This window comes from Paramisgurnus dabryanus, chromosome 21, assembly GCF_030506205.2.
Source record: "Paramisgurnus dabryanus chromosome 21, PD_genome_1.1, whole genome shotgun sequence".
Taxonomy (NCBI): Eukaryota; Metazoa; Chordata; class Actinopteri; order Cypriniformes; family Cobitidae; genus Paramisgurnus; species Paramisgurnus dabryanus.
Window position 1 is genome coordinate 424978 of NC_133357.1, and position 67446 is coordinate 492423.

Consider the following 67446-nt stretch of genomic DNA (forward strand, 5'->3'; position numbering starts at 1 on the left):
GGATTATAAAAAAAAGAAAATTTTCATGAGTAATGCTACTTTTTTCAACAGACAATCGGATTATTAAAGTGGTTTCTGCCAATTATGGCCGAACAAACCGTGTAACCTGCTCTACTGGAAAACCAGCTGACCAGATCTCAAATGTTCAGTGCACTCAGAGTTCATCCCTAAGTGTGCTGGCCGCTCAGTAAGAACACTGTTAACATCATTATAAGGACATAAACATGTTTTTTTATTTATTTGATTTTATTCTCTTTATTTACAGATGTGATGGAAAACAGGCTTGTTCCGTTTCTACGAGTAACACAGTTTTTGGTGATCCCTGTGTAGGAACCTACAAATACTTGAATGCGTTCTACATTTGTCACCCAAGTTAGTTAAAATTTTTATCCTGTTATATACGTGTAAATTACAGATCCTTCATTCTAGACTGAACTAGTTTACATATACCGTCTCGGTTACGTATGTGACTGACGTATTGGAAACGCGCTTCACGGGACCAATCTGCTTCGAGAAACGTACAAAGGGCCAATGAACGTTGCCATGCAGTATTTGCATTCAGGGAATTAAATGATGGTTAAATGTTCAACATGTTTAGTCCTGTATGAGGCCATAAAATATTGGCAAATATAATTTGTTTCTCTGTCTTTTTGTTCACACACAAACACTTATGTATTATACATTTTATCAACAGATCACTTCATAAAAGTGTCTGCAGCCAATTATGGGCGAACAAACCGTGTAACCTGCTCTACTGGAAAACCAGCTGACCAGATCTCAAATGTTCAATGCTTTCAGAGTTCATCCCTAAGCGTGCTGGCCGCTCAGTAAGAACACTGTAAACATAACAAGTTACACGACATTATAATGACTGCCATTAGTCTTTTAAATACTGCTTTAATTCTGTGTTTTAACAGATGTGATGGAAAACAGGTTTGTTCCATCCCTGCAACCAACACAGTTTTCGGTGATCCCTGTGTAGGAACCTACAAATACCTGGATGTGTCCTACACCTGTGGCCCGAGTAAGTTAATACCTGTTACATAGTTGCGTTTTCATTACCTTTTACAACGCACAAACTGAAATTGTGAATTTAAAATATGCCCAATGAAAATTTTTTTTGCTAAAGCTGAAATAAAGCTGTTTTTAACATGTACACATCACCTGATGTGAATACAAGCCACATGAACATTCTTTGAAAACACCTAATATGTGAATGCTCTCAAGTATATGGGGGCTTTTCTTGCCATTAATGCTTGGTTAACACACCTGCTTCTCTTTTCAATAAAACTAATAGCTAGTGTGATGGCTGCAATATAACCTACCATCATACATCGCCTCGGTTTTTGGAATAAGTTATCGTAAGAGGAAACATTTAGTTTTTTGTTCCATAACATTGATTAAATGAAAATGCTGTTATTTCACAATGGTGTGTTATTGACATATCGCAAAATATTACCTCTGTAATGGAAACAAGGCTTACCACATACAAAAGTTTTTGTTAAAATGGTGATCTATATCTGACCATACTGGCTTGGACAACTATAAATGTAGGTGGACAGTTTGTACAGCACTGTGAAACTTATTTCATACATTATTGTGTGTGTGTGTGTGTGTGTGTGTGTGTGTGTGTGTGTGTGTGTGTGTGTGTGTGTGTGTGTGTGTGTGTGTGTGTGTGTGTGTGTGTGTGTGTTGGTCTTTGTGGTTTACGAGGACATTTCATATGAATACACGCCACACTATGAGGACATTTTGCATTATGAGGACAGGGTCGGTGTCCTCATAATTCGGGCAATGTAGAAGTGCTTCTAGGGGTAGGAGGAGCTTAAATTCTCATTTTCTCCTTAAGTCCCCATAGAGACAGAGCGCCGATATGCAAATTTGAAAACCACGCCCACCGGGGGGGAAAACAATCCAACCGTCTCCATTGACTTTGTATTGCGAGAGGCTGCCTCCTTGTCATTTCTGGCTTATAACAAAAAACTGAATAATGCCTAAAAGCTGCTGTGTGACAATATGTACAGCTAACAAGCCAAAGAACCCAGAAATAAGTTTTTATAAGCTGTCGAGCCGTAAAACCCAGCTTTTAAGGAGAATAAAGTGGATCGCCGACTACGTTTCCCCCTAGTGGACGCAGTTCTACTAATAGAAGTACAATGAAAAGTTGCCTGTTTCCACTTTTGTTTCTTTAAACGCTCGTTTTATGAGGTCGACAGCTTAAAAAAAACTTATTTCTGGGTTTTTTGGCTTTTTAGCTGTACACCTTGTCACACAGCAGCTTTTATGTATTATTCTGTTTTTAATTTTAATCTGTAAATATGTTTTTATAAGCTGTCGACCCCAAAAACGAGCGTTTAAAGACACAAAAATGGAAACAGGCAACTTTTCATAGTAATACTATTAGTAGAACTGCGTCCAATAGGGGGAAACGTAGTCAGCGATCCACTTTATTCTCCTTAAAGACAGGGTTTTACGGCTCGACAGCTTATAAAAACTTATTTCTGGGTTCTTTGGCTTGTTAGCTGTACATATTGTCACACAGCAGTTTTTAGGCATTATTCTGTTTTTTGTTATAAGCCAGAAATGACAAGGAGGCAGCCTCTCGCAATACAAAGTCAATGGAGACGGTTGGATTGTTTTCCCCCCCGGTGGGCGTGGTTTTCAGGTTATGACGCGCGGCGCTCTGTCTCTATAAGTCACAATGACCAGACTTTGTGTATGACGTGTGTATCGAGACTGCGCCCCTGTAGGCCGGTCTGGTGTACTGCACCTCCTAATTAATATTCACGTGTGTGTATGAATCGCCGCTTCCGATTGGCTGACGGCCAGATGTCCTCATAATTTCGGGATTTGTCAAAGGATTGTGTTAATATCCTTTTACATCAAGGACGAAAAGGATAAAAATATAGTTCTAAAATCGTTTTTAATATCAAATGATCGCAGTGTTCATACCACAACTATATCAATAACAGCACAGAGGAACAATATGGTTGGAAACATTTTCAGATCGATTTAACTGATGCATGGATGAGTAATATCTGCTGAGAAGACTACATGTGAGGATAAATCATCGATTAAATCATCAAATAAATCATCAAAGTTACAAGACTCCAGGTAAGATTTATACAATGTTAAGCAAACAGCTGCTATTAAAGTTTTAAAACTGTTTTTACCATGTTAGCATTAGCAACCTTATGATTACTGTTTTACTGTTTCATGTTAGCATTAGCAACCTTATGTTTACCTTGGTTTTACTATAGTAAAAGTGTAACTTAGTAACCATATCTTTTTTGGCATAATATCATTTGTGAAACCACAGTTTTACATAGCATGGTTAAATTATGGTTACTCTAGCAAAACCATGGTTAATTTGTGGTTACATGGTAAACTGTAGTAACTACTTTTTTGTAATGTATTATTTATTTGTCATTCCACTGAGGAAAATAAACCATGGTTTTATAGTAAAAGAAGACCATGATAAATCTGGGGTTTCTATAGTTTTACTTTTATTTAAAAAATATGGTAATAAGGTTTGATTTTCTCATCATATAGTTGTATTAAGGAATTAAACCTTATCCCTCTTATAAATGTATTGATTTTATTCCCAACAAGAGTTTTAGAATAGATGGATAGTGATAAAATGTTTTCTTTACATTTGCTCACATACAGTTGTGGTCATAAGTTTACAATACATCTATATTTGGTAATTGAATAAAAATAAGAGGAATAATGAAAATTGAAGTTTGTTTTTCATTTAATGCTAACTTGAACAAGTTATTTTAGATGACAGTGGTTTACATATAGTTCCCAACACAATAATAACTAAATTTACAAAAATAATCCAGATTAAATTTTTACATGAAGCTTCTTCTTAATACTGCTTGATGTTACCTGAATGATTAATGACCGTTTTAATGTTTTGTGATAGTTGTTCATAGTTGTCTCTTCCTTCAGGTCTTGCAAATTATTTTGTTCCTTTTCAAGAACGGTCTCTTGATATTGCGTCAGACGCTATGAGAGCTTCTTCCACTTTCCTTTTCTCTGAAGCTTTATTGAACAATGCCAGTATACTGACCAATGCCGACCATAACGCTGTGTAGAAGTGGCTTCCACTACTATATGGCCTTTCTACGTGGTGAATTCATAGATTATTTATCTCCACATCGTAATGCTGAATCATCATCAGAGAGAATCGCACGCATTATGGACAGAAAGCCTGTGACCCTTACACGCATGCCGGTAAACATTTACATGGATATAGCTCCTCGCTTCATTCCTTGCCCCCCGTGCAGCGATCCGTCTTAAAACAGCGCACAGCTCTCAGCCCTGCTCATGATTGTGACCACAACACGCTGCAGAGAGAGCCACGTGTATAAGCCTCAATTTCCCACCAACTCAGTGCGAAATACGCCACAGTGTGCACAATACATAGACAGATCTACACAATGAACTAATGCCTCCATAGGTTTCGGTTTTGTAAGATCCAGCTTGCTTCAGCCGCTCCCCATACATGAAAAGACCCCCATCCTGGCATCTGTCTTGTAACATTATGCACTTCGTTCTAGGCCTGGGGCGGTAACCGGATTACCGCCATACCGCGGTCATGTGACCCATGCCGCGGGTCTGAGCGCCTCACCGTCATAACCGCAAAAAAAACAAAACACTTGAAACATTGGTCTGCACTTGTGTGTATATGTGGGGATGTTATACACGCAGCTTGTTAACAACCGCAACTTATTAACTGAACATTAACTGATATGATTTAAATATTAAATTGTCATTGAGTAGAAATACAGACGTTGTCTGTCACTCGTTAAAAGTAATACAAACATTTGATCTAATTTGAACGTGCAAACAACCGCAACAGATCAACAACAGAATCAGGTTTCATACATTATCAAATTTTCACGCAACATAAAGAGCACGCGATCAGTCCGAGGATTAATATCCAAAGAGGTTAGATTGTCTCTTTTTTCATCTAGCCTACAACAGTGGCCATTTCTAAAGCAGGACACATTTCAAAAAGTTTTGCTTTTGCGTCTTCTTTCTCTGTTTGTGGAAAAAGACAGACAGAAGCGTTCTGTCCGAGCACGCGCAACAGAGGCGGACTGCCCAGGCGCGCACGAGACAGACGCGGACTGCCCGGGCGCGCGCGAGACAGACGGACCGCGTCATCTTGCGCACACATACCCGTCTCAGTGCAGCTTCCCAGCTATACTCAAGCACGGACACATATGCAGTACAAGTGATTTCTTATACAAATGGTTAACCATAAGGGCAGCAATAATTCACGTCATTTACAGGCTATTCACAAATTAAAGATAGAAAAGTGGCGAAATGTCTGTAGGACGTGTGGACACGCAGAAATTTTTAACTGATAATATTAAAGGTATAGCGGAAGATTTTCGTTTTCCGGGTGGATCACCACTGTTATTGGTCATCCCAGATGTCAATCATTCTGATTATATGTTGACGTATAACCGTCGCACGTGCTCGCCTCTACGTTCGCTTTCTGCACATGCGCACTTTCACGTGTACGTGTGTTGTGCTACGGTTTCAACCATTCATTGAAGGTCGCGTTCTCACTGTTTTTTTTTCAAAATGTCTGAGGGTCGCAAGAGAAAAAGTGTCTATGAATTGTATGACAAGAAAAGAAAGGACTATATATAAAGAAACAAGACCAGATGTTTATGTGAGACTATTTCACACGCTGGCGTGAGCTAAAAGGACAGGTTTGGCTTCCCACGCGAAGTTTCTACTGGAAAGGTACATTTTGTCATGCTATTTAGAGAAATGCATTTAAAATCACTGCTGGTAAAAGTTGATGTAAGCTATGATTTGCGATGCTAGCCCTGGCACACGTCACGAACCGCACAGACACGGTAAACATGCCGACAGAAACTTGTAAACAGAGCGAAGAGAAGAACTGAGCTCCTGCACGCTCTCTCTCTGTCTCGTGCAAGCGTTTAACAGGCGTTCCCTCTCGGGAGCATTTTTTAAAAAATATCGAGGGGCGGTTCTTTTAAATAATTAGGGAAAATCTTCCGCTATACCTTTAATTGTTCAAGTTGTTGAATGTTGAAATTGAAGAAATGTGGAAGGAAATAATATTCACTTTACATGTTCCTTAAGTAATTTGCACGTGTTTTGTATTGAAGATAAATAAATCATGCATGTTATTTAACTCGTTGTCTTGCCAATAAACCGCAAAACCGCGGGAATTTGTTGATTACCGACCGCGGTAAAAAAAAATACAAACCGGCCCACCCCTACTTCGTTCACTGCTCAGACATAAACAGCCCCAGTTTCTTTGGGGCCTGTCATGTTCAGCGCACGGCATCCTCTTTTACACAGCAAACCAACGACCCCACAAGTTCAGCCATGTTTAACCTCACAGGCCTGTAATAAACAGCAGATTCCTCGAAACAAACATATGTAACTGCCACCCTTTGTGCGCGTAGCGAGCTGTAACAAGTGTTTCAGTGTTAAAAGCAGGGTATCTGATTTGATCTAGAAAAATTTTTAGTCATGCTGGTTAAAAGTCTCCTCACATCCTGATAGCAATCACTATGTTAAAGTGATCGAATCTATTTTTATAAATATGTTATCTGTGAAAGGTGTAGGACCAAAACATGTTCAACAGATCATTGAACTCGGACCGAATGCAATAATTGGACGTATGCAATTTTTGCTCCTCTTCTGTGAACGTGTTTTGCATGCCACTGCGCACCCTGTTCACACAGACATCATACGTCATCAGCGCGTTCACGTCTCCTCTGTAAACAGAGTCAAACCATGACAAAAAATGTCTGGCTCAGCAAAGAGCAAAAACCCGAATTAACATTGGTTAACTTTACTGCTTTAACATGAGATAAAAACAGCGGCGGTAGGCAAAGGGGTCTGAATTTTTATGTTTCAAAATTACAAGCAAACTACTACATCTACAAAACCGAAAACGTGATGTATCTAATTTTGATTTAAAACAGTTGTTTATGTATATTTTGGTAATGTTTTTCACTACTGCAAAGTTTTTTCACTGGTGAATGAAACATGGATTTGGCATTGCTTAAGATGGCGATTTGAATGGAGGGTGGGATCGTGATTTCAGTGCAAGTAGGCTAAAGTTAGCATTTTTCATAATCAGACTCCCTGCCTTTAATGAGATGTCTCTTCTTTTTTGCCCGAGTGCTGCGTCTGGCCAGTCCAAGTGGCATGCGGCTGCAGACACAACCGCATTTTTCCAATGGCTCGTATGCACATAGCCTACAGCGGATCGCTCCACTTCATTGTTCATGCATATCCATGTTGCGCACTGTGCAGTACAGTTCAGGAATTCGCAGCGACCCTGCACACCAGTGTCGTTCTGCCCCACACTGTGTTGTACAGCAGCAAATTTTTTCAGCACACAGTATGTAACTGCGACCCGTGCGAGCCATTGCTAACATGTTCCTAAGTGCGTGGAATATTATCTTACCACGCTTGTATTCTGCATCCAACCGTCCGAAATGATGAGGTGTGGAAGGTTTCATTTGTAGTACCCAGCCTTTAAACCCCTGTTGCCCAGCTGCAGTCTCAGGCACATACATGTAGCACTCTGTGCAAATTACAGTAGTTATTACGGTGCCCACCCCACATGCCTTTCTTTAGCAGGGGGTTTATAGCATAATGGGCACCTGCATGCATGTTATAATGGGGCCGCAACGTCTAAAATCATTCAACAGTGTTTACCCCTTTATCTTACCCGGCAGTGTTTACCCCTTTAACTTATGCCGAGTTCAGACTGCACGAGTTTAGCCCTGATTTTGACCCGCCGACAGGTTTTGAGAAATCGCAGACAAATCCCTGAAATCACAGGCAAAAAATCATGCCGTGTGAAATGTGTTTTGACTGAAAATAACATTGCCAATGACCTACAGCCTATGAGAGAGCAACATACAGGACAGCTGGAAGTTCCCCAGATAGTCACGCTATCCCAGATAGTCACCCAGTGTGAAAACATCTGTGACCCGACTAGTTTGAAAATCATGCAGTTTGAACCCTGCATTACCCCTGCGGGTATTCTTATATCCTAGTACTCAGTGCGGCCTACCGCTTCTATTCGACGCAGACCACCCCATCTGCCACGGTCCTTTCACATTATCGTCGCAGTGCACGATACTGAGTCAAGACATTGTGACTGTGCAATGAACACATGCCTGATGAGAGAGCACTGTACAGCGCACTTATGCTGGTGCTTTATGCTGGGATCTGTTTAGCCCCGCACACGTTTACAGGTTGCAGCGCTATCCCATCTTAAGCCTGTGTGTGGACATAGAAGGACAGTCTGCACGCCAGCTTCAGAGAAAATGCAAGTGGGAGGAGCTCTCATAGCATCAGCGTCTGACACAATAGGGCTTTTCACACTGGAAAAAGTTAACCCCGGGTTATTCTATACCCTGTGTTAACAGAATCCTGGGTTATTTGTTTCACGTTTCACATTGTTCATACTTAAAGGGACACTTCACCCATTTGCATAAAGCTTTGTATAGTTAGAACCCCAGACATGTTTTTGAATGGTCATGCATCATTTCCTCAGTTGCCGCTGAGACAGGAGAAATACAGATTTCATGATTTTGCATCATTGAAAGAAGGAAGTCCAATATCTTTGTTGAGGGAGTGAGACTAAAAACACCCCTTTTTTCGGTCAAATAGGCACCAAATTCTAAATGTATGTTAAATTTCACCTACAAATATAACACACTTTCAATAAAGATAAATGTTTCTATGGGTGAAATTCTCCTTTAACTAGAGGTTAAGAGATAACCCTGGGTATTCATAAGCTGACGTTTCACACTGTGCATTCCTAAACCCTGCGTTTTCATTTGTGGTGTGAACCGTCATGACTGGATAAAAGCAATTTCAAACTTGACTGAATTAAAATAACCGCTTGTCTCGCACTTTCACATCAGTGATAGAACAGGTAGCAAAGTTAATTTCTCTTGGCTGTTTTAAGTGTCCTGGGATGTCATTTTTACTTCAATTTAAAGATCAAGAATGTAGCACCATACTTTAACAGTCAGGTGTATGTCAAATACTGGACAGGGTGAACAGTGTAAATAGTTATTTTAGTTTTTATTCACTTGGTTGTTTAGTTATAGCTTAGTTGTGGTCTTTAGAAACTACATGTTTTTCCAGACAACAAAAATAAAAAATTGACACCAATTATAATTATTATTTCAATCTTCACCTATGGTTTTGCCTTTTTGATCATCAGTGCATTTTTAAATCTTTTTTAATGTGTGTAAGGTGAGCCTCGGTTTTTAGTATGAAAGATGATTTTAAACATTTTACTGTCATTGTTGGCAAGAGGTCAAATATATAGAAGTTGCTGGAAAGGCAAATACACCATACATCAGTTTAAGAACCACTGATCTAGGTAACATCACACAGTACTAAGAATTAAGTGTATTTAAACTTTGGTCTTGGACTAAGCCTAAATGTAAACATCTGCTCTGTGAAATAACTTATTGCACAAGTACTATCAATTACACAAGAACAAAGAATACGTTGTTCATCATTAAAAGCTTGCTTCACTTTTCACAGGTAACTTCTAAGATGAAAAACAGACAGAAGGTTTGCTCAACTGTCCAGCAGATGATAGAACAAAGAAGGTATTTGCCAGTGAAGTATTTGTTTGTATCCTGGAAAGGTAATGACCAAGGTAAAGGGAACTCTGCTTTTGGGGAACCACTGTCCTGCAGAGTTTAGGTCCTACCCAGATAAACACTGCTGCTACAGTTCATTTTCAAGAGTTTGGCTATACAGTAGCAATACCACGTTAAACAAAATATCATAAACTGACTAAATTCACTGCACCGTGATTGCCGTTAAACTCTGTCACCATACTACGTCTGATAGTTAAACACTGTCACCGCACTGTGCTGCTAGGTAAACACTGTCCCACACAGTGACTACCAGGAAAACATTGTAACTAACTGTGACTACTAGTTAAACACTGTCACCATACTGTGTCTGCTAGTTAAACACTGTCACAGCACTGTGACTGCTAATAAAACACTGTCATTAATTATGACCTGTAGTTAAACACTGTCACTATACTGTGTCTGTTAGGTAAACACTGTCCCGCACGTGACTACTAGGAAAGCACTCTAACTAACTGAGACTACTAGTTAAACACTGTCACCATACTGTGTCTGCTAGTTAAACACTGTCACCACACTGTGACTGCTAATAAAACACTGTCACTAAATGTGACTTCTAATTAAACACTGTCACCACACTGTGACTGCTAATTAAACGCTTTCACCGCACTGTGACTGCTAGTAAAACACTGTCACTGACTCTGACTGCTAGTAAAACTCACTAACTGTGACTTCTAGTTAAACAGTCACAGCACTGTGCTGCTAATTAGGGGTGTGACGGTCATTACATAACCGTGAGACCGACGGTTATAGTTGAACACCGTCATTAGAACCCTATAACCGCCAAAACCGTGTTATTAAAATATTTTTTTAAACATTTTTTATCATAAAGACTTTTTAAATACTAATTAAAACCAACTGTTAACAGTCTGTGTTACACGCCCCCTCACGTTCTCACGCAGTGAAAAATACAGAGCAGAGCAGACACTGACAACGCGCTGACATACAGGACAGACCAGGTTACTTTTCGGTTACTTTTGAGATTTAACATATTAAACAAAGTCTCACCTTTCAAATCATCTCTTCCTTCTAGTTAATTTATAGCATCAAATAAACATGAATGACCATGAGAAGGAATGTTGTTTTAACCGCGGAAAGGCGTCAGTACACTCCGCTTTTCAAGTTCAAATCCTCCCATGCTAATCTACTAACTCTCTTGAACGCACATTCACTGCTAGTTGTCTTGCTGTTAGTTTTAAAGAAACGTAGAGCAAGTAGCTAATCAGTGTCTAGTTTATTCAAACGCCGGGTGAGCACTGTGCAGCGCGTCTGCGGAGAGCGTTTGCTGCGTGGCCATTGTGCTTTTACACCGTCTGCGTTTAATAACAATCTCAAGTTCACATTACTTTCTTTTACCTGCATTTATGAGAAAAACCTCTTCAATACGCTTTTAATCCACATTGTTTTCGTGCTGCTCTGGTCCGTGTAATGACAGATATAGACACAATTACAGACATAAAAAGCCCAATGCACAAATCTGTTTCTCTGAAGATTATTAAAATAGATGATAGATAGAGGATTAATTTATGCTGGGCAGAGAGTGACAGCGCAGTCTTCTGGCAACAGTGTGTGTTTTTAAATATTTAATTGTTTTCTGTTAAATTGTTCAAAGTTATTACTGTTTAAAACACACTTGGCATCACATTCATGATTTTATGGTAAAATGACACTTTCCCGTCAATCCACGAGCATTTAAACGAGCAAAACGCCCCCCGTCATCACCAATTCTGAAACCTGCACACCCCTACTGCTAATTAAACAATCTCACCGCACCTTGCTGCTAATTAAACAATCTCATTGCATTGTGACTGATAGTAAAACACTGTGACTAACTATGACTACTAGTTAAACACTGTCACCATACTGTGTCTGCTAGTTAAACACTGTCACCATACTGTGTCTGATAGTTAAACACTGTCACCACACTGTGACTGCTAATAAAACACTGTCACTAACTGTGACTTCTAAATAAACACTGTCACCATACTGTGTCTGCTTGTTAAACACTCTTATCGCACTGTGACTGCTAATTAAACTCTCTCACTGCACTGTGACTGCTAATTAAACGCTTTCACCGCACTGTGACTGCTAGTAAAACACTGTCACTGACTCTGACTGCTAGTAAAACTCACTAACTGTGACTTCTAGTTAAACACTGTCACAGCACTGTGCTGCTAATTAAACAATCTCACCGCACCGTGCTGCTAATTAAACCGCATTGTGACTGATAGTAAAACACTGTGACTAACTATGACTTCTAGTTAAACACTGTCACCTTACTGTGTCTGATAGTTGAACACCGCCACCACACTGTGTCTGCCAGTTGAGCACTGTCACCACACTGTGTCTGCCAGTTGAACACTGTCACCACACTGTGTCTGCCAGTTGAACACTGTCACCACACTGTGTCTGCCAGTTGAACACTGTCACCACACTGTGTCTGCCAGTTGAACACTGTCACCACACTGTGTCTGCCAGTTGAACACTGTCACCACACTGTGTCTGCCAGTTGAACACTGTCACCACACTGTGTCTGCCAGTTGAACACTGTCACCACACTGTGTCTGCCAGTTGAACACTGTCACCACACTGTGTCTGCCAGTTGAACACTGTCACCACACTGTGTCTGCCAGTTGAACACTGTCACCACACTGTGTCTGCCAGTTGAACACTGTCACCACACTGTGTCTGCCAGTTGAACACTGTCACCACACTGTGTCTGCCAGTTGAACACTGTCACCACACTGTGTCTGCCAGTTGAACACTGTCACCACACTGTGTCTGCCAGTTGAACACGGTCACCACACTGTGTCTGCTCATAATTACTGATGGTGTCTTACTGTACACCGTGGGGGTTGGTCCGCAGTTCATTGTTTCTTAAACTGCACCAGAATACACTATGGTTTTGTATTCGTACATCCTTGTAATTACTCATGGTGTCTTACTGCAGTGGTTCCCAACCTTTTAAGCCCCAAGTACCCCCACAGCCCTATCAGTAAGGCTCAAGTACCCCTTCATCGAAACTAAACCAAAGTTGTGTTTTAAAGACAAATAATTAGTAATATTAATTAATAATTAATATTAAACATTAAAGTAAAAAGCACTGACTGATGAAGCATGTTTTTTTTTCAACAAACCACTATTATTGTTTGCATTTTATCAGCTCATTTGCATTTTAAAAGACACACCCAAAAACCGCACATTTTGCTCAGGCCTACAAAATGGCAATTTTGACATGCTATAATTAATTATCTGTAGGGTGTTATTAAATAAAACTTCACACATGGACTCTGGATACGCCAAAGACTTATTTTACATATTAAAAAATGTCATCATATTACCCCTTTAAGGGCCAGATTTACTAACAGCTTGCGCATTATGTGCAAACCATCATTTTGGCGTTAAATAACGACTGAACTTACTTAAGACACGCAGTAGATATTTAGCTCTGAAAAGGTGTTATTTTTGCGGCCTTATTGCATATTCATTTGTGGAAGTTTTCCTTTTAGAAGCAACATTAATGCGATGAGAGTATTACATTTTGCCAGAGGAACATACTTTAAAAAAATATATATAGTTTGCCAAGCCATGCTATGTTTAATTTGCTGGAGAAAAGAGGAGGAGAAGTCAAATCAGGTATTTTAAAACTTCTTTGACCCTTCATCTTTCATCCTCCAGTTCTTAGTGTACTTTTACTTAGCAGGAATTTCACACTCCGCAGTCCGCAGTTTCATTGCGATGTCCTGCCGATGTCTCTTATTTGCGCCCTGTACTAATTTGCGCTGCTCTTAGTAGATTGCAATGGTCATTATAGAAATGTGCATATGTCATTATTGTGCCTGTGTATTTTATTTGCGCCTTTGTGGTAAATCACACGCAAATTTTCCACCCCGGCGCTTATTTGGAATTGAGCTCCCACGTCCTTTTTAGTAAATGCCCTAAATTTACTAAAATCTCATTTTAAGTTACTGATAATTGAAGTGTGCAAATAAGTTAAATTATTCTGTTCAAATATAAAGAGAAACAAAATGCGTTAAGACATTCTCTATAAATACAAAATACATTATACGGGACAAAATATGTTAGCCAAAAACAATGCAAAAGTTTTTTTAGCATGATTTGAAAATGCAATGGCAGCGGGAATGAATATTATAACATTATTTGAACATTATTTATAGTTGATAAACTTTGTGTCTTTAGAAACTATTCAGGTTCATTGAAAATAGTCAGATCGCTCAAGTTGGACATCGCTATTGCGTTTTGGATCATGCAGCGCATTACTCTTGACAGCTAATAATATTAATGATAAGATTAAAATTACAAAGTTGTCCTTTTTACAATGCTTTCCTCACAAAAATCAATCTTATGTAAATGACTGAACAAACGAAAGACATTTTTATTAAAAGTAAATGAGATCAAAGCAAAATGTAAATCTTTTCGCGTACCCCCTGGAAACTCTTCACGTACCCCCTGGGGTACGCGTACCCCCGGTTGGGAATCACTGTCTTACTGTACACTGTGGGGGATGGGTAGCAGTTCAGTGTTTCTCTAACTACACTCAGAATGGACTATGGTTTGTGTTTAAATGTCCTTGTAATTACTGATGGTATATTACTGTACACTCTGGGGGATGAGCAGCAGTTCAGTGTTTCTCTAACTACACTCAAAATAGACCATGGTTTTGTGTTTGTACGTCCTCGTAATTTTTGATGGTGTCTTACTGTACACTGTGGGCGATAGGCAGCAGTTCAGTGTTTCTCTAACTACACTCAAAATGGACTATGGTTTGTGTTTGTATGTCCTTGTAATTACTGATGGTGTCTTACTGTACACTGTGGGCAATGGGTAGCAGTACACTCAGAATAGACCATGGTTTTGTGTTTGTACGTCCTTGTAATTACTGATGGTGTCTTACTGTACACTGTGGTCGATGGGCAGCAGTTCAGTGTTTTTCTAACTACACTCAGAATGGACTATGGTTTGTGTTCGTATGTCCTTGTAATTACTGATGGTGTCTTACTGTACACTCTGGGAGATGGGCAGCAGTTCACTGTTTCTCTTAACTACACTCAAAATAGACCATGGTTTTGTGTTTGTACGTCCTCGTAATTACTGATGGTGTCTTACTGTACACTGTGGGCGATAGGCAGCAGTTCAGTGTTTCTCTAACTACACTCAAAATGGACTATGGTTTGTGTTTGTATGTCCTTGTAATTACTGATGGTGTCTTACTGTACACTGTGGGCAATGGGTAGCAGTACACTCAGAATAGACCATGGTTTTGTGTTTGTACGTCCTTGTAATTACTGATGGTGTCTTACTGTACACTGTGGTCGATGGGCAGCAGTTCAGTGTTTTTCTAACTACACTCAGAATGGACTATGGTTTGTGTTCGTATGTCCTTGTAATTACTGATGGTGTCTTACTGTACACTCTGGGAGATGGGCAGCAGTTCACTGTTTCTCTTAACTACACTCAAAATAGACCATGGTTTTGTGTTTGTACGTCCTCGTAATTACTGATGGTGTCTTACTGTACACTGTGGGCGATAGGCAGCAGTTCAGTGTTTCTCTAACTACACTCAAAATAGACCATGGTTTTGTGTTTGTACGTCCTTGTAATTACTGATGGTGTCTTACTGTACACTGTGGGCGATAGGCAGCAGTTCAGTGTTTCTCTAACTACACTCAAAATGGACTATGGTTTGTGTTTGTATGTCCTTGTAATTACTGATGGTGTCTTACTGTACACTGTGGGCAATGGGTAGCAGTACACTCAGAATAGACCATGGTTTTGTGTTTGTACGTCCTTGTAATTACTGATGGTGTCTTACTGTACACTGTGGTCGATGGGCAGCAGTTCAGTGTTTTTCTAACTACACTCAGAATGGACTATGGTTTGTGTTCGTATGTCCTTGTAATTACTGATGGTGTCTTACTGTACACTGTGGGCAATGGGTAGCAGTACACTCAGAATAGACCATGGTTTTGTGTTTGTACGTCCTTGTAATTACTGATGGTGTCTTACTGTACACTGTGGTCGATGGGCAGCAGTTCAGTGTTTTTCTAACTACACTCAGAATGGACTATGGTTTGTGTTCGTATGTCCTTGTAATTACTGATGGTGTCTTACTGTACACTCTGGGAGATGGGCAGCAGTTCACTGTTTCTCTTAACTACACTCAAAATAGACCATGGTTTTGTGTTTGTACGTCCTCGTAATTACTGATGGTGTCTTACTGTACACTGTGGGCGATAGGCAGCAGTTCAGTGTTTCTCTAACTACACTCAAAATGGACTATGGTTTGTGTTTGTATGTCCTTGTAATTACTGATGGTGTCTTACTGTACACTGTGGGCAATGGGTAGCAGTACACTCAGAATAGACCATGGTTTTGTGTTTGTACGTCCTTGTAATTACTGATGGTGTCTTACTGTACACTGTGGTCGATGGGCAGCAGTTCAGTGTTTTTCTAACTACACTCAGAATGGACTATGGTTTGTGTTCGTATGTCCTTGTAATTACTGATGGTGTCTTACTGTACACTCTGGGAGATGGGCAGGAGTTCACTGTTTCTCTTAACTACACTCAAAATAGACCATGGTTTTGTGTTTGTACGTCCTCGTAATTACTGATGGTGTCTTACTGTACACTGTGGGCGATAGGCAGCAGTTCAGTGTTTCTCTAACTACACTCAAAATGGACTATGGTTTGTGTTTGTATGTCCTTGTAATTACTGATGGTGTCTTACTGTACACTGTGGGCAATGGGTAGCAGTACACTCAGAATAGACCATGGTTTTGTGTTTGTACGTCCTTGTAATTACTGATGGTGTCTTACTGTACACTGTGGTCGATGGGCAGCAGTTCAGTGTTTTTCTAACTACACTCAGAATGGACTATGGTTTGTGTTCGTATGTCCTTGTAATTACTGATGGTGTCTTACTGTACACTCTGGGAGATGGGCAGCAGTTCACTGTTTCTCTTAACTACACTCAAAATAGACCATGGTTTTGTGTTTGTACGTCCTCGTAATTACTGATGGTGTCTTACTGTACACTGTGGGCGATAGGCAGCAGTTCAGTGTTTCTCTAACTACACTCAAAATGGACTATGGTTTGTGTTTGTATGTCCTTGTAATTACTGATGGTGTCTTACTGTACACTGTGGGCAATGGGTAGCAGTACACTCAGAATAGACCATGGTTTTGTGTTTGTACGTCCTTGTAATTACTGATGGTGTCTTACTGTACACTGTGGTCGATGGGCAGCAGTTCAGTGTTTTTCTAACTACACTCAGAATGGACTATGGTTTGTGTTCGTATGTCCTTGTAATTACTGATGGTGTCTTACTGTACACTCTGGGAGATGGGCAGCAGTTCACTGTTTCTCTTAACTACACTCAAAATAGACCATGGTTTTGTGTTTGTACGTCCTCGTAATTACTGATGGTGTCTTACTGTACACTGTGGGCGATAGGCAGCAGTTCAGTGTTTCTCTAACTACACTCAAAATGGACTATGGTTTGTGTTTGTATGTCCTTGTAATTACTGATGGTGTCTTACTGTACACTGTGGGCAATGGGTAGCAGTACACTCAGAATAGACCATGGTTTTGTGTTTGTACGTCCTTGTAATTACTGATGGTGTCTTACTGTACACTGTGGTCGATGGGCAGCAGTTCAGTGTTATTCTAACTACACTCAGAATGGACTATGGTTTGTGTTCGTATGTCCTTGTAATTACTGATGGTGTCTTACTGTACACTCTGGGAGATGGGCAGCAGTTCACTGTTTCTCTTAACTATACTCAGAATGGACCATGGTTTTGTGTTCGTATGTCCTTGTAATTACTGATGGTGTCTTACTGTACACTGTGGGGAATTGGTTGCAGTACACTCAGAATAGACCATGGTTTGTGTTTGTATGTCCTCGTAATTACTGATGGTGTTTTACTGTACACTCTGGGGGATGGGTAGCAGTACACTCAGAATAGACCATGGTTTTGTGTTTGTATGTCCTCGTAATTACTGATGGTGTTTTACTGTACACTCTGGGGGATGAGCAGCAGTTCAGTGTTTCTCTTACTACACTCAAAATAGACCATGGTTTGTGTTTGTATGTCCTTGTAATTACTGATGGTGTCTTACTGTACACTGTGGGCAATGGGTAGCAGTACACTCAGAATAGACCATGGTTTTGTGTTTGTATGTCCTCGTAATTACTGATGGTGTTTTACTGTACACTCTGGGGGATGAGCAGCAGTTCAGTGTTTCTCTAACTACACTCAAAATAGACCATGGTATTGTGTTTGTACATCCTCGTAATTACTGATAGTGTCTTACTGTACACTCTGGGGGTTTGGTAGCAGTACACTCAGAATAGACCATGGTTTTGTGTTTGTATGTTCTCGTAATTACTGATGGTGTCTTACTGTACACTGTGGGCGATGGGCAGCAGATCAGTGTTTCTCTAACTACATTCTGAATGGACCATGGTTTTGTGTTCGTACGTCCTCGTAATTTCTCATGGTGTCTTACTGTACACTTTGGGGGATGAGCAGCAGTTCAGTGTTTCTCTAACTACACTCAGAATGGACCATGGTATTGTGTTTATATGTCTTTGTAATTACTGATGGTGTCTTACTGTACACTCTGGGGGATGGGTAGCAGTACACTCAGAATAGACCATGGTTTTGTGTTTGTATGTCCTCATAATTACTGATGGTGTTTTACCCCGGATTTCCACCGACTGCGGAACGGCTGCGGATCCGTTGCGAGACGGCGGCGGAGTCAATCGGTTTCCATTCAAGTCAATGTGTGTATTTCCACTGACTGCGCTCCGAATCCGTCACAGCTCCGGCCATCCGCAGCCCTCCGGCACAAATACGCAGAGCTTCTATTGTTGACGGATGCCGGACAGCTCCGCAGGGCGGAGCCATGACTTTATCGCGTGATCATTCCTGAATTCACAAGAACTCGTGTTTTTTTTATTAAATCTTTGCAATACAAACATTACAATCAAACACACAAATAAAGTAATTAACACTGAAACAACAAATAATAGACAGGAACAGAGCCAGGGGGAGTTTCAAATAAATACATTAAAGATAGATCATATATAAATGTTTTAGCAGCCTTCTTATTTTTTGAATTTTGGATGGATTTGATGTACTGCTCTGTCTACGCGAGATCTCGTGTTGTGATACGGGCTGGTTTGTAAAAACGTCATAATTCAACGGCATAATGGGCAGAGACAGAACTAGGTATCGCGCGATCATCACGTGAATTTGCGAGACCTCATGAGTCCTCGTCACTTCAGCACGCAGCCGCTCTGCAACAAAAACGGAACTGGTGGGTATTGACGGATGGCAGAGTGCGGAGACGTAACGCAGCGGAGCTGATCTGCAGCCGCTCCGCAGTCGGTGGAAATCCTCCGTTACTGTACACTCTGGGGGATGGGCAGAAGTTCAGTGTTTCTCTAACTACACTCAGAATGGACCATGGTTTTGTGTTCGTATGTCCTTGTAATTACTGATGGTGTCTTACTGTACACTCTGGGGGTTTGGTAGCAGTACACTCAGAATAGACCATGGTTTTGTGTTTGTATGTTCTCGTAATTACTCATGGTGTCTTACTGTACACTGTGGGCGATGGGCAGCAGTTCAGTGTTTCTCTGGGAGTTATTGATGATGCACCCACAGAAAAGAATAGAAGAATAGTAACTGTTATATGATTATTAATGAAACAGCGAGCTAAAATAAAAAAATGGCTCAAAACACAACAACAATTATGATTATTAATTATAATTGTAGTTTACTGCTGTTGCTCTTAATGTAAATGTATGGTGATTTTGTCAGACGATGTTGCATATCTAAATCAGGATTTTAGCAGCAGTTAAAGGCAGTTAAAGGAACAGCTGGTTGGATTAAGTACGAGGTGTAATGGGTCGTGTTTAGTCACAATTTTATAGGCTACTCGTTTTATGTCTGACAACAGAACAGATAATATGTAAAATTTGCATTCAGTTGTGTTAAAATGCAATATAATGTGATAGATCAAAGAGTAGAAGTGAAACATTTCATTTTTCTGTTAAGCCACTACTTTGCACTGGATTTTTTATTATTATTTATATTGTTTACATTGTAATTTTTATTTGGGTTACATTTAAGTTATTTATATTGTTTATGACACCGGTGAGTTCAAAATAAAATGTACACAATGAAATAACAAACACTTGAGTTTTTTTTTTAATTAGTCGTTTGGAATAGTCGACTAATTGAAAAATTAGTCGAAAGATTAGTCGTTAGTGGCAGCACTAGTGAAGTCCATGCCTGACCCTTTAGCATTTGTAAGTGTATTGTATGTGTATAATTAAAGGATATTTCACCGAAAAATGAATATAAGCTGATTATTTCTTCACTCTTAGGCAGTGTTGGGCAAGTTACTGAAAATTAGTAATTAGTTACAGTTACTAGTTACTTCTTTTAAAAGTAACTGAATTACTCTACCAGTTACTGTATATCAAAAGTAATTAGTTACTAAGAAAAGTAACTTTTAAGTTACTTTTATGTCTGCTTTTTAATCATTTTTCTGATTTCATATTTATTTTAATAAGTAAGAAACGTCTCCGTTGTGTCCTGCTGACAGGCGCGGTGCGCGTGCAGCAGGTGACGCAAATTATGGGTCCTCCGAACGTTAGACCGTCTCATTTCAGTTCTCTTCGCAATCTTCTGAGCGCCTTGAAAGACCGAGTGCTCACCTTTTATCGCATGCTTAGTAGGGTGCAGCCCTTGAATTGGAACAAAGCTTGTGAAGCTCGCGGCAGGGACTGTGCTCTTTGGTCATATACTGTTTGTATATATTTTCTGTTGGATTTAAATGATACACAGGATTAAAGGAAGATATTTAATCAGAAAACGGAGTAGGCTACGTGGATTGTTTGTTTTGTCGAACGGACACAGAGCGAGTGGATTGTTTTTTCGGATATGGAGAGACTGAAACTAAAACTAAAAGCGACCTCACACATACTATGGAGTTTTAACACGGGCGTACAGCGCAGTGTGAATATTTTAGTGGAAACAACAATCGCGGATCATTGTTTTTTCGGATATGGAGAGACTGAAACTAAAACTAAAAGCGAGCTCACACATACTATGGAGTTTTAACGCGGGCGTACAGCGCAGTGTGAATATTTTAGTGGAAACAACAATCGCGGATCGTTCTCTTCCATGAAGGCAGATGTAAACATCTAAGAATATATGAACATTTCTCAGATTTATTACTTTTGTGGACTACAAATGCAAGTTAATGTCATGCCTGGATTGCTTGGCGAAGATAATTTACAAACATGAGTCCGAATGGATTATGACTTGCGCACAATTTTTAAACAAAGGTATGTTGTCCCGTTTAGATTTTTCATGTTCATTCTATATGCACTGTCAGCTATGATGAAGTTTAATGAATCATTGCGCCGCCAACTACGGTCCTGCGACGTCAGATATGTTGTCTATTTTTTACAATATAGAGTAACGCGAGTAACGAACTCATTTAAATTTCAGTAATTGTAATTTGTTACTTGATTTAAAAAAATACTTTGTTACATGCTCGTTACTGCTAAAAGTAGTGGAATTACAGTAACTCCCATCACTGCTCTTAGGTTGTCAAAGATGTATCTGGCATTCTTTTTCAACCTGAAGACAAATTAAGGTTTTAGAGGTAAACAGTCCAGGATTTTTCTCCATCTATTGCAAGTGAATTGGGCTAATTTTTTACCTTTTGTCACAGAGTTGAAAAATTGGGACAGGATTTGAAAAACTTTTAAAAAGGGGCTGTTATCTGGGGGTAAGATGGGAGGGTAGAGCGTGGAGAAAAGGTGGCAATTGCATCAAAGGGAGTTCCATTAGGGAAATAAGTACAACACACACACAAATTGGCAAGTTGGATAGTGATGCCAAGAGTAGCAGCTAAAGTGGTACTGAGAGATGTGATTTTTTTCCCCCACCAGAATCCCCTGAATCACAGTGTGATCAGATTGATGACAGTGCAGGTTAACTGCCTTATTAGTTTGAGCCGTTAGACCATCATGTGCATACAGGAGAACGTGAATACGAACCTGATAAAGCATATATAGAAGGAATAACTATAAAAAATAACTATTCAAAGTTTATCTTGCATATAAATGCTGACGAATTGTAAACACTTATAATACTAAACAGTGTATTAATACAAACTAACCTGTATGTGTCTTTAAATATGACGATATGTGGAACTGGATTGCACTCAATACTAAGTCACAAAACTGTCTGGTAAAGAAATGTTCCTTACAAGCATATTTTCTGTGTGTGTTTGTAGGCCACAACACAAACCAGCAACATGCACCCAAACTTCACGTTATGACATGGCTTTAACTTAAATTTTCAAACAGGAAAAACGAAATGGCCTCAATAAATGCAAAAATAACTAGTTTCCAATTTGTAATATAATTTGTGACAGCTATTATTATTTTAAGTGATTTGCAACACATATATAACTTTTAGCATCATAACATCATTAATGACCTTCATCACCCTTTAAGAAGTTTCTTGCATGTACAGTCCATTTCAAATCCCCCAAAGGACCTCAATAGGTTTTAGATCTGGGATTTTCCCTTGGCCAGTTTGCAGCCAGTCCTTGAAGGATTTGTTATTTTTTGGGTCAATGTCATGTTCCAAGGTCCAGTTCCACTTCAGGTTAAAAAAATTTGACAGGTGGTCTCACTTGTTCCTCAAGCAACTTCTGATAAAATGTAAAATTTACAGTGGATTCTATGATGGTGACCTGGTCAGGTCCTGCTGCAGCAAACCCTTCCCAAACCATAACACTTCCACCTTCATGTTTCACAGTTAAGGTAGGAGCACAAGGGATGCTTTATTTGTAGATTTTAACTGAAATAATCCCCACAGGAATTTTAGCATGAGTAAATCACAAAATCAGCAGAAAGATGCAAAGTTCATATAATATATACAAGACTCATTTAAAAATCAATGTTACACAGCCATCTGATGTTGTGGAATGTAAACGTTAAAACTATATACAAAACAAATTACATAAAAAATAGGCTACATTATATGATCTACAAGCAAGCATGTGAATTTGTCCTTATGGCAGTCAGCAACATCACAGTGTATTGTTTGTGTATTAACTCTACAAATGATTCAACATAGCTTTTTATCTTTAAAATTAAACACTGTCAAAGACATTCGCTGGTACTGATGTAAAATGGAGCTGTGAGGCTGTGGTATTTTAAAACATGATACAGAGTTTAACTTCTGAGTTATCACCTACTCTAAACCGAAGATGGAGATGTTGCGTGAATGTGGTTTGGACTCTGTGGATGAGGGTCATTAATGTGTCATAGACGCTGTTAAAGGACAGAGTTCCTGCACTGTGATCCACATACACTACTATTCTAGAAGATTTGAATAAGCGGAGCTCAGTGTATTTGTTATTATGTCCGAATGAGAACAAGTCTGAGGAGCAGTTCAAAGTCCATGACTGATTGTTACATCCAAACTTAGACCTGTTTGACCGTCTCTTACTCATGATGGTTTTATATGACACTGATATGCCTACTTCACTGCTCCACTCAACCTCCCAGTAAAAAGAGTTGATATTCTGGAAGAAATTGATGTGATGGTCTGTTTTTAAAAGCTGCTCCAGCTCAGCATCTCTCCCCGAACGAATAGCTCCAGATGCTTTATGAGTCCTTCAGCCGGACCCATTGCAGTCTTCTCATGATCTCTGATCAGCTGTGTCACTTCAGATCATCTTTTCTCAGTGGATTGGATCAGTTCAGTAAAGATCCTGTCAGTGTCTTCCACTGCTGTCTGTGCAGAGTGCTTATGAGTCTCCACAGCATCTCTCAGCTCTTGGTTCTGGATTTTCTGCTTGAGACATTTTTGGATCTCTTCAAAGTTGGTTGCATGCCCATCCACAACACACAGCTTGCAAATACAACTGGTCATGATGGCAGTATATCTCTATGGGTTTATCATGTTAAAGGGCAGCTCATCTAAGGACATTCAGTGTCATCGCTCATTTTGTGTCGCTTACTTGAGTGAAACTCAATGTGTTGTTCAAAATTTTTCTAACAGTATGATTCCAGACACACCAGACAGGATTAATTTTTTCCCAGTACAAATGTCACATGTTTCGGATCCAGCATATTCAGCTTGTGGTTTATCTCAGTTTCTCCACCACTTCACTCAGCACCGCGTTTTTACCTAAAACAGGTCTTGTGGTCAAGGTCTGTCTGCATTGAGGGAACCTGTAGACTTTGATGTCATCATCCTAATCCCAGCAGCCTGTAATACAGCTCGTACAATAAGTTCTTTATGAGCTTTGAACCTAATAGTTGTGTTACATATCTTTATTTTTGTTCTGAAGATGAATGAAGGTGTTATGGGTGTGGAACGATATGAGGGAGAGTAATTAATGACAACATTTACATTTTGGAGTGAACTAACTCTTTAAAAGATGTAGTCTGTCAAACAGACTTCTTCTTCTTATTATTATTATTCCTATTCCGCTTCACTCCGAGCGGAGCATAGGGCTTCTACGGTCTGCCTCCAGACAATGCGGTCTAGGCTCTTCCTCTTAGCTTCTTTCCAGGTGATGTTGATTTTCTAGAGTTCGTCTCTGGTGGGTAAAACAGACTGATCCTGTCAAACACCTGAGGTGGGTGGTTACACTTAAGTCTTAAGGTGAAAACAGAAATACCATTTCCAGTGGTGGCTTGTGACTTCTTTTCCATCATATATGTGGCTTGTCATGTCAAAATACATGTTCTGTGCCTCGCGTGAACCTATGTGCATCGCATCACATAAGGGTTTATGATAAAATAGACACTCGCGTTTGCTAAATACTCGCTTAATCTTATTTGTAATCAGAGTAAAGTGTGTTATAGTCCCGTTTTGTCAGCCTGCTGGTTCTCCTTTGTTTTCCCAGTTATCTCTCTAAGAACTCTAAGAATTTCCCATCATCCTCCACTCTCCCTCACCAGGTTTGCACACATTTCAGGAGGGATTTTGGCCCACTCCTCCACACAGATCTTCTCTTAATCAGTCAGGTTTCTGTCCTGTCGCTGAGAAACAAAGATTCTCTATTGGGTTTAGGTCTGGAGACTGGCTAGGCCATGCCAGAACCTTGATATTCTTCTTACAGAGCCATTCCTTGGTTATCCTGGCTGTGTGCTTTGGGTCATTGTTATGTTGGGAGACCCATCCTCGACCCATCGTCGATGCTCTAACTGAGCGAAGGAGGTTGTTCCCCAAAATCTCACAATACATGGCCCCGGTCATCTTCTCTTTAATACAGTGCAGTCGCCCTGTCCCATGTGCAGAAAAACACCCCTAAAGCATGATGATACCACCCCCATGCTTCACAGTAAGGATGTTGTGCTTGGGATGGTACTCATTCTTTTTCCTCCAAACATGTTTAGTGGAATTATGACCAAAAAGTTATATTTTGGTCTCATCTGACCACATGACTTTCTCCCATGACTCCTCCGGATCATCCAAATGGTCATTGGCAAACTTAAGATGGACCTCGACATGTTCTGGTTTAAGCAGGGGAACTCTCCGTGCCATGCATGATTTCAAACCATGACGTCTTAGTGTATTACTAACAGTAACCTTGGAAACGCTGGTCCCAGCTCCTCCCGTGTAGTTCTGGCCTGATTTCTCACCTTTCTTAGGATCATTGAGACCCCACGAGGTGAGATCTTGCATGGAGCCCCAGTCCGAGGGAGATTGACAGTCATGTTTAGCTTCTTCCATTTGTAACAGTGGTGGCCCGTACGGGGATCTTTTAAGATTGTAAACACTGTGTTGAGAATTGTTAAAAGATGATGAATAACTCTGTAAATGCTGCTTCTTTTAAAACATCTGCTGGTTTTAATGATGAACAGGTTTTACACAAATGTGAATTGTTGCGTGCTGAAGTTTAATATCTTAAAAGTATTGTTTTAAAACTGGAGAAGGATTTTAAAGACTCTGTTGAAAGTAATCTTAATCGTGAAGTGCAAAAATTGTAGTAACATAAAACTTGGTGAACATAAACATTTTTGGTTTCAACAGTGTTTACTGCTGTATGTTTATGAAAGGTTATAATGTAAATGTTACTGTGTGCTGAGTCTAATGTCCTTATAGATCAGTTGTGTCCCTTTAATACACACTGCCATCACTTTTGTGTTTGTGTTTAATCAATTGTCCTTATAGATCAGTTATGTCCCTTTAATACACATTGCCATCACTTTTGTGTTTGTGTTTAATCAATTGTCCTTATAGATCAGTTGTGTCCCTTTAATACACGCTGCCATCACTTTTTTGTTTGTGTTTAATCATTTGTCCTTGTAAATCAGTGGTGTCCCTTTAATACACATTGCCATCACTTTTGTGTTTGTGTTGAATCAATTGTCCTTATAGATCAGTTGTGTCCCTTTAATACACATTGCCATCACTTTTGTGTTTGTGTTTAATCATTTGTCCTTGTAAATCAGTGGTGTCCCTTTAATACACACTGCCATCACTTTTGTGTTTGTGTTTAATCATTTGTCCTTGTAAATCAGTGGTGTCCCTTTAATACACATTGCCATCACTTTTGTGTTTGTGTTGAATCAATTGTCCTTATAGATCAGTTGTGTCCCTTTAATACACACTGCCATCACTTTTGTGTTTGTGTTGAATCATTTGTCCTTGTAAATCAGTGGTGTCCCTTTAATACACATTGCCATCACTTTTGTGTTTGTGTTTAATCATTTGTCCTTGTAAATCAGTTGTGTCTCTTTAATACACACTGCCATCACTTTTGTGTTTGTGTTAAGCTATGTCCCATTAATTCACGTTGGACCCTGTAATACACTTTAAAATCATGTGTGTGTGTGTTCATAATCACTGTCCTCATAATAACGTTTGTCATGGGTGGGGCTTCCATCTAATTATCAAATGTCCTCATAAATGTGTATTTTGTCTGGTTGCTATATTATACATTGTGTTGTGTGTAAACAAACTTTGAAGTGAAATCTGTGTTGTATGGCTCAAAATAAAATTTTTGATATCCTCCACGTTACTGTAGAGCAAGTGGAAAGGGGTGTCCCCCTAATACACCAAAAAACTGGTTTGGGCTGAAGTGTCCTTGTAATACACATAAACCCGTATGTGTGTGTGTGTGTGTGTGTGTGTGTGTGTGTGTGTGTGTGTGTGTATTATTGCCTTTATAGTTGACTTCATAGCAAATATTGTTATAATTTTTATGATTTTTTACTATGTAGACCCAGTCTCTTTGGCCTGGAAGTGAAAACATGGACAACTCAGAAATCATCTCTATTTCTGTGACCTTCTGTAGAGTGAGGTGGAAATCTTCTGGTTCATTTATGCCTCGTTTTTCTTCATGAAATTTAATAATCAGATTTAATAAATGATAATTTGTATTAGAATAGAATGTTTCAAACATTGTGTAATATCTGAAATCAGTTTGTCATAATTGCCTTTAATCACAATTTTTTCTTATGATTTATAATGAATTTTGGTGTAAGGTTCATTCTGTCCTAATGTAACCAACTGTGTCTGTTCAATAAATTGCTTTCAAATGCAAGCTCTTCTCTGTGTTTCCAGAGGGTAAATAAGATTGACCTCATCAGTTTATCCATCCATCCATCCATTTAACCTCATACAACAAAACCTGACCTTTATTACTTGTATGATGCAAAATAGGTTCTTACCTAAAAAACCAGGGGCCTCATGATTAAAACTTTGCATAGATTTCATCTTTAAAGGGACATTCCACTTTCTTTGAAAATGTGCTCATTTTCCAGATCCCCTAGAGTTAAAGATTAAATTTTTAACGTTTTGAAATCCATTCAGCCGATCTCCGCGGGTCTGGCGCTAGCACTTCCATAGCTTAGCACAATCCATTGAATCGGATTAGACCATTAGCATTGTGCTAAGAAATTACCAAAGAGTTTTGATATTTTTTTCTATTAAAAACTCTTCTGTAGTTACATTGTGTAATAAGACCGACGGAAAATTAAACGTTGTGATTTTCTTGGCAGATATGGCTAGAAACTATACTCTCAAACTTGTGTAATAATCAAAGACTTTGCTGATGTAATATGGCTGCAGCAGGCGTAGTGATATTACGCAGTGGCCGAAAATAGTCCCCTTGGTTACTTTCAATAGCAGGGGACTATTTTCGGGCAGTGCGTAATATTACTACACCTGCTGCAGCCATATTATATCAGCAAAGTCACTGATTATTACACCAGTAATGTATATGCACAAAAGTTTTCAGATTTATAAAACTCCAGAAACTGTGCAAAATTCCATATATAAATCCCAGTCAGTGGAAGACTGGGAATACGTGCATCTCCGCCCCATCTCCTCTCTGAAACAACCATATATGGAGAGTACAACGCTTAGTTTAACTGGGCATAATGTTATCTTCATATCATTTTGATATGGAGTTTCCATCCATGTGAGGTACTTTTCACGAAATTATAAAAACACTGTTTTAAATACTGGGATTGTCAAACTTGATACTGGTTTCACATATGGTCCGACAGGTGTTTAAACATTTCTAATGAAAAACTCAAGATTAATGTTTTTGACCAGCAGATGGTGGAGATCGATTCGGGTCGTCTTTAGAATTGGCTGAGAATTATTATAGAATTATCTGAGGCGGCAAGTGCATCAAAACATTATGCCATTGAACTTGACTTAATGCAAGACTGCAATATTACAGATCTTATAGAGAATAGGCCACCATGTATAAGTAGACGACTCCAGTATATAAACGCAAGTTTTGTGTTAAGTGTTTTCTATAATGAAACATAAAGACAATGATGTATTACGCGGCGCAGCCATAAGGCATTAAGAAAGTAATATTAAAAACAAAATTCAATACAAACCTTTAAAAAAGCATATTTACAGGTAAGCAGATGAGACCAGAATATAAAAAGCAATGAGCTTTAAATTCTCTACATGTTTCCCTCATATACCCGAAGTGTAAGAACGTCTCTTTATATTAGGCTACATGTGCTTTTAAAAAGAAGACCATCTGCACAGTTATTTCATTTGAACATATGCCAACATGGTAAGTGATTTTATACTGCTGTCAAATGTACAATGTGTGTAAAATAAACAATACAATGGAATTTTAGTATGTGGCCACTTCCAACTCAACCTCCATTGTCTTTTTATTATATAATGCAAACACAGTAAGTGACTCTATTGACATGTGCTGAATAACAAAGGGAAAAACAAAACAAAACAGAAACAAATAAAACAAACAAACAAACATATTCACTGCCCATGCAAATTCAATCTGATAGCTTCTGTGTATTGTGAGTGTATGTTTGCATGAAGGGTTATTTAGAGTGATGCATACAGGTTTAGAAAAGGATAATTCAATCAATAGTGAGATTAAAGCAAATTCATAAGTAAAAGGGGGGGGGGGTGTTGAGAGAGATGACAGAGAGTTGTTGTATTGTATTGTGAGGATCGTTTTCTTTGCGATGGTTAGCGCCACCAAAGTAACTGACTATTTGCATTGTTAAAGGGAGGGTGCCATTGGGATGTTTTATGATTTAGTGACACTTTCCCAAAACGGTTTGGAGTGCAATACCAAAGTGCGTGAATATGTATTTGGGTTATTTTGTGTGCAATATGAGCAGATTTTTAGGTGAAACCCATTTTGAACAACTTCCATCCAGTTAGGTGATCTATGGAGTACTTGTATGAGTTGCAGGTTGGCATTTTTGGTCATCGAGTAAATATTTTTGCATATTTGAGTCCAAAAATCGGGACCAGGATTGATGGATTAATCTGATTCGCATCTAGTATTAGGTAAGCTTAATGTATTTTCTGATTTTAATTTTATTCTGTATTTTTTAGAGTCATTTTTTAGGGATGGATATATTAATTAATTCTGCAACTAATGGTGAGAGATCTGGAGTAATTTCCTGAATGTTCATTTTTGACTGGATGACTTAATATGCTAAAAACAATTACTCCTGATGCCGTATTTCTAGTAAGATATGCTGTAGTTGTGTGATGCCCTTTTCTGCCTTGTGGCTTTTTGTTAATTGTGAAATCTGGGTTATTCCAAATGGGGGTGTATTTAGATGCCGATTTTTTTCATTGTAGAGTTGTTGTGTTCACACACTGCCCACAAATTTATGTTCAAACGCCTTGTAAAAGTGGATTTTGCATAATATGTGACCTTAAAAGAATTTTTTTTCCAAGAAAAAAAGAGTTTTCCATTTGTAAATATGTAAATTGCGCTTTATGAAAAGTAGGTTTAGGGCAGGTTTGGTAACCAACTGACAGATGGTCTTTATCTAGTTTTGTCAGCTAATTTGTTTCATAACAAAACCTGGGTTAGTGAAGCTGAGCTATTTCATCTTGTTCAGCATCATTCCTCTGGAAAGTCAACATGCAACAAGAAAGGCTGAGCTTCATTTTCTGTAAGTATGTTAATATGTTTTTAAAGAAAAAAATACTTAGATATGAGCAGTAAAATTGATACTTTATAGTTTTACTCTATTAACTTGATTTTTCAGTGCTGGTAATACTTTGTCGGCATGGTAAGATCAAATTTTTATATTAAAGGAGATAAAATATTTTTTTTTATATTGGTGGTTGTAGTACATCTGGTGGTGGTTTGTTGTACTTTGTGGTGTCTCTTTAGGTGTCAAAGCAGTGGATCTCACCGCCTGTGAGGGAGAAACTGCTCAACTTACCTGTGGTGGTTAGTTCTCTGTCTTTTATTCAGTTTTTGCAATTTTATGTTTATTGTACTGTCAAGAATATTGATATATCGGTATATAATAATATTGTGTATACACGATATATATACCTGCCTACAAAAACAGCAGCTTTTGAGACGAGGCATTGATTTGACAAGGTCACAATAGGTTTCTTGTGAGGTTCATGCCAGGTGAATTGACATGAACCTCACAAGACCCATATATTGTAGTAGTTGGAGTCAGACAGGATATTTAAAATTATTTAAATATCATATGCGAATGCAAGCTTCTAGTCAAGTATTTTAAATGAAAACAAGTAGTAAATGTAACACTGTAGCATTACTACTCTTTAAATGCTGTTTGTCTTTCTCTTGAGATTTAACATCAGAGGTAATCGCTTGCGACTCAGACACTGCCAATCTCCATTGTGGTGAGTTGTCCGGATTTCATGATAAAACATAGAATTTTTAAAGTGAGAAAAACATGTGTATAACATTTATAACGTTATTTTTCCATCAACAGACCAAGGACACATTAAAGTGCTTTCAGCCAATTATGGACGTACAAACAGTGCAACCTGCTCCAGTGGAAAAAACGAGATCTCAAATATTCAGTGCACTCAGGATTCATCCCTAAGTGTGCTGGCCAGTCGGTAAGCAAGGCATAAACTTCATTACAGTTTAAAGGATGTTAATACATTTTCTTTTATGTTTTTTTTTTTTACATTTAACTTTGGGTGTGACAGATGTGATGGAAGAAAATATTGTTCCATTCCTGCGAGTAACACAGTTTTCGGTGATCCATGTGTAGGAACGTACAAATATCTGAATGTGTCCTACATCTGCATACCATCAAGTAAGTTCATATTAACACTTTCATTTAAATAAGTATTTAACTCCTTTTACATGAATAGTTAGTTGTTTGTCTCTACAGGTGCAATAATACAGAAACGGACTACTTGTGAGGGAGACACAATCAGTATCAACTGTAGTAAGTTCAAATTGATCTGTATGTGGATTGTTAAAAAACTAACAAAACAAATACATTTTCATACGAAAGGCTACTTTTTTCAACAGATAATCGGTTTATTAAAGTGCTTTCAGCTCATTTTGGGAGAACAAACAGTGCCACCTGCTCTACTGGAAGACCATCTAACGAGATTTCAAATGTTCAGTGCATTCAGAGTTCAACCCTAAGTGTGCTGGCAGATCAGTAAGAACATTGTAAACATTATTAGGAGATCAAATGGTTTTTTTATATATATAAATGGCTGTAATTCTCTTTATTTACAGATGTGATGGGACACACGCTTGTTTTGTTTATGCAAGTGCCACAGTTTTTGGTGATCCATGTCCTCTTATTTTCAAATACTTGAACGTGTCCTATATTTGTCACCCAAGTGAGTTATTTTGACGCTATATACAGTACAGATAGGCTACCTCATTCTAGACTTAACTAGTTCTCGTAACTACTTGATAGATATTTAAACATGTTTGTTAAACCAAATATATAAGTGGGCTATTGACACAAATGGGGATTTCTAAGTGAGCTATTGACACAAAATTTCCACCAGATCAAGCATCAAACATCGAATATTGAGTTCATACAAAGAAATCAAAACATTTAAGTATACAAGTTGAGTCATAATAAATAAAATGAAATGACACAGGGAATAAGTATCAAACACACTTTATTTAATACTTCTAGAAAAGCCTTAAGATTTCTTTAGTGTTGCCAACTATTATCCATTGAAAGTAAAGTCTGCTCCAAAAGACACTAAATGTCCCTGGATGATCTCATGTTTTCATTTGCATATTTACAGCATCATTGCATTGTATTTGCATTCAGAGCGCTTTAGATCAGAGTGCCCAAGTGTGCTTTGCAGGGCACAGGTTGCAGGTTTTGGTCTTAATTTAAAAAAATATAGTATGCTATGAATAATGCCAGGGACACACTGGGTAATTTTAAACCACTGGGCGACCACAGATGTAAGGACAGTTTGAAGTGATTTTTAACATCATAATATTTGGTACTGACAAATCTTTTGCCTTGTTTTGGACGCTTTTTTAGATTTAGATTTTTAAACGCAAAATTGCTTGCTGGGCAAACACTTGTGTTATACTATTTATCAACAGACAATCAGTTTATAAAAGTGTCTGCAGCCAATTATGGGCGTACAAACAGCACAGCCTGCTCTACTGGAAAACCAGCTGACCAGATCTCAAATGTTCAGTGCTCTCAGAGTTCATCTCTAAGTGTGCTGACCACTCAGTAAGAACACTGTAAACATAACAAGTTATGGGACATTCAAATTATTGCCTTTATTCTTTTAAAAAAGTGTTTATTCTGTTACACAGATGTGATGGACTAAAAGATTGTTATGTTCCTGCAAGTACCACAGTTTTTGGTGATCCTTGTTCAGGAACCTACAAATACCTGAATGTGTCCTACACCTGTGGCCCAGGTAAGTTAGAAACTGTTATATAGTTGTGTTTTCATTACCCTTTAAATTGCGCAAATTTAAATTGTGAATTCAAAATATGCCCGGTGAAAAAGATCATTTTTTTTAAACTGCAAAATCATGTACAGGTATAACCTCACAGAAACACTGTGGCCGCTCCAAAGTAAGGGGTTGCCATTAATGCTTGGATAAGATGCCTGTATGTTTACAAATACCAGCTAGTGGATCCTCTATCATACATGCGAAAGTTTGGGCACCCCTGGTTAAAATTTATGCTAATGTTAACCGTTAGGGGTCGTTCACATATCGCATCTTTTGCACGATCAAGTTTGTTATTTCAAATGTAGATGCACTCTCATAATGCACTCTCATAATGTAAGAGATGCGGAAGAGTGCACACGTTCGTTTTTTTCCAGGCGCGTCCTTGGAAGATGAAATGATCTCCAAAAGCGATACAGTTGTAGATGACACATTGGGCCCTATTTTACCAATCTAAGTGCATTATCTAAAGTGCACTGTCTAAACGGGCATGTTCGATTTCACTTTTGCTAATTTAACAACGGGGAAAAATGGTTTGTGCGCCAAGCGCACAGTCTAAAAGGTTGTTTCTATACTCGTATTGAGTAATGGGTGTACTACTGAATAAGTTTGACACGGGTGCCCAAAGTTTTGCATGCCACTATACAAACAAACCTATCAACACCGGTCGGCATGATTTTTGGGAGGACAAAATTATGTTTTTATTGCATAACAGTTAATGGAAACTGTGTTATTTTACAATGTTGTTTTACCTTAAAATCTGCAACCATTTAAGAACAAATGTTTTCCCCAGTCTCTCTATAATGCAGGCATACAGTGCTATGTTATTGCCTAAGATTTAACAGCAAATATTTGTATAAATGTTAAGATTTTTTTTTACAATGTAGACCCAGCCAATTTGACCTAGAAGAGAAAATATCAACACATCAGAAATCATCTCGTGACCAGAGTGAGGTGGAAATCGTTTTCTTCATGAGATTTAATAATTAGATTTAATAAATGTAATTTTGTATTAGAACGAACATGTTTATAACATTGTGTAATATCTTAAATCAGTGGAAGTTTGTCATAGTTGCCTTTAATCAAAAAAAATTTTTTCTTTTGATTTATCCTGAATTTTGGTGTAAGGTTCATTCTGTCCTTATAACCAACTATGTCTGTTCAATAAATTGCTTATAAATGCAAGCTCTTCTCTGTGTTTTCATTGAAATGTTACTATTGTTCAGATGTGTTTGATTGGGGTTGGAGGTAAACTTTGCAGGAAAGTAGATTTCCAGGAACACAGTGGGTGACCACTGCTGTAGAAAAATTTCTTTCTTTCTTTTTTTTAATAAATGTTACATTTTATGCTGAACTTGTCTTTTAGGTTTATGCGATTAAGTCCTAACTGTTTTAATCTATTTTTTAAATAAAGAAAATATTAATGTCTTACTTTAAATTAGACGAACCCCATCAGTTTATCCATCTATACATTCAATATGTTATAACAAAACCTGACCTTCATTACTTGTATATTGACGTGTTTAAATAAACCTAATTTCTTTCTTGTAGACAGTAAGATTGATGTTTATAGTCTTGTTAACCTTAACATGAGTAAGAATATGACATTTACACCTACTGTTTCAAACAAATTTTTGCACAAATATACACATGGGAATATACATGGTAAATATGTATCTTTATACAGTATACATTTTAAATTATCCCAATTTTTACAGTCTTCAAGTTAGTATCTAGTAGTTTCAAGTTGAAACTTTCAACTCAGGCTATAGTTTCTATAACTAACCACTATATTATTTGGAGTCATGTAGGCTACACATTATTTAAAAAAAAGACATGGGTGTCTATTTGAATGCCCACATAATTTTCTGCAGTATGTGATTAATATTGTTAACATTGTTTTTTTTATTTTTATTAATGAACAATTATTGTACATACATATGAACACAACATTAAATTTGTCACAATTTGTGTGAGCATACCAGTGAACACCCCTGACCACTCGGTGAGTTTCACGTCTTTGTAAACGAAAGTTTAATGCATTTTAGGAAGGATTGTTCCAGTGCACCATTAAACCCATTGTAGAGGTCTGAGCTGAAACACAAACACGCGAAAATTCTCAGGGCAGCCAGAAATGTCGAAATTTCAGTCAAAACCATTCTATTTCACCATAAACAATCTGAAAACAGGGCTTTAAGTCTAAAATACAAAACTTGTCCTTTAAAATATATTTTCGTTTTCACACATTAAGGTTACTAATGAAGAAAGAAAATAAATAAATGTTAGACTCTGAAGTAAATGTTAGACTCTGAAGTAAAAACTAAATTACAAATACATAAACATGTCATTCACTTTAGGTAAAAAGATCTTACCACAGTTAGGCGGCTATTCGTTTATTCGACAATAAAAAGTTTCTAACATCATATTCTCCTCATATTCTTCTCAAATCGATCGGAAATTACTCATATATACATTTTTCCTCACATATTTAAGTTACTTAATCAAGAAAGAGAAAAAAGAAACGCTAATATAATGTAGCCTATGTCTCTGAGGAAAGAAAACCGATAACGATCGTTATTTTTTAAATTAATCGAATTCGCGGTTTTTGCTGAGCATAATGGCGCTTTTCCATTGCATAGTACCCCACGGTTTAGTTTAGTTTGGGTCGGGTCAGCTCACCTCACTTTGGCGTGGTTAGCTTTTCCATCGAGTTTAGTATCACTTCGGAGTAGAGGTCTTCTCGGGTCCAAAGAAATGTACCCGACCCGAAATGACCCGAATCACTTCATACCCGAACCCGACGTGCATAAATAAAAAAATTTTAATGAAAGACCCGACCCGAGACAAACCCGAGAAAATTAGACCCGAGTCCGACCAGAACTAGTGAAATTTTTTTTTTAACCCGACTGGAACCGAATGTAAACGGCACGGACGTGTGTGCATTCTGCAGACCCACGCGCAGCACTCAGACAGAAAGAAACTCTGGTGGCCTTGCAACTAATTTGGCGAGCTGCTTCATTCGTTTTACTTTGTTATCTGATGACGACACCCACATAACCGCTAAAATGTACATTTATAATTGACTGACATGTTTGTCTCAACGAAAATGAACCTTCTGACAACCACACAATGTCGCAAGCGCTCTTGGCAAACAGATGAGAGGTTTGAAAAGGACATTGACGCACACAGGCGAGAGAGTTTGGGTCTTCTCGGGTCCGTTCAGAAAAAACACATTCATTTTTAAATTACCCGAGACCCGATACCGCTATTATTGTACCCGACCCGTGTCCGAGGCACATGTGAAACTTTTAGACCCGAACCCGATCGGGTCTCGGGTCGGACCTCGGGTTTTCGGATCTAAGTGGACCCGTGAAGACCTCTACTTCGGAGTGGGAGGGATTATAGGCGTGTCGTTATATTTGCGCTGCCTGCTGTGACATCATACACGTGAGAGCGTTGTTGTACATTCCCATACATTCATTTATTTCTCAGTCAGCCACAAAATTAAAATTGGCCACCACAAATAGATGTTTGCACATCGCGTTTATAACTACCTCTGTCTCACATGACAGTTTCTGTTCAAACACCCGACCCGTCGCTACAGTCGATGGCGCTCCGCTGAGCCTCATTCAAGTTGCATTTAAGCATATATATAATGCGGACGTGCACGTCGCGAATGTGCCGCCACAAACTGCAAGTCTGGAAAAAACTGTTATGGTGTCCCGGATTCTCAACTTGCGGATGTTTTTCATCGCTAAAAGGGTGTTTGGAAACTTATAGCAGAACACAGATAACAACATGTTTGCTTGAGACAGCGCAAGCTAGCAGTAAGCTAAAGCTAATATTTACATTATAGCGATGACGTGACGATTCTCTCAGACCAATCAGTGATCTACAGTGTTTTCGCGTCACGTTTGGTATCAGCTCGGGTCGCTTGGAACCCCAACCGAGGTTGTACGAAAAAAAGTATCGGGTACTACGTACTGCACCCAATGGAAAAGCTCCCAAAAGTAAGCTGACCCGACCCAAACTAAACTAAACCGTGGGGTACTATGCAATGGAAAAGCAGAGGAGCACGCGCATAACATATGTGCACACTTAAGGAATAATGGGTTTAATTATGCTTTCACTTAATTTCCTAAAAAAAAACATAACCAAAAAATAACCATTAGAGAACGTTAGGTATAAGTTATTTTTAGGTTATTTTAAAAATAACCACCCTGCAACGTTATGGGAACGTTAATTACCGAGGTCCAGGGTGGGGTGTTAAGAGTTAACAAATGCTATCCCAGGTGAATAAAGTGCACATAAATAAAATACACTTTTAAAGTACAATTAGTAAATGTACTATTTTCGTGCACTCATTTTGTGGCTTATATATCACATTTGTTTTTGGTACATCTTAAAATTAAAAGTGTTATTTTGAGACATCATTTATTTCAATAAAAATGTTGTTGGTACTGGTATTCTTACTTTTTCAGGTAAACTGAATTACTGCTCAAGTAGAACTTTACTTTTAATAAGTATATTTGTAGCATAACTTTACATAACTTACAAATGTACTTGCTAGTAAATAAGTGGTTTAAGTACATTGAAGCATACTTTATTTTTACCTGGGATCTAATATATTCTGTTTTAACCTTTTTACACTGTGGGTACACACTCTGTTTTTGGGGATGGACTGGGACTGCTGGATTATTTATTACTTTTTCATGCAACAATGTTTATTTTTGTAATCATTTTAATAAGCAATATTATATAACAAAAACGTTACAAGATTTTAAACAAGAACTTGCTTAGTGCTCTTAGGGGCTGTCCACACGGAGACGCGAATCACTGTATACGCATAAATTTGTTATCGTATTGGCGTTTCATCCACACGGATCCGGCGATTTCAGAGAGTGAAACCGCTATTTTTTGAAACCTGGTCCTAAAGTGGATAAATCTGAAACCGACACCCTTGCGGTTTCGTCTGTACAGCCAATCCGTATATTTTGTGAAGCGAAAACGTCATCACATCACGTGTCGGAAGCGTCCCACGTAACAGCAACAACAATAACGGCGGATTACGTGATTGTGTTCGTGCTACAGAAGCTACTAAAGCCTACTAGCTTTATTACAGCAAAATCTATTGCGTCTATGCAATTGTGGTGACCAACAAGCGATAATGGACAACACCATACGTTGGCTATGCGCATGCTCAAAGTCTTCTTCTCCGTGTATAGTGTATATCTGTGGCAGAATTACAGCGCCCCATACTGGTCCGGCATATATACTACACCGCTTTCAGTCGGTTTCAGTGGTTTCGTGTTTACGGATTATTTTTTTAGAGCAAGGAAAAAAATTATCGGATAGGGAATGCACCGGCTTCGTGTGGATATAGCCTTATTGTTTTCAGCATGACTTCGTTAAAGGTTAACTTCTAAATTAAATGAAATAACAGAATTCTTAATGCTTATGTTTTGCTGAGATTAGCTTTACCGTTTTACACTACGTGTTTTAAAATATTTGGCATATTTTATTTAAACCCAATTCTTCTACATCTTTGTACCAGTTATTTTCTGTTTTTTGATAGTGTTGTTGATACTGTGATACTCTTTCATAAACAACTATGATGATTACTGCTTTTATCTTACCGAATGTAGTATCAGCAATATCCTGCTCGCGCTGAATGATGCGTCTTATTTGATAACTTTCAGTGTTCATGTTGCCAGATAATAGTACGAAAAACAAGCAAAAATAATTGGGCTTAAAAGACAAAGTTCGTCCAAACCTTGTATTTCAGAAATAAATCAGATAAATCGCTAATACTAACCTACACCTAACAATCACTTTATAGATAATGTCAAAGTGTCACATTAATTGCTAAAACACTACGTCTAAAGAGGATTTTTAACAATGGGATCTGGCAACACTGCAAATTCTGTACCCGCGTCATTGCAGCTTAAAGCTTTGTTTATACTCGCGCTTTGGTCCGCAACGCAAGCCTCCGCTGTTGCACTATTTTTTGAACCACCAGGGGGCGACGCGAGCAATAAAGTCAAAAACAAACATAAAGAAGAGGATAGAAGTCGTCGTCCGCTGGAACAACCCTGGTGCTTTTAACATCAGAGTTTGATATATAAATATGAGAACATGAATAAAACAACAATCTTTTAAATATGTCTTTATTAAACATTATCATTTCATTAACGTTTTTTACTAAACAAACAGTACAGATATCTTAAGGTTTGTATTTTATTCCTCGTCTAGTGGTTCATTCAATACAAATATTAGCCAAACATTCTGAATCATGTAAAAGAATTCGTGTTTTAAATTGCAAAGTTTTCATACTTTACTTACAGAGTGTCAGATAAATATATACATTGTTTTGCTTGGATTGATCAAAGAGATACGTCACAGGCTTGCCTGCTCGGACAGAATCGCCTCGAGTTCGGTCATTTTCGGATGCGGAGCCGCGCGGAAAGTTACAAAAAATGCTGTGCACACCACCACGCGAAATGGGGTATCGCGCACCCAACGCGCACGACCGCCCACTCCGCGTTGACTTCATTTTTGCCGCGCGCACCAACGCGCCCGTGCGGACGCGGCGAGTATAAACATAGCTTAAGCCAATCTTTGTCATTTTACAATAAGCTATACAGTAAAGGGTCCTAACTTAATTATATATGCGGATTCGTTTTGAAAAACGAATTAGTCATTCAGAGAACTTCAAATTTATTTTTTTTATATGAAAAAATTACCGAGGTCCGGACCTCTGTGACCTCATAGCTGGCTACGGCCATGTGTACACCAGTATGTTTTTTGTAACATTTGTTTGTAAAAACTATGTAAATGTCCTAATATATTAAGGCCTATTCCTGGATTAATCTAAACCCTGTCCGGGAAACAGTCTCAAATATTTTTTGTTCTTTTTTTTATTGCAAAGAACCTACAAAACATACATATGGAAAAGTAGATATACATTATATTATTAATACAATAAACTTTAAAATTGTTAATATTCCGCACATTCCTCCACAAACGATTGTTAACGATTTGTCAACAATTAATTTTTTATATCAAAAATACTGTATTTGTTAAAATTAGCTAATGCACAATAAACTAACACAAATAAACTATAAGCAGTGATATTAATTCAAAATAAAGATTAATACATGCATAAAATTTTTATGTACTGTATGCTAAACTAATGTCTATGAATAAAAACTTATTGTAAAACGTTAACAAATAACATATATAACAAATATATATAAAGGTCCCTTTCCTAATGTTTGGAAACATGCAGAAGTTTCCTATTTGTAAATGTGATTTTTGTGGATTGTGTATGTTGGAGAAAATTATTTTATTACCATTTATGGATATATTTCTTTATTTAACCAATAGTTTGCTTCTTCCTTATAGCAACATAAAAAGAGTACATGCTGTCCTTTAAGTTTTCACACCCTCCACCCTTCTTAGTTTGGGGTGGTGGAAAGTTTTGCTTATCTATTTAGAACACAGCTTTCACCTATAGTTTAAAGATGTTTTTAGATGTGTGTGTATGTGCGTGTTACATTCATGATGTATGTTGTCTTGCACTTATCTCTTTTTGGGTGTCAACCCATCTAATAAAATGAGCTTGCAGACAAAGAATCGGAGAGAGACAGCTTGAGCATTTCTTGAGAAGAAATCTCTCTGGTTCTTTCCCTCGCGAGTTTTAAACCTTTATTCTTGGTCTGAAGTGTCTTAATTGTTGTTAAGGTAAATTGAATAAACCTAACAGTGTATAATACCTGTGCATTTTGTAGGATTACAAATTTATAAAATGTTATATCTAGGTTCCAATGTAATAGTATATAAACTGAAAAAGTGATGTACATTATGTTTTACATCTTGAGGTAAAGATTATGACAATCTACAATCAAGTCAGGCAGCCCAGGTGACTAAGACATTAACCATTTTGTCTTTATGCTCTTCACTGTAAAAAAATTCCGTAGAAATTGCAGCTGGGTTGCCGGTAATTTACCGTAGATTTAAATTTATGTTTTTAACTGGCAACATTTTGTTCAAAGTTAAATGAACATTAAACATATACAAGTCTTTGTCTTTACAGAGTAAAACTAAAAAAACAGCATCAAGCAAAACATTCTGGGAAACAAAATCTGAAGCAAAAAACAGAAAAAGGTTGATGATGACTTCTGGTTCCCAGAATGCTTTGCATGAGGCTGTTATTGTATAGTTTTATTCTGTAAAGATAAAGACTTGTTAATATTTAAAATTGATTGAACTTTGAACAAATTCTTGCCAGTAAATTACATAAATGTTAATCTACGGTAAATTACCGGCAACCCAGCTGCAATAACATTGTAATTTCTACGGATTTTTTTTACAGTGTTCCTGACCCTTGGGAAGAGTGCCCAGTTAAAGGTGATTGCTAAGCTCAAGGCACAACTGTGCCTTTGTCTCTATGCATTTGAAGGTATGGGCAATACAGTAAGGATGATTGGATTAGCACCTATGCATTTGGATAACACTGTTATGCTGATGAGATCAGGGCTGAAGCAATTCCTGGTATTGGGCTGATTCCTTGACTGAATTTACATGCTTTGTTTAAAGTTGAGTGCTTTGTATTCCATTTGGGAGACTGCCCCCTAAAATGTGTATAAATGCAATGTAGGGCTACTGTAAGCCAGACTTGGTTACTGCAGCGCCCCGAGCTCTATGCTCTGAGTTGAAGATCGCTTTCTGCAATAAAGACTTCTGCTCGAGGAAATCCAAGTCTCCTGGTCTTCGCTAAAAAGGTTTACAACAATTTTCAAGGCATACTGTTGTTTTTTTATCACTCTTTATGAAAAGTAGATATAGGGCAGGTACAGTAACTTGACTGGCATTAAAAACTGGTTTTATAGTCTTTTCAACTCCTTTGTTCCAGAAAAAAACTGGGATAGTGAAGCTGACCTACTTTACCTTTTTCAGCATCATTCGTCTGCACAGTCAACATGCAACAAGGAAGGATGAGCTTCATTTTCTGTAAGTATGTTCAGATGTTTTTAAAGAAAAAAAATACTTTGCTGTAGATATGAGCAGTGAAATTTAAACTTATGTTATTTTAACTTTTTTTTACAGTGTTGGTGCTACTTTGTCAGTGTGGTAAGGATTGATTTTTTATGTGTGCTTTTTAGAAAAAATCTAAAGTCATAATGTGCAAACATCTGAAATTACATATCACTGATTCTTGAAACTTTGGCAAAAACATGTCCCACTAAGAAAAGTGCTAATTCTGTTGGAAATTAATAACATTTTCATGAAGAAAAGGAATCAATGTTATAATCAGGGGGTCCTTTGCACATATGTAAGGTTCCTTTATAGGTTTATTTTGATTTTTTATTAATTTAATGATTATATGCTGGCCCATTGCCTACAAAATCAGCTGTCCTCGGTTAAGAGAAAATCATTTCAACTTGATTAAAAAAGCCAAAAGTAATAATTGAATTGAATATATTTACCACATGAAAGAGTATATTGTAATATGTATTAAAAACTACAAACAGTGAGTTTTGAACAATATTTACAATTATTTTGTGATTGCTCAAAATGTGTCCCACATATTCGTCACCACCGTCAGATATTTATAAAAAGCAATAAAATCAGACAACTACAGGGTCAATTGCATTCCTGAGGACCCCATTTTCAAACCTTCAGCTCTACCGCATGCTTTAAGATCACTCAAGCTCCTGTATGTTTGCGATTTTCTCTTAAACCTCTCCATATTTTTGGGCACTGCTACTGTGACAACCATAACATGTCAACACCGTCATCTTTGTAAAAAAATATTAGATTAGATTTTGAAATAAATTTATCATTTTTAAGAAGAGGTCTGAAGTAGCTAGCAACTGAGGGGAAACAAGATGGCTAATGTGAACAACTCATCTATTTTTTTTTATCTATATTAGGTTTTTGTCACCACCGTCAGATGTTTTATGTATTTTAGGAAGTTATGATTTGATATTTGTTCATCACAGTGCTCAGGATTGTTATTTTTTGGACTAAATATTTACATAAAGTTTAAAGCAAGAAGCCATTGACTTGAGTGGTATACATTTTGGAATAATGAGGCCAATGTCACCACCGTCAGATTAGTGTCACCACCGTCAGACGGAGTTTTATTTGTTTTAAATGAATATGCTTACAATATGTTTCTTCAGTGCTGTTGAGTTATTAAATTAATAGTCTCTATTTATAAAAAAATATGTTTATTAAATAAAAAAATCATTACTTTTTCTATTTAGGCTTAAAGTAAATGTTGTATGAGTAATAACTGGAAAAACACCTATTTTTTGAAAAAAATACAATCAGGGGAGGTTGCACCCGTAAATTACCAAGACCTTGATCTATAATGATATACCTTCAGATTTTGTAATTTAACCAACTTTTTTTTCCAAAATTTAAAGCTGTTTTATCCAAATTCCCAAGAATCACTGATATACATTTACTCATTTAGCAAACGCTTTTATTCAAAGATTTACAAATGAGGAAGCAATACCAGGAAGTTGTCAACAATAAAGCAAAAAAGTTTATTAAAGAAGCTAAAATAATACATACTATATTGTTATTGCTTATGTCTGTATTGTTAGTGTATAATACAATAATACATACTGTATTGTTAGTGCTGATTGAATACTAGGATATTCTGTTTCTTGAATATTGTGTTGGTTTAAGTAGATCTGGTGGTGGTTTGTTGTACTTTGATGTAAATGTGTATAAACAACTGTTTGTCTCTTAAGGTGTCAAAGCCGTGGACCTCACCACCTGTGAAGGAGCCACTGCTCAACTCAGCTGTGGTTAGTTCTGTGTTTTAATCAGTCTTTGCCATATTATGATTATTGTGTGTGTGTGTGCGTGTGCGTGTGCGCGTGCGTGTGTGTGTGTGCGTACCTGGTAATCATCATGTTGTGGGGACCAAATGTACTCAAAAAGATAGGAATACCAGTAAATTCTTGACCTTGTGGGGACATTTTGAGGTCAACAAGTTTATAAATGAAACAGAATGATGTTTATTGAAAATCTGAACTATGAGAAAGTTTTCTGTGAGGGTTTGGGTTAGGTAAAGGAAATAGAATATACAGTTTGTACAGTATAAAAACCATTATGTCTATGGAATGTCCCCACAAAACATGGAAACCATTCAAAACAATACATGACATGAAAACAGTGGCAAGACGTGTAAACAAAATAAATCGAAATCAAATACCATACATATTACTGTAAGTTAATAGTGTAAGGTATTGTTAAGGTATTAATAATACAGCATTGTTGAACTGAGTCACTTGCTTGTCCAGGTAACCAGAGTTTGATTCAGGAGCAGAGTTATTTTTGTAAACATTATACAGCTATATATGGTTGTATAATATGATTCAAATGTGATATTGTTGCAGTTGGATTTAGACAGGAGTCGTGAAAATCAGATGTGAATGCAAGCTTATATTAAAGCGTTTAAAATGAAAACTCGTAGTAAATGTAATAATGTGGCATTACTACTCTTTAAATGCTATTTGTCTTTCTCTTCTAAGGTTTAACATCACATGTATTCGCCTGCGAATCAGACACTGCCAGTATCCATTGTGGTGAGTTCTCCAAATTTCATTAAAACACTGAATTTGCACAGATTTTAAAGCACAATTACAATTTTTTTTATGTAGGGGTGCGCGAGGCAAAAACTAACACAGGGCTAGTTGTAACACGGACTGTTTACATTGTTGCATAAGGTTGAGCGTTTCGATTTTTCTGTATTTTTTTCACGCTGCCAAAAGATGATCTCCCGCAAATATATGGAAATGTATAATGTTTTTCCAGAGAGTTATTAATGAACAAGTGTTTTGGTGGCATGTAAGTAAATTTTTTCATCATATGTTTTTTGCAGTTTCTAAGTTGGGTGTGTAAGATACCAAATCCAATGTTTTGTCATATTAATCAGTGTCTTGTTGACTAAAACATAGCATCGTTTTGAAATATGTCTGCAGCTCTTAGCAACTTTTTTGGTGGGCTTGAAAATATTTTGACCCAGCGGGGTTAATTGTAACGCAGAACAGCACTTTTGGGAGTACTTCGACTCGGCGCAGTAACACCCTCCCTCTCCCATTATGAGAGGGAGAAGGGGAGCGGATTTTTCAGGCGAGTTGAAGTACTCCCAAAAGTGCTATTACGCCATACAATATAGTTCCTCTTTTAAATCCGCTTAGAAAAGCGCTACGTTTTATTTTGCACCACCAAACTTGCTTGTATAACTACTCGTCTTAAATAGGAAAAACGTTGATGTGTTTGGTCACTTCTAACTTTATCTCTGTTTGGTACCATTGAATGAATGGGGCTAAGCTAAATGCTATCGAAGTGTCGCAGCGCGCCCCAGCGCTTACGTGCACGCACTAAGATGATAGAGGGATGTATCAACTCTTCTTAGTTAAGGTAATAACATATTTTAATATTGAAAATGAGTAGACTATTCCTTTAATAGCTGCCAGTAACTTACTGTAGATTTTACATTTATGTTATTTACTGGCAACAGTTTGTTCAAAGTTAAATGAACATGAATCATTTTTAGTCTTTATCTTCTACAGTAAGTAACTGGCAACCAGCTGCATAATTACAGCAAATTTTTACAGTGTAGCGTAATTCTTACCGCTGTTTTAAATAGGCTACACACAAATGAATGCTGGCTGCCAACAAAATAAATGTGCCGGTCTTATAAAAAATCGTGTGTCAAATTTATTTTTGTTCATATCTTTAATATTGATTAAATAAGGTCACGTCAAAGATTGAAATCATAATGAAATGAATGGCTAAAATCAGACTTTGATGCTCATTATCTCAGAATTTGATTTTGAAACTGTAGTATGGTTATTACAGACTGGGTCACATATAAAAAAGGTTTTGTCATTGTGCTGCTTTTTCTCACATATTTAGACATTTGTATCCATTTATAATTTAACTATTGTTAGAAAAGGGCTGGATGAATGAATAAAGTGTGGATACCTTTCCATTATAGACAGATATATAAAAAATATCCACTTCAAGTATATAGAAAAAATAGGATTGAAATATTTGCCTGCAAACTTAATTTTTAGCAAGTGTTACAACTAACCCCCTGCCTGTTACAATTAACCCCACCTATGGGGTAAGTTGTAACGCTTTCACTTTTGTCACGTTTGGTGTAATTGTACAAGAATGGTAAGTACTAGAAACAAACTTCAAATGTTCATTTGTAGCAGAGATGTGTGTGTTGCTTGTGTAAAAATTAAAATTAATCAAACTCAAATATTTTTTGAATGATTGAGCCAAAACCAAAAAGCGTTAGGTTGTGCCTGCTCTCCCCTAATAATGTTACTTTTCTATCAACAGACCAGGGGCGCATTAAAGTGCTTTCAGCCAATTATGGACGTACAAACAGTGCAACCTGCTCCAGTGGAAAACCAGCTGACCAGATCTCAAATGTTCAATGCACTCAGAGTTCATCCCTAAGTGTGCTGGCCAGTCGGTAAGAACAGCGTAAACATCATTACACCTTAAAGGACGTTGGTATGTTTACTTTAATGTATTTTTTTACTTGTGTGTTGACAGATGTGATGAAAAACAGAATTGTTCCATTTCTGTGAATAACACAGTTTTTGGCGAGCCATGTGTAGGAACTTACAAATATCTGGATTTGTCCTATGTCTGTATACCACCAAGTGAGTTAATATTAACACTCTCATTTAAATAAGTGTTTATCTTCATCTGCATGAATGGCTGTGTCGTCTCTCTACAGGTGAAGTAATACAGACAGAGAATTCTTGTGAGGGAGGCACATTCGGTATCAACTGTTGTAAGTTTAAATATAACCAAGCATTTTTGCTACATAAACCACAAAAACTTTCAAAAATCCCACATGGATTGTGAAAAAAACAATTAAGATCATTTTTATGAGTAATGCTACTTTTTGTCAACAGACAAACAGTTTATTAAAGTGCTTTCAGCCAATTATGGACGTACAAACAATGAAACCTGCTCTACTGGAAGACCAGCTGACCAGATCTCAAATGTTCAGTGCTCTCAGAGTTCATCCCTAAGTCTGCTGGCCAATCAGTAAGAACAGCGTGAACATCATTATTAGGACATAAAGATATTTTTTATTTATATAAATTGCTTTAATTATCTTTGTTTACAGATGTAATGGAAAACAGGCTTGTTCCGTTTCTACAAGTAACACAGTTTTTAGTGAACCCTGTGTAGGAACCTACAAATACTTGAATGTGTCCTACATTTGTCAGCCAAGTAAGTTAATATTTTGATCCTGTTATGTACGTGTGCATTACAGATTCTTCATTCTAAACTTAACTAGTTTATGTATATCTACTTGATAGATATTTGAACATGTTTGTTAAAGGAACAGTTCACCAAACATTCTCTCAATATAGGCCATCTTCTAGCCAAAATATACTTGAATTTGGTTACATGTCATTATTGCAAAAAATATATTTTATCATGTATGCACAGTCAACAGTGTTTGGATGACTATTAGACATCTTTCACTCAAAAAATGCTGGGTTATTTTCAACCCAGCGTTGGTTCAAAAAGGCACGAGCCCACCCCTGGGTTGTAATTTGACCCATGCTGGAATGGGGTCACCACAAAATCATGGGTTGTTTTAAGCCCAATTGTTGGTTCAGATATAAACATTTTCTGGTTTAATTTAACCCAATGTCTGGGCTTGTTCCTTTTTGACCCTCTTTAAAGCAAAACTGTATATTATTACAATACAAGAACCAATCAGTTGATTTAATAAGATCAATATTTGGTTTAAGCACTAATAAGTGTTAATGTTGATTTAAGTCTTGCTTGATAATAATTTCAAACTATTCAAAATTTTCAAAATATTGGCAAATGTATAGGTAACACTTTATTTTACGACCCGCAAAGTACCGCGTAATTAAACCGAATTTACAGCGTACCTATTTGTAACAACAGAGTACCTCTACAGTACGTACTTGTAGTTATAAGGGAATAATATTTTAAGTTTGGGGTAATAAGGGGGTAAGAATATATGGAAAATTATTCTCTAAGTATTTCATAACTACAGGGTACATATTGTAATATTACGTGGTATGTATGACTTACGTCTATGGGTAATATGGTCTATGTGTAATTTGTTTTTTTTTCATATTTGCTACTTACCTGATGAAGTGTTTTGTATAGCCTACAGTTGATGTCTACAAGCCACGTCGGCAAATAAAATATAACACACAATAAAAATAATAGCAACTTGTACCTCTTTGATCTGTATATGTATACAGGAGTTACCAGGTAACTCTTATATTTGCGGGCTGTAAATTGAAGTGGGGCTTATTCCCCGATTGTTCTGTGTATGTACCAGGTAACTCTCATATTTGCGGGCTGTAAACTAAAGTGGTGCTTTGTTCACCTCTTGTTATAGGGTAAATACCATAAACATACAGAATATTGTTATTTTTATTTTAAAACAACTTATTTCAAAACATCTTTAAAACACTATAATTAAGCCAACACTTAATGTTTATTATCACATAACTTTTATTTAAAATAAAAAGTCATGACAATTTTTCATTGTTTTTGCGGCTTGGCTTCCTCTGTTGGTGTTCTTGTCCACTCGGATGATGAGTTGATGTCGTCTCACAAATGCTGTTCTGCATTACATATAAAAAACATAAATGAAAGCCTTCAGTAAATGTTTCTTCACTGTGCCTTGACAGAAACAGAGTTTTCTAAGCCAGTTACGTTTATAAATTTTAGGCTTACTTATGTGCTAGCTAACCGGCTACCGTTAGCTAGCAACTTTCTTGAAAAACATTGTTTGAAATGCGTGAGTCATGTATTAACAAAACCAGTCACCTTATCCAGCATGCGGAACCTGCTAACATCACACGCAGCTGTATTCCACAGTGTAGAACGTTTTTAAAACCTCTTAAAGAAATTTCACCTCAGGATCGCGTTCCAGCAAACCTCCTGCAGACGGCCGCGCGCTCTACACCTGCGCACTAACCTACGCATGTAGTCGTCTTTTGCTTTAGCGGGAGCTGATATCTGCTGTTGTTTCATTCTGGTTTGCCATTTCATAAATTATATTTGGCTAAAATACTTGTGTTTACAGTAAATAAATTGCAAAGCACCACTTCAAATATGTCCGCAAATGTAGGAGTTTCCTGGTAAATAGGGAATAAGTTGCTATTTGTATTGTACTTACCTTAAAAAAAAGATAACCACATTAAATCAGCTGGACTTTTGTTATTAAAAGCAAGTAATATAGGCTACTAAAATAAAAGTGATATGCTGTTATATTTATTTGCCGATGTGGCTCGTAGACATTGACTGTATACAACATTCAGTAGTCAATATGAAAATTCACAATAAAAAATAAATAAAACATAATTTCCCCATAGACTTGACTAAGTCATACATACCACGTAATATTACAATAGGTACCCTGTTGTTATAAAATACTTAGAGCATAAATAATTTATAATTCTTCATATTCTTACCCCCTTATTACCCCAAACTTAAAATATTATTCCCTTATACCTACAGGTTACCTACCCTGTTGTTACAAATAGGTACGCTGTAAATTCGGTTTAATTACGCGGTACTTTGCGGGTCGTAAAATAAAGTGTTACCAATGTATATAATATTCTTTATTTGTGTCTTTGTCTTTTTGTTCATGAAAAAACACTTATGTATTATACATTTTATCAACAGACAATCACTTTATAAAAGTTTCTGCAGCCAATTATGGACGTACAAACAATGAAACCTGCTCTACTGGACGACCAGCTGGTCAGATCTCAAATGTTCAATGCTTTCAGAATTCATCTCTAAGTGTGCTGGCCGCTCAGTAAGAACAGTGTGAACATAACAACTTACTGGACATTAAAATGATCGCCTTTAGTCTTTAAAATGTGCTTTAATTCTGTGTGTTAACAGATGTGATGGAAAACAGGATTGTTCCATTCCTGCAACCAACACAGTTTTCGGAGATCCATGTGTTGGAACCTACAAATACCTGGATTTGTCCTACACCTGTGGCCCAGGTAAGTTAGTAACTGTTATATAGAGTGAAACGTTTTTACGCTTGCATTCAGTGGTTTTTCAGGCTATTTGAAATAATATATCACAGACCTGCAACGGAAGCCGTGTTTAGCATTTACACGTCACCTGATGTAAATGCAAGTCACATGAACATTCTTTAAAAATGTGATATCATGTATTATACAACAGTTCTTTTTGGTTCTCGAATCTGATTGGCTAAGAGCCCTTCCCAAGCGTGAGATATTCTACTGATAACATCAAAGTAAACGCTTCACTGTTTGTATAATTCTGCCACCTACTGGCGTAAGTAACTGCAAGGATACTTGCTCTTACATTGGGACACTTGATAATTTATTTTCACGTGACGTGACTATTAAAGGTAGGGTAACACATTTTGAAAAATGCTAACGGTAGCCGCCTAGCAATGAAATCCCGATCCCACCCTCAAGTCAAATCGCCATCCAAAGTCACGCCTCTTTCCAAACACATGAACACGCACAGATCAGACGGTCACGTCTCATGTCTTATTCACCAGTGAGAAAACTTTGCAGTACAAAGTGAATAACACTTCCAAAATAACCAACATAAACAACTGGTTTACATCAGAATTAGTTTAAGCACACGTTCGGTTGTGTAGACGTAGTAACTATATCGTTATGCTAATCCGTAAACGAACACAAATTTCATAAGCAACACAAAGTTTCATCAAAGTAGAATATCTGAATCCATCTCAATACAAACATATCACGTACCTACCTTACCAAAATAAACAGTGCAACGACCCTTTCAGACCCTTTGCCTCCTGCAGCTGTTTGCATCTCGCGGATAAAGCAGTAAAGTTACCGATGTTAATTTGGGTTTTTGCTCTTGCTGATCCAGGCAGTTTTTGCTGTTGTTGTTATAAAAGATGCATTTAGTTTTGTTGCTCCTGTGTAGGTTGTCAATTCAGCAGAAAAGTTGCGCCGATGACGTATGGTATCTGCGTGGACTTGCTGCGCGGTGGGAATTCAAATTACGCTTACGTATGAGGGACATAAAAGGAAACGTCCGTTCGGACCAAAATCTATGATTTGTTGAACATTTTTTGGTCCTATGCCTTTCACAGATGACATAAATTTTTACAAATACATTTAAACAACTTAACACAGTGATTGCTATCAGAATGTGAGGAGACTTTTAACCAGCATAACTAAAAATGATTCAGGATCAAATCTGTTACCCTACCTTTAAAACATGTTGTGAGACATCACTTCTGATATTTATAAGCAGCATGCAGAAACATCTCTCTGAAATAGATTCATGGGACCAAATACTCCTGGTTTGTTCAGCCCAAAACAAATAAAAAATATTTGTAACTATCAAACACAGACACATCAGAGATCTATATCTGTCTGTTTGACGCAAACCCCTTTGAAGCAATATGATTCATAACAAGCACTTTATAAATGCATTGACTTGAATGACATATAGCTCCTCAACCATGTTTACCTCAATGCAGTTTTATTTCATACTGTATTGTATATAAATTGATACTGAGGACTTTAGAGCCAATAGTTATAAATGTTATGATTTTTTACCATGTATTTCCAGCCTTTTTGACCAAGAAGTGAAAACATCGACACATCAGAAATCATCTCTTTCTGTGACCCGAGGTGGAAATCTTCTGGTTCATTTATTCGTTTGCTTTCTTTTTAAGATTTAATAATAAGATTTAATATTGAGTGATTTCTAGACTGAGCATACATTGTTTCATAGACTGGCATTGCGTAATATCTGAAATCAGTGGATGTTTGTCAAAGTTGTCTTTAATAACATATATTCTTTTGATTCATCCTGAAATATGTGTAAGTTTTATTCTGTCCTAACTGTGTCTGTTCAATAAATTTCTTTCAAATGCAAAAATCTTTTGTTTCCTCTGAATGTTTTATACTGTAGATCTAGTCCAAAATGAATACATTTTTTAAATAATTTCCCCCCTTTGATAACAAAGTTAAATGTTACACCTCACTTGTTTAAAAGTGGTAGTGCCAGACCCGGAGATCAGCTGAATAGATCCAATACGGTAAAAATCTAATGTTTAACTCTAGGGGAGCTGGATAATGAGTATATTTGCAAAAAAAGTAGTGTCCCTTTAAACAGGCTTATGATGTTGACTTAAAATGGGTGTAAAAAGTGTAAAAATGAAATGATAAAGGGGATTAACGTTACCACATAAACAAACAATGCTACAAAAAGCTGATGAACTTTTGCTTGGAGTAGGAGTTTGATGTCCCTCTACCGCAGGTGTTCCTGTAGCTCAATAGGTAACGTGATGCTTACAGTGGTATTAGAGGAAACAAATAGACTGAGAAAATGCATTCCTTGACAGCATTTTGGATTAAAGCCTCTGCCAAAAGCATAACATCTGTGGTGCATTTTTAAATGCTACAGTGAGGTTAAATCAGAATAAATTTTTTTTATCAAGTGAACAGCATACAATTTTTTTTTTAGTGTACTTTACTGCATACAGTATGTGATAAATGATGTGTACTTTTAGCCTGTCTTTGATACAGTAACAGCGATGATGTCACCTGGTGCCGATGTTCAGCTGGCTGCCAAAATGAAAGCCAAGTGCCTCGAAGCGTTACATTTTGACTATAGAGTTATTCTTTTCGGACATCATTCACTTTACTACTATATTTCAAGTAAATTTGTAATCAAAGTAATAAAGTAAAAGACACATCACAGGAGTTGAGCTGATGCTTTGCCCACAGATCTGACTGAAGCAACTTAAAATGAAGCCATTTGAGCTCATGAAAAGTTCTCCAGCAGAACTAAAATTTTGAATGCTCACCATACAACAGACAGTAAAGTTTTAAATGCAATAACAGCTAAAGTAATTTACTGTCAGACTACACTGCATCAGCAGTAGTAAATAAAAAACTCTGACCGAGGAAAAACACATTGACCGATATAATCTTGCAACATACTGACAGACAGAACCATCTAGTCTAATACATATGCCTAATGGTATCATTCACACCCAGATTACAATATGTGAAAACTGTAACGTTCATAAGACATACCTGTGCACATATAGAAATCTTACACAAGATTCTGAATCTCCAACTGTATTGACTCCTGAACATGTGATAAGTTACCATAAACATTCTAGACCCACCACCCAGCAAACACAGAACGTTCCCCTAACGTTAGTTTTTGGTTATATTTTGGTTATTTTTTGGGGAACCAAATAATAACGTTCTGGGAACGTTCTTTTTAGGTTTTATTTTTGCAACCATAAAATAACGTTCCCATAACGTTGCAGGGTGGTTATTTTTAAAATAACCTAAAAATAACTTATACAGAACGTTATTTTTTGGTTATTTTTTGGGAACCATAAAATAACATTCCCATAACGTTGCAGGTTTTTTAAATAACCTAAAAATAACTTGTACAGAACGTTATTTTTTGGTTATTTGTTGGGAACCATAAAATAACGTTCCCATAACGTTGCAGGGTGGTTATTATTAAAATAACCTAAAAATAACTTATACAGAACGTTATTTTTTGGTTATTTTTTGGGAACCATAAAATAACATTCCCATAACGTTGCAGGGTGGTTATTTTTAAAATAACCTAAAAATAACTTATACAGAACGTTATTTTTTGGGAACCATAAAATAACGTTCCCATAACGTTGCTGGGTGGTTATTTTTAAAATAACCTAAAAATAACTTATACCTAACGTTCTCTAATGGTTATTTTTTGGTTGTTTTTTTAGGAAATGAAGTAAAAGCATAATTAAACCCATTATTTCTGAAGTGAGCACGTCCGTTATGCGCGTGCTCCTCTGCACGCGCTTACCTCGCGCTCTTCACGAGCACCCGCTTTCTCGTGTACGCGAATTCGCATAATTTAAAAAATAACGGTCGTTAACGGTTTTCTTTCCTCAGAGACATACATTATATTAGCGTTTCTTTTTTCTCTTTCTTTCTTTCTTAAGTAACTTAAATATGTGAGAAAAAATGTATATATGAGTGATTTCCAATCGATTTGAGGAGAATATGAGGAGAATATGATGTTAGAAACTTTTTATTGTCAAATAAACGAATAGCCGCCTAACTGTGGTAAGATCTTTTTACTGAAAGTGAATGAACAGTGGCGGAGCCAGAGGGCTATTTGGGGTGGCAAATGCCACCCCAGACGAAATCCTTGCCACCCCTGTTGCCACCCCGCTGAAAACATTACACTGTTTGATTTTTACGAACATTTCTCAAATCTCCCAGCGGACGTGAATGCATCCTTCAGCACGCACAAGCGTGCTGTTGCTGCTATCTTTTCATTACGCTTGTTCGACTTCATGTGGCACCGCAAGAACCGACTCCCAGATGACGTCAAAGATCCACGAGAGCGATTTAAAACTCCTCCCTATGATTTCGCGAATCGCTCTCGCGGTACTTTGACGTATTCCAGCTGGGGATTCTTGCGGCGCCGCATGACGTCGAACAAGCCTATTGGTTAAGCTGACATGAGCTCCTTGGTGCTCCAAAACAAAACGCGGCAGCACGCACAGGATCGATGAAGAGCGTTTTGCTGGTATGTACGGCTTTTATTTGTATTAAATTAAACGAAGTACTGTTTTAAAGGGAAGTAAGGAAGACATTGCACTGTAGTGCTTAGCATTAATACTTCAATGAGCCTTACTAGTCTTGTGAAACTGACTAATACTGTCACGCCTGCGTGAAGATGCTTAAAACAATAAAAAACATGTCGTTAGCAAATGTTCAGCAACAATCACATACATTAGGTAGGCTTATTCATATTGTCACGTGTAATGCAGCATATTGAACTTAATAAAACCACCGTGGATATAGAACAGGGATGTAAACAGCACGCTTTTCGGCGCCTCGCGCTTTTTAAATGTCAGTTTGGGTGACTTGGGTCTAAGAGAGTTGGATTATAATTTCAAAAAGTCATCTGAAGCCATTCCATAGCTTAATGTGAGGGACAGAAGTCTATTTACATTATTACATTGAACTTAAATGGAAACTCGTTCCCTCCTCCCTTAACATAACATGTCCAGACGTCTGTAAGCAATTTTCCATGTGTTGTCAAATAGGCTAGACCTCAATATACTCAGATTTTGTCGTAGTGTATTGTTTTAATATTTGTATAATTAGTAACAGTGTACTTATGGTAAATGAAAACAAGCTAATTGTTCAAAATGTTGGTTTCTTCATGAGGTGTGTAACCATAGGGACAGCGAAATTACCAACTTCTTTCTAAAGAAGCAAAAGTCAGGTGCAGATCAGGGCCAAACAGATCCCAGTTGTTCTATTTTTGCTGTATCCTTAATACATATATAATTGTGTACATTTTGGAAAATAAACAACTTTAATTTAATCTATATACATTTTGTGGAAAATAATTTATTTTTAGTGTAATTGAACACTTTGTATATTGACCCCCCAAAATAATACCTTGCCACCCCTTTGCCACCCCTGTTTTAAAAGTCTAGCTCCGCCACTGTGAATGAAATGTTTATTTATTTGGCATTTGGTTTTTACTTCAGAGTCTAACATTATTTAAGCGATTTATTTTTTTTCTTCATAACTTTAATATGTGAAAACGAAAATATATTTTAATGATTTCCATGAAGGAGAATGTGATGTTAGAAGCTTTTGATTGTTGTAAAAACAGAGCTATTCGGCTAACGTTAAACTGATCTGTTAACCTGAAGTGAATGAAATGCTTATGTATTTGATTTGTTGTCAATAGGTTTTACCTCAGTCTAACATTTATTCTAGCGGTTTATTTTCTTTCTTCATTTAGTAACTTATATGTGAGAACTAATATATATTTTAGTGATTCCCGTCTATATGAAGAGAGGATGTTTTTGATTATTGTAATAATGGAGGGACTAACTGCTGTGGTATGATTTTTTGATCCAAAGTAAATTAAAAGTTTATTCATTTTCAATAAATATCTGTTATAAGTCTTCTTTATTGTGTTGAAGTCATTTATATATTTGATAAAATACAATGCTTCTCAATGTGTGGTGGGTTGAGTTTTTTTTTATTTGAAATAATGTTATTCATCTAATGTTTCAATAGACATTTTTTCAGTAATAAAATAATTTAATTGTTATAAATGTTGTTATTAATTATTCCTTTTTATATGGAAATGTGTTTAACTTATTTTGGATAGATATGATAGAAAAAAAACACAACATGGAATGTACCAATAGACGTGCCATACTTCACTGCAGCTAGAATCTTGAGCTCTGAGCGCTCTTTCAGTGCGTGCACGGAGCCGCGGCAACGCACACTGTCCTGTAGATCATTAAACTGTTTTTGTTCCATGTCAACTGTGCATACTCCCAGCAAAAATGTTTGGTTCCCAAAACGTTCTCTTAACGTTAGAATAACGTTCCCATAACGTTAGTTTTTGGTTCCCATAACGTTCTTTTTTTAAGGTTTGTTTTTGGTTAGCCAGGAAAGTTTTCTTTACGAAAATAGAACGTTATTTTTAGGTTAGTTTAACGTTCCCCTTACGTTATTCTAACGTTATAATAACGTTAGGAGAACGTTAGGTTAGTTTAAAGTTTTTCTAACGTTAATCTAACCTAAAAATAACGTTCTCCTAACGTTATTATAACGTTATCATAACGTTAAACTAACCTAAAAATAACGTTCTATTTCCGTAAAGAAAACTTTCGTGGCTAACCAAAAACAAACCTAAAAAATAACGTTATGGGAACCAAAAACTAACGTTAGGGGAACGTTTTAGAACCAAAAACTAACGTTAGGAAAACGTTTTGGGAACCAAAAATTGTTAGCTGGGCAGGTGTTTACATTAATTAATCTTTCAAAAGAATTCAGAACTTTCTATAGATATTTATACAACAGTTCTTTCTGGTTCTCGAATCTGATTGGCAAAGAGCTCTTCCCAGGCATGCAATATTGTACTGATAACACCACAGTAACCGCTTCACTGTTTGTATCATTCCGCCGCCACCTACTTGTCATTTTAGAATTAGTGAGGGAGATTTCTTTAAACACTCAAGTCATTCGCTCACTTGACATCTCTGACTGGAAAAAAGGTACTATCAGGACGAATGGTCACGCACGCACGCTCGCACGCACGCACGCACACGCACGCACGCACGCACACACACACACGCTGTTTGAAACACTTTCTGTGTCTCAATCAGTCTATAAATCCCAATCGGAAGTGATTATCCCTAAACTCGTCGGAGATCAGCGTTCTTGGATGTTAACTTCATTGCAATAATGTCACATTGTGTGGATGATTAGCATACACTTGGAATAAAGCAATAACATTTTCTCTGGAGCGATCTGTTTACGCATATCTTCTCTCATTAAAAGTACACAAAAACACAATTTGGAAGTGCAGGTAAGCACTGTCTCTTACACAGTGTTGGGAAGGTTACTTAAAAAAAAGTAATTAGTTATAGTTACTCACTACTTGTTCCAAAACGTAACTGAGTTAGTAACTGAATTACTCTATAATAAAAGTAACTCGTTACCAGGGAAAGTAACTATTTGCGTTACGGTTAAAAAAAAGTTGCTATATGTCAAAGAATTTGTATTTTATTTAGCAGTTTTCACATGTCAGTTGAAATTAGTAGAACAGACAGGTGTTCATACATAACTTTCCATATTTATTGCACGTCAACAGACAGCAAGAGTTTTATCCTACACTTCAAGTATTATCTTTGTAAGAAAAGTAAACAGTTACACCATATAAAGTGCATTTAACTTCAGCAAACTAAATTAAATCAAACTCTCTCAACCTGAGACAACTGGTCAAGTAAACAACCTGTACTTCCAAGTGTTAACTTTTAAACAACAAAAAGTGTGTTTGCTCTGTAGTCGTATTCTTAATTAAATAAATCAAACTCCCAATGTCAGACAACTGGTCTGGTAGACATTCTGTACTTCAGGTATTTTCTTCAAAAGTAAACAGTTAAATAATATAAAGTGTGTTTGCAACTGTAGCAAATTAAATAAATCAAACTAACAACCTGAGATAAATAGTCTGGAAGACATAGCCTGCTGTATTTCGTTTTCTCCAAGTAAACAGTTTAACAATATGATTCATTAAATTAGAGTTGCTTACAACGGATGTTGACAAAGTCTTCGCTCCCGGACATAATGTACACATTACATGCACATTTATGCCAACTTTTCATCGCATTGCTCCTCCTGACTCGCCAGCTCTTCTGCTGCCGCGAATCTCTGTTTGTGTGGGTAAATTCCAAATGCCGTTTGTGCGCCCTTGAAGGGTACTTCGTGAAGGGGATGTAAAATCCAAATAAACAGAAAAAGACGCTGTATTTTATCACCAAGTGTATTTTAATTAGCCACACTATGAGACAACATTGCGCAACTTTCTCTAGAGTTTATACATCAAGAGATTTGATCTTCGAAGGGAATAGGGCATAGTGATCATCACTTTCGGTTGGAATTCGCCGTGTGTGTGTGTGTGTGTGTGTGTGTGTGTGTGTGTGTGTGTGTGTGTGTGTGTGTGTGTGTGTGTCGCCGCAGGCGCGTGCGCTGGCATGTGTAGAACGACACTGGCTCTGATTGGCTACCATGAAACACATTACTCTGCCTTAGCCAATCATAATCGCTTATCTCGTTATTAACCTACGACTTGGAAGTAAACGCCCACTGCTATGATTGGATAACAGTTTTTCGTTCAAACTAACTTTCAATTTAATCTCATGTGTAATCAGTTTAATGTTAAGTGAGTGTCTTAAGACACAGTGTCTTTCTTACACACGCATATTTTATCATAAACCCTTTTGACACACACACGCGTGTCTTTTATCGTAAACCAACCAACAAAAACACACACACAAACACAAACGTACACGTGTCTTTTATCGTAAACCCTTTCGATGCGCGTGTAGCAGCACACACACACACACACACACACACACACACACACACACACACACACACACACACACATTTATCACGTTCAATGGCCGCAACTGATAGTAACACATAGTACTAAAGTGTTTTACTCACACAAACACGCGTGTCTTTTATCATAAACCCTTTCAAAGCGTGTGCAGCATGAATTGCGTCCCTCGGAAGAGAAAACACCGGCCACCACAGTGACACATAGTACTAAAGTGTTGTACAGGGTTCCCGCGGGGTCTTAAAATGTCTAAAATTCAGAATGTTAAATTTAAGGCCTTAAAAAGTCTTAAAAACACCCAGATTTTTATCCTAGGTCTTAAATTAAATTTACCCAAGTCTTAAATTTCTTACCTCCGTTTATTCCCGAAAAGCGTTGTCCGCAGAAAGTAAAATAGTAATTTAAAACGCTGAATAACTAATCAGTGCCGGAGGAAAGTGTATAATGGGATGGAGGGTCTCTAAAAGAAACCTCTCGCACTTTGTCATACTCCACGGCGCAAATCGTGCCATAAGCTATATTTCAGGTGTTGTGATCTGACTGTATACTGTGGGCTTCGCGAGAAACAATCCTTAAATTTAGTTTTGTATAAGTAAAAATCTTTTAAGGTGTAACGTAATTTAACCAACTAGCCAGTGGCTTACCTGAGCATTTGCGAGGTTCTGAAACATAGAGGACCCAGAAGCTAAAAAAATCAACACTGCTTTATTGAAAATCAACTTAAACAGTCGGACCCTAACCTAACCCTAACCCTAACACAGTCAGTTTTACATTATAAACATGCATAAACATTATGGGGTGGTTTCCCGGACAGGGATTAGTTTAAGCCAGGACTAGGCCTTAGTTTAATTAGGAAATATAACTAGTTTTAACAAACATGCCTTTCAAATAACATTACTTGTGTGCATTTTGATGTATTTAAAGATATGTCAGTGCAAGTTGTTTTCAGTTTGGACAGCTCTTACATTTATTTTAGTCTAGAACTAGTCTAATCCCTGTGTAGGAAACCACGCCTATACATACTACATAGTGATGATGTATTTTAAATTTGATTGAGACAGTGTAAAACTGGGCGCAAACCAGCTGCCGACCATACTAAGTGATCTCATATTAGTGGATTTTATTTGTCAAAAAACATTGTTGATAGAATTTTATAAAAATACTACTTGCACATATTAGTGTGATATATAAATATTGTAAATCAATGCATTTCTTGACTATTAATTAAGAAAAATCACAGCTCTTTGCCTCTAACTCAATGTATTTCAATGGCTCACATGAACTTCTAGGAACTGAATGAAGTCTCTAAGAATCACGTGACGGCCAAGCTTTTTGGGCTTGGGTTAAGCATAATGTATTTCCATGTATTTTGATTATCTGTTTATTTTATTTTTTTCTATAACTGAATCAATAAAAATAGAAAGTTTTGAGAATTTCTAAGATCATTTGAATGCTTCTAGTAATGTGTCGTGTTGGTCTTAAATTTTTCTCAAAATGGTCTTAAAAGGGTCTTAAATTTAACTTGCTGAAACCTGCAAGAACCCTGTTGTACTCCCACAAACACGTGTGTCTTTTATCATAAACCCTTTCAAAGCGTGTGCAGCATGAATTCGCGTCCCTCGGAAGAGAAAACACCGACCACCACAGTGACACATAGTACTAAAGTGTTGTACTCCCACAAACACGCGTGTCTTTTATCATAAACCCTTTCAAAGCGTGTGCAGCATGAATTCGCGTTCCTCGGAAGAGAAAACATCGGCCACCACAGTGACACATATAGCACTAAAGTGTTTTACTCACATAAGCTGCGCCACCATTACGTTCGGATCCAATATTGATAGAGGAGCATTGCTTTTTAATCGCAGTCTCTCTACAAATCCAGCGTTCTTCTGAACATCCAAACATGTAGCAACTGTTATGATTCCCTCGTTTAATAGGAATGATGTCTCTTGACGAAAAACAATGGCCCGAATATGGTACGGTTAACGTTTAGCCATCCTTGCTGTAACTTGTTATGAAAATTAACTCAACTACACGTAATATGTGGGCGCAGTCTCAAGTTGAAGAGCTCATGAATAGTAATGACCTCGATCAGTTACACCTCACACTTATAAGCTTTTCAAACTGACCTGATTTCTCCGCTTCTTTCTTTTCAGTGGCTAGAGCAGACGGAGGAGGTGGAAGTTAATTTTCACATTCACAACACAACACAAACACATATGGACCTAACACATATCAAAAAATACAAGTAAAAACGGTTTTATGTGGAAGGGCCTCTTTAACTCGTACGGTGGCTGTGTCATGCCAAGGTTGACATGGCTTCCAGTAGCTACAAAGCAAAAGCAATGAAAAAAATGAACAATTTGCAATGTCCTTTGCCTGTGATCCGTCAAAGCACACAGATTTATGTTAAACATGGAAAAAGTCTGAGTTTCATGATATGTCCGCTTAAAAAATAACATACAAAAAACGTAGCTTAGACACTCCTTTTTCATCGACGCGAGGAAAAATATCCCAGGGGCTGTTACACTTGGTATTAAGATGTGTTTTCGTTGATCGGATCACAAGTGGACGAGAGAGACACATCATTTTTACACTTAGTGTTTAAATCCGTCTCTTTTTGTCCATTTTCGACCGCTTCTCTCCAGATTACTGAGGGGATGGTCTGTGGACGAGTCCCTCTCCTGTCATTTAATCATGAGCGGGAGTAACGACGGGTTTAAATGGACGCGAACTAATATTATGTCAGAGTCCAATGCTTATGTTTTAAGTAAACATGTTACATGTCCGTGTATATGTAAGAGCTTTCTCTGATATTGGTGAAATAAGATCGCTCAACTTTCACACGCTTGTAAAATGAAACGAAAGACGGGCAGATCAGCGGCATTAGTTTTATCAATGAAGGCTAAAAATAGGGCTGTCACCGTGTGTTTGTGCTAGAGGTCAGAAAAGATGAAAAACATTTATCTCAGTACCTCAGATTACATAAATGGGCGGAGAGATGGCGTGTGGCTGTTCGAAACCATTAAACCACATGCGTGTTTACACTAACAAGTGTTATGCATAGGGCTGGGCAAAAAAATAGATTTTTCGATTCATCGTTTTTTTTTTACGTGGTCGATTCAGAATCGATTCTCAAAGAGCAGAATCAATTTTTTTCCACGTTTTTTTCTGCAAACATTGAACGTAAGATTAACGTTAATCAAATTACTAGTCTTCTTATTGTCTTGCGCGATGTTACCAAGGAGCCTGTCATTCATTCATTCAGTGCTTAAAATGGCAGTTTTAGGTGCTTCATCGACGTTGATGCCACCTTCACATAAAAAGTCAGAGGTATGGAAGCATTTTAGATTTCGCAAGCAAGACGACAACGATAGTGTTGTGGCTTTTCATTTCTTTTTATTAATTACCCACTTGTAAACTTACGTTCACTGTTTTTTTTTAATATAGTATGTGTATTAAATTTATATTCATTGAGTTGAATCGAGTATAAAAACCGGCCCGAGAACCGGAATCAAAAATTTAATTGAGAATCGAAATCGATTTGATAGCTTGTGAATCGAAATTGAATCGATCTGGAACATCTGAATCGATACCCAGCCCTATGCATAACCATGCTATAGTTAGCCAAGGAACTATAAAACTTCAAGTTTACAACATAGACTGTATAGATGTAAACGAATATGCTGAATTACCTGTGGAGAAGATAGAAAGTAGGCAACTTCGGTGTCCCTTGAGCTCCATCTTGGAAAACTAACATTACTCCAATATTGACTTTGGTCTTGTTGTTTTTCCTGTCGCGTTGTCGTTTTAAATCCCCTTTTCGCTTCCTTGGCGACGTGTTTTAATGTCCTCGAAAACAGGTCTTCAACAGGCTTTCAAATCTGCCTCAAATCAAAGCATTAGATCGCGGGATCATCACGGTTTGCAGCTGTTGTTGAATCTGAAGGATTCAGTCTACACAGGTCACATATGCGGGCTGCATACGTCATCAAGCTCTACTTTCCTGCAAAGTTTACCTCCAACGCCAATCAAACACATCTGAACAATAGTAACATTTCAGTGGAAACACAGAGAAGAGCTTGCATTTATAAGCAATTTATTAAACAAACACAGTTGGTTATATAAGGACAGAATGAACCTTACACCAAAATTCAGGATAAATCAAAAGAAAAAAAAGTGATTAAAAGCAACTATGACAAACTTCCACTGATTTAAGATATTACACAATGGTATAAACATGTTCGTTCTAATACAAAATTACATTTATTAAATTTAATTATTAAATCTCATGAAAAAACAGAGGAATAAATAAACCAGAAGATTTCCACCTCACTCTGGTCACAGAGATGATTTCTGATGTGTCGATATTTTCTCTTCTAGGTTAAATTGGCTGGGTCTACATTGTAAAAAAAATTATAACATTTATAACAATATTTGCTGTTAAATCTTAGGCAATAACATGGCACTGTATGGTATAAACTGCATTATAGAGAGACTGGGGAAAACATTTGTTCTTAAATGGTTGCAGATTTTAAGGTAAAACAACATTGTAAAATAACACAGTTTCCATTAACCGTTATGCAATAAAAACATAATTTTGTCCTCCCAAAAATCATGCCGACCAGTGTTTATAGGTTTATTTGTATAGTGGCATGCAAAACTTTGGGCACCCCTGTCAAAATTTCTGTTAATGTGAACAAGCGATTACTCAGTAGTACACCCATTACTCAATATGAGTATAGAAACAACCCTTTAGACTGTGCGCTTGGCGCACAAACCATTTTTCCCTGTTGTTAAATAAGCAAAAGTAAAATTAAACATGCCCGTTTAGACAGTGCACTTTAGACAATGCGCTTAGATCGGTAAAAAAGGGCCCAATGTGTCATCTGTAACTGTATGCCTTTTGGAGATCATTTCATCTTCCATTGACGGGCCTGGAAAAAAAACGAACATGTGCACTCTTCCGCGTCTCTTATGAGAGTGCATACCACGCACCTACATTTGAAATAACAAACTTGATCGTGCAAAATACGCGATATTTGAACGACCCCTAATGGTTAACATTAACATAAATTTTTACCAGGGGTGCCCAAACTTTCGCATGTATGATAGAGGATGCACTAGCTGGTATTTGTAAACATGATACAGGCATGTTATCCAAGCATTAATGGCAACCCCTTACTTTGGAGCGGCCACAGTGTTTCTGTGAGGTTATACCTGTACATGATTTTGCAGTTTAAAAAAATGATCTTTTTCACTGGGCATATTTTGAATTCACAATTTAAATTTGCACAATTTAAAGGGTAATGAAAACACAACTATATTACAGTTACTAACTTACCTGGGCCACAGGTGTAGGACACATTCAGGTATTTGTAGGTTCCTGCACAAGGATCACCAAAAACTGTGGTACTTGCAGGAACAGAACAATCTTTTAGTCCATCACATCTGTATAACAGAATAAACCCTTTTTTTAAAAGAATAAAGGCAATAATTTGAATGTCCCATAACTTGTTATGTTTACAGTGTTCTTACTGAGTGGCCAGCACACTTAGGGATGAACTCTGAGTGCACTGAACATTTGAGATCTGGTCAGCTGGTTTTCCAGTAGAGCAGGCTGTGCTGTTTGTACGCCCGTAATTGGTTGCAGACACTTTTATAAACTGATTGTCTGTTGATAAATAGTATAACACAAGTGTTTGCCCAGCAAGCAATTTTGCGTTTAAAAGATCTCTAAAAAGCGCCCAAAACAAGGCAAAATTAGTTAAAAATCACTTCAAACTGTCCTTACATCTGTGGTCGCCCAGTGGTTTAAAATTGCCCAGTGTGTCCCTGGCATTATTCATAGCAGACTATATATTTTTTTAATTATGACCAAAAACATGCAACCTGTGCCCTGCAAAGCACACTTGGGCACTCTGATCTAAAGCGCTCTGAATGCAAATACAATGCAATGATGCTGTAAATATGCAAATTAAAACATGAGATCATCCAGGGACATTTAGTGTCTTTCTGAGCAGACTTTAGCTACTACCAATGGATAATAGTTGGCAACACTGCAGAAATCTTAAGGCTTTTCTACAAAGTATTAAATAAAGTGTGTTTGATACTTATTCCCTGTGTCATTTCATTTTATATATTATGACTCAACTTGTATACTTAAATGTTCTGATTTCTTTGTATGAACTCAATATTCGATGCTTGATTTGGTGGAAATTTTGTGTCAATAGCTCACTTAGAAATCCCCACTTGTGTCAATAGCCCACTTATATATTTGGTTTAACAAACATGTTTAAATATCTATCAAGTAGTTACGAGAACTAGTTAAGTCTAGAATGAGGTAGCCTATCTGTACTGTATATAGCATTAAAATAACTCACTTGGGTGACAAATATAGGAAACATTCAAGTATTTGAAAATAAGAGGACATGGATCACCAAAAACTGTGGCACTCGCATAAACAGAACAAGCGTGTGTCCCATCACATCTGTAAATAAAGAGAATTACAGCCATTTATATATACACTGTAAAAAAAATCCGTAGTAATTACAATGGTATTGCAGCTGGGTTGCCGGTAATTTACCGTAGATTTAAATTTATGTTATTTACTGGCAAGAGTTTGTTCAAAGTTAAATAAATTTTAAATATTAACAAGTCTTTATCTTTACAGAATAAAACTACACAATAACAGCCTCATGCAAAGTATTCTGGGAACCAGAAATCATCATCAACCTTTTTCTGTTTTTTGCTTCAGATTTTGTTTCCAGAACGTTTTTCTTGATGCTGTTTTTTTAGTTTTACTCTGTAAAGACAAAGACTTGTAAATGTTAAATGTTCATTTAACTTTGAACAAAATGTTGCCAGTAAATAACATAAATTTAAATCTACGGTAAATTACCGGCAACCCAGCTGCAATTTCTACGGATTTTTTTTTACAGTGTATATATAAAAAAGATTTGATCTCCTAATAATGTTTACAATGTTCTTACTGATTGGCAAGCACACTTAGGGATGAACTCTGAATGCACTGAACATTTGAAATCTCATTAGATGGTCGTCCAGTAGAGCAGGTTACAGTGTTTGTTTGCCCAAAATTAGCTGAAAGCACTTTAATAAACCGATTATCTGTTGACAAAAAGTAGCATTTCTTTAGAAAATGTATTTGTTTTTTTAGTTTTTTTAACAATCCACATAGCACACACACACAGATCAATTTGAACTTACTACAGTTGATACTGATTGTGTCTCCCTCACAAGTAGTCATGGGCGGAAATCCCGGGGGGGTCGGGGGGGACAGGACCCCCCCTATCTGAGGGTTGTCCCCCCTAAATTATCATTAGAATATGTGTATTGAAAATAATTTAATGATTTATAATACTTAAACTAGTTGTGTAAGAAGTGAAACAATACAAATGCAAACGGAGCAACAACAAAAAAACGTTTTAAATATTTGGATTCCCCCTCCCTTGCCTCACAGTGGTTTGGTCCACTGCCCACGCCCCTTTTACCTCACCACCACACATTCCGGTGGTAGAGAAGTGTACGGAGCCGACGCGTTAATAAGCTATATACAATACAACGTTTCCCATCACTTATCAGTTTATCCTCATATGTTTTAAAACTGGACTATTTTGACATATAAACATGAACATATTTCGTTTTCTGAGAACAGAAGCAGATAAACGATCAAGAAAACATTTTTATGCATTCATGCAGAGGTGAGGCAGAGCTGAAAGTAACAAATTACATTTACTCACCTTGCTGTAACTGAGTTTTTTGTGTACTTTTACTTTGAGTAGTTTTTAAAATCTGTACTTTACTTTTACTTAAGTATGTTTAAAGTATTGTTGGTTACTTCGCTACATGTTAAATCATATCCGTTACTGAGTAAAAATAAATAAAAAAGTAAGGTGATAAAGACGCGCCACGGTCGGATGATTGATTGATGGGCGGGGGAACGCGCAAAAAGAACCATGGAGAGGGACGAGACAGGCGCAGGCTAATGCAGACCCTCAATTCAATTCTTACGAAAGAAACCCCTGGCCATTGACGCAAAGCGATTGTTTCATTCAGGTAGGGTTCATGCTCTTGAGTACGGAGTTTGAGAATTGCCGACCGTGTTTAACCGCTAATTTGCACGATGCATTTTTAATACATGCGCATTATCTTCCGAGGTCTAGCAGCTTCGCGTCAAGTCAAACAACTTGAGAACGTCCTCGAGAATGCGCAGATCATTAGACATTGCAGAGAGAGAGAGAGCGCGAGAGAGATAGATTGAAAGACATCAGGTACACAGGTCTGGGAGCTAATAAACGTGTAAAGGATGTATAGTGTATAGCCATGGCACTCATCTCATTATATGTTCATTTATGTATATAGTTTAATAACAATGTATGTTACCAGCAATACATCAATTACAACCTTCATATAATGATTGTATTTACTAGCTGCTGACC

At 37.3% G+C, this 67446-nt stretch overlaps 2 protein-coding genes and 1 long non-coding RNA gene across 3 annotated transcripts in view; 2 read left to right on the forward strand and 1 right to left on the reverse strand.

Annotated features, from left to right (window-relative positions):
* Positions 1-1047, forward strand: part of LOC135775136 (L-rhamnose-binding lectin CSL3-like) — a 6622-nt gene extending 5575 nt beyond the window's left edge. Inside the window, exons 7-10 of the mRNA XM_073813047.1 lie at positions 52-187; positions 266-372; positions 695-827; positions 918-1047. Of these exons, the coding sequence (XP_073669148.1) occupies positions 52-187; positions 266-372; positions 695-827; positions 918-1047 (506 nt within the window). The remainder of the gene's footprint in view (positions 1-51; positions 188-265; positions 373-694; positions 828-917) is intronic.
* Positions 1048-30088: 29041 nt separating this feature from the next.
* LOC135775318 (uncharacterized) lies at positions 30089-51942 on the forward strand. The gene is made up of 25 exons (XM_065285406.2): positions 30089-30198; positions 30295-30318; positions 30423-30482; positions 30857-30910; positions 31003-31132; positions 31226-31335; positions 31414-31470; positions 31557-31692; positions 31773-31879; positions 32616-32751; positions 32838-32944; positions 41355-41441; positions 41764-41832; positions 41939-41992; positions 42089-42112; positions 43747-43803; positions 44533-44586; positions 46358-46493; positions 46577-46686; positions 46764-46820; positions 46945-47080; positions 47163-47269; positions 49724-49859; positions 49949-50055; positions 51644-51942. Exons 1-25 carry the CDS (start codon positions 30168-30170, stop codon positions 51661-51663), a joined length of 2106 nt encoding a protein of 701 aa, XP_065141478.2. The 5' UTR covers positions 30089-30167; the 3' UTR covers positions 51664-51942.
* Positions 51943-63165: 11223 nt separating this feature from the next.
* LOC135775329 (uncharacterized) lies at positions 63166-64768 on the reverse strand. Its single transcript, XR_010543860.1, has 3 exons — positions 64526-64768; positions 64332-64438; positions 63166-63386 (listed from the first exon to the last, which is right to left on the reverse strand). It is a non-coding gene; the product is annotated as an uncharacterized lncRNA (long non-coding RNA).
* Positions 64769-67446: the final 2678 nt, after the last annotated feature.

Excerpts from the sequence above, each read along its gene's own strand:
- LOC135775318 (XM_065285406.2), top strand. The coding sequence starts at position 30,168 with ATGCAACAAGAAAGGCTGAGCTTCATTTTCT. Across the intron at positions 41,993-42,088 it reads AAGGATGAGCTTCATTTTCT|TGTTGGTGCTACTTTGTCAG; the intron begins GTAAGTATGTTC and ends TTTTTTTTACAG. Across the intron at positions 47,270-49,723 it reads GTCCTACATTTGTCAGCCAA|ACAATCACTTTATAAAAGTT; the intron begins GTAAGTTAATAT and ends TTTTATCAACAG.